Raw genomic sequence first — 59,514 nt, 5'->3', positions numbered from 1 at the left:
GAGAGACACCCTGGGATTCTTAACGACCACAAAGAGTCAGGACCTCGGTTTTATGTCTCACCCAAAGGACAGCGCCTGTGTACAGTGTAGTGTCCCCTTTGCTATACCTGAGCATTAGGATCCACACAGACCACAGGTTGAGCGACCCTTACTGTCCCCCCCGCCAATACCTCGTCCAACCTTAGTTTTTCCCAGGAGTCTCCCATCCAGGTACTGGCCAGGCTCACACCTGCTGAACTCCAGTGGGCTGCCAGCTGGGAGCTGCAGGGTGATGCAGTTGCTTGTTCAGCCCTGGAACCCAGAGCCTGTTGGATGTTGGCCTATCAGAAGGCATGCTGAAAAAAAAAAACCTTTTCCCTGCCCAGGAATGTATGGTATCTTTTATCAGAAAACCAAAACAATCAGCCTCCACAGTCCACTATTGTAGAAAGGTAATGATGTCGCTGCATTCAACCAGCAAGGTCAGGGTTCTGTGCTAACTTCTGATGTCACTCCCTTGAACACACACAGAATAAGGTTGCCCTAGCAAAACAAACACCAGGACTGCACCATCTACAAGGCCACAGCACAACGCTCTGCTTTTTAATTACTCAGGCTCACGTGATGTGGCTAAATAGTGCATCCCAAATTTAAAGCCTCCCAGGGACTTGACACATCCTTTAATGTACAGTAACTTCTTAATTATTCCAGTGCCAAGGAAAAAGACGATTGTAGAATGCCAGCACTGCATTGAACCTTTGGCACTTTCACAAACTCAAATCTCTGGTCTGAAATTCAGAATTATCCTCCACAATGCAACCAAAAGGAGAGGTGCACCCCTGTCCTCTAAAACTATTCTTCTGTCCAACCCAGTGCCTGCGGAGGCTCAGGTGGAGGCAGACACAGACAAACCACAGGGTTTAAAGAGGACCTAGAGCTCCTGAAAGCTGACAAACTCATGGCGGCACAGAAGGAAAAGATTTCTATCCAGGGGAATGCAAGATGTTACTTTGCTAATGAAACACTTTCCATTTTTAGCCATTAAACCCCTATGACCCAGTTTCCTCCGCCTCCTGCTTTCCTCAAACTGCAGATGCAAGAAAACCAGGGCACTGGCAAACCACAGTGAAAATGCAAGACTGGCATTTTTTTTGCTGTTGGCCCGAGTTTTACTTGGAGTCAAGGTAGGTGTGTGTGTGGTTATTCACAATGACACACTTAAGAAAACACTCAACTGATGCAGGCTGAGAAACCTCTCAATTTAAAAAAAATATTTTTTGGAATTCTCCAATTTGGCTGCTGAATCTTAACGTCCTCTGCCTTTTACTCAGAAACTTCAAATCGGTGCCACCCTCCTCTCAGCCAGCCATGTGCACACAAGCCTCACAGCAATCTACCCCCCGTGTGCACTGCCCCCCTGATGTTAACATTTACTTCCTAAAGGAAATTTCCCAATTTTCCTGCTTAAATTTGCCTTATTGAAATACCATGAGATACAACAGCCGTGCAATAACGTGACAATGAATGATCCAGCTCTACTGCTGAATTCTAAATCCTGGCACCTTCCAAAAAACATCTGGATCAATTCCTTGGGTGAATAAGCTACAAGTTAAATGGACTAACTGGACTGAATGCCCCCCATCTGGTTTGTAATCGATTTCATGAACCTGTTTCTTTCATTTCAGTATGATGTGCTTTGCACCAAAATGCAGGCTCCCAGCGGGCCATCACAGTGAAAATATTCACATGGGGGGGGGGGGGGGGGGTGGCACGGCATGAAAGCTGTCTCACCGGTAAATCTCTCCCTGGGTCACGGCATTCAGGAGGTCTGTCCAGGAGGGCTGGGACCATCCCAGTCCCCCCTCTGTGTGCAAGGGCCCGAGATCCCAGCTGCTACTGAATAACTAAGGAAACGACATTCCCCAGCGGGACAGATCAGCCCCCTGGACAAAACTCACCTTCCGTGGGGGGGGGGGGGGGGAAACCCCCCACAATCTGACGACTCAATGATCCATTTTGCCCTTGTCGTTACTCAGGCCTTTGCTGTGCTCGTGGCCAACCTTTCATTTGAGCCACTATATTTTATATTCTACGAGCAATGTTCAGAAATACCAAAAAGACGAATGATTAGGATCAATATGCAAATAACCGCTTGCTTTAATGTTGGCGTACAGCAATAAGAGGGTACCTACTGAACGAGATGTGCTGGAATGCTGTACACCAGTGTTGGGGACCCGGTTTTGTATTTTGGGGTCCTATCGGGCACTTTAATAGTGTTCAGAAACCGGAGGAGGCCGCACAGTAGATCTAGGTCCCTCAGCTCTTTTTAGGAAGCTACATAAAAAAAAAATGAGTGAAGAAGAATACACATCCGAAACCGCTGAGGTGCTGTCCAGGAAAAAAAAAATCAACAGAAGTGTTAAAATCAAGCTGGAGGCAGACCCTCTACTCCCAAAAAACCTCCTGAGAACCTGTCAATCAGGACATTGCGTCCTCCGGTGTGTCAGCATGCCCTGAAGTGTAGACGGGTTGTTTTTGGAGCAGAGAAAGTGCGCCCAGCTCATTTTATTGCTTCCCTACAATTCAGGCTTCTCCCACTCGCCACGGACGTCTGTTGCTCTTTCCACTGCCTCAGAACTGAAATAATGCAAAAAAAAAATCACAAAAGACTACCAAATCTGGTCTGGTCGGGATGCTTTTTTTATATATAAATAATAATTAAAAAAATAAAAAACTAACAGAAAAACAAAGAAAACCCAAACATCCCAGTCTTTTTTTTTTGGAAGTCTTTCCCTTTTTCCAAACCCTTTACAGCATGCAGCTTTATTTTCTTCGAATAATCTTTATCACCATCATCATCATCATCATTATTTATTATTAATATTATTCTGTACACATCGCAATGTGTACCTATTATACTGCAAAGGATAACTGCAAAAAAATAGAATCTAAAAAAATAAAACCACCAACAACAAAAAAAAAAAAGTGCATCTAAATGGCTCCGCAGAAAAGTTCCACGCACATCGGTGCCGTAACGTGGCTCGTCCGCGCCGATCCGCGGTCCCAGGCTTCTTCCCAGGAAGGGCGAGGGTTGGAAAAGGAGAAAATCTTGGCTTCATTTGGCAAGGAGGCCCTTCCTCCTCGGAGACTCCCCTTCCTCTGTCCGTGTCATCCATGGGGTGTTTGTGTAAATGCCCCTCCTGTCCCCGCCGTTCCAAACAAACCAGTCTTCAGACAAGTCCGTCCGAAAAGGATCGGGAACGAAACGGGAAAGGTAGCGCCGCTCGACCGCCCCCCCGGCTGTCTGGTTAGGAAAATCCCAAAAGGAAAAAAAAAAAAAAGAAGAATCCTGGTAGGGAGAGAGAGAAAAAACAAACAAAAGGACGCATTACAAACGAAGGCCTTTGTCTTGAGATAAACTGCAAGTTCCCCTGCAGTACTCCGAGACCTACGAGCTCATGCGTGCTACTAGGCTCGGATCGGGCGAGGAAGACCGACGGAAGGGAAGATGGCGGAAGGCCAGCGAAATGCCTTCCTCTGCACACTTGCAGGGGCTCTCCTGACAGACGTGCGGCTCTGTGGCAGGTGTCTGAGGCTCTGCCGGCTCGAGGCTAGGAGTGCTGGGATGTTGCAGGCTGCTCCTTAAGAGTCTTGGGAGGGCACAGAAGCAAGACTGGGCTGACTGGCCTACCGTAGGACCCCTGTGGGGCAGGAATCCCCCCCCCTACCCCCATCCTCCCAGCTCAACCTCATCCCTCAGGTTTAGCGTCTTGGCGTCTTCCCAACCCCCCCTGGAACTACATGTGAGAGTGCCTGGGTCCCACCCAGGCTGCAGGGAGGTGCATCTAAACCACCTGCTTCTTCCCTCCCCTCAACCAGCCCCCAGGCCAGCCAGCCAGCCCCCCCCCCATCCCCAGGGCAGGGGCTGCCACCCCGCCCACACCGGCGGCGCACGACGTGTGGGGCAACACCTGGCTCCTGCTGACCCTGAGGGCCTGAGGGTACCGGGACGGGTGCCAGTGCGGCACGCTCAATATCTGCCCCTTGCTCAATCGATCACGTTAAGGCCTTTTCTTTCTCTGGGACTGAGGGTGGGAGAGGCGAGTATATGCAGGGGTAGAGCAATGATGTCAACGGATGCAAGGTCTTGTACCTTACTGGAGCAGACATTGTTAAAAAAAAACTTCGGCCCCAGAACGCCCGGTTTAAAATGTTAAGAACCTGCAAGCTCTTCAATTTCCCCCCTTTAAGAAAAAAAACAATATCACTCTCCGGTGCTCCGTACGTAGCTGAGCTCCGAGTCAGTCTCAACGGGATTTAAAATGGATCAGAAGGGCTTTCTGCCCTGCCCTCCTCACTCGCAGCTTAAAAGAAATACAAGCACAGAGAGCTACGGAGCAGCGATTCCTCCCTCCCCCCCCACCAAACATTTTTGATTGTCTGACACTCTGAACATACCTGATTTCAGTCAGTCACTGCAAGAATGTGTGGGAGGCACTGATGACTCATTCTATTGAAACTTATTAATTTTTTTTTTTTTACTTTTGTTTCCCTCTCCTGCTTCTGATTTTCATTATTTTTCATCCCCTGCATGAGAATTGATTTTCCTACGTTCTGTAGCTAGCACAAAGGGAGCTGCACAGCCATCAGATTGCGTTTCAGGAGGTCAGTGTTAAGAGTCCTGGGCTGCAGTGTGTGCACTAGGTCAGCGGTTAGGGTGCAGGGCTGCAGTGTGTTCGGTAGCTTAGTAGTTAAGAGTCCTGAGCTGTAGTGTGTCCAGGAGCTCAGTGCTTAGAGTGCAGAGCTGCACTGGGTTCAGTAGCTCAGTGTTAGAGAGTGTTGGACAGCAGAGATGAAAAACAGGGCGGCAATATCTTTTACCCGCTCAGTGCAGCGCTTTCCTACACATTAAGTGTCTTTCAAAGGAACCTCAGAACCAATGCACCAAGTATTTCAATATGTACGAGGACTGAAATCGCAGAGAATGGTGAAAGGGGCTTTAAAAAAAACTACCAAAGACACAATAGACTATGACGACAAAGGAGTTCAATTAATAAAAAAAGGAGCTTAAAAAAAAAAAAGAAAGATCAACGCTAACTTTTCTTCTCAAGAAGCCCGAGCAGAGCGAGGAAAGACGGGAGAAGCTTGTTAGGATGGCAGGAGCGTTCTTGTGAATGAGTCATCGGCAGACTGGGGGGGCTGATGTACTGACATGAATGAGCAGGTGCCGCTGGAGGGAGGGGGGGGGGGAGGGAAGAGAGGGGGTGAAAACCCTGGAAAGCTGATAACACTGCAGCTCTCTGTCCTCCCACGCTCACACCCACACTCCAGCGCTCAGCAGCCACGAGCCCCCAGAGGAGGGGGAGACGCACCGAGGGATTTCTACACAGATGAAAGCTCCCTAGTCTATCTCCAGCCCCGTTTCATTCGGCTTCAGAGCGTGCCTCTTTCTCTTTCACGCCATTACCTCCATTTGTTTGAGCCGGCACAGCTAAAATACTCCATTGTGGAAATCAAAAACAAAAAGGAGCTGGAGAAGGAGGGCAGAGGGAGGTGACATCTCCCACAGTAAACACTGATTTCACACTCTCTTTCTCTTTACTGGACAGATGTCTCAGGAAGGCGCGTCACATTTCCGAAACAGAAATCGAAACTGTATTGATGGGCAGCCTATCACACCTCTCGGGGGATAATAACAAGGACAGAGTCGAATGCCTTTAGCTACCGCAGGGGTGGGCAATCCTGGTCCCAGGGGGCTGGTGGGTAGGTAGGTTTTCAATCGAACCCGGGTCTTAAGCTCAATCAGCTCATTACTGGCTTCAGAGGACCAATTTAAGCCCTTCTCCCTGCTCTTCCCACGCTGCCGTTTTGAAGAGCCCCAGAACACCTGCAGACGAGCCGATCCTCCCTGCATCAGGACCACACCCCCTCCAGCTGCTGTTCTGCTCAGCACCCCCAGCAGGCTCGCCCTAACACTCACCAATACAGTGCGTGGCTTCGGGTTCGAGGGGCGGGGGGGGCCGGCTCACTGCTGCTTGCAGGTGGACAGCTTGCGGATCTTGCTGCTGGTGGACACGCCCTTCCGGGACGGGTTGGAGGAGGAGCTGGAGCGCCGGTCCGGTTTCGACTTGCTGTTGAGCTGCCCCGCCTCCATGCCATTCACGCACAGGGGCTTCGGGAGGCCCTGGCCCCGGCTCTGCCCGTTCGGCTCTGCCTCCTCTTCCTCGGGCACCTGCCCTGTGGAGAACACAAGCACAGGAGCCGCTGAAGGGCCGAACACAGTATCCGACGGGAGGCAGCCCGTGCCAAACTACAGGAGCCCAGTAGACCAAAGACAACTGCAAGAACCGCACAGCTCGAAGGCACGAAGCATCCTTACAGATTCATTCCACCTGAGATCTGGCTTCAGTGAAGTACCTGCTGGCTTAAAGTAAAGTTTTAAGCCCAATTCATTAGGCCTTGTTAACAGTTTAAAATAACCTGTGAGAGCTCATGGCATACAGGCCTGACACAGGGAGAAATAAACTTTGACAAAAGGCCCAGCACAAAATGGAGCCGACACAAACACCCACGTTGACACCATGAGCCAGGAGCAGGTGCTGTGAACTATATCACAGGAATGGGAGGACTGTAAAGGAACTGGACAATTTCCAGGGCATTTAGGGTTTTAACATAACAGGGCTTTAAAGTTTTTTTTTTAATGCGTTACCGTCTGTGGTAAATTGCAAAGCTAACCAAACATGATCACAGAAAGATCGTAGGGCTTTATCTTTGAAAGCAAAAGTTACATGAAACAAAATTGGTATTTTAAAAAAGATTTAAAGACTTTCAACGAGCTAATTTTCCTGCAGCTCTGTTTTCCAAGAGCTTCATCCCATTCAGCATGGCGGGGGAGCCGGAGCCTATCCCGGCAAGCAACAGGTGCAAGGCAGGATACACTCTGGACAGGATGCCAGTCCACCGCAGGGCACACAGACACGCACACACACCAGGGCCGGTCCTCCCAGAACCCATTCAACCTACTGGCATGTCTTTGGACTGTGGAAACCACAGGGGGAGAACATACAAACTCCACACAGACCGCACCCCAGGGATTGACCCTAGGGCCCCCAGCGTCGCCCCAGACTCCTTTACCAAGAGGGGGGGAGGGGAAAAAAAATCAAGATCAGAGAGACTGACAGCCGTGATGTCTCCTCACGCTTGCAAAGTGAGAATGGAAACCAAGGCCCTCGAGCACTCACACATTTGGAGAAGACATCTTGGGCGAAAACAAGCACAGCGCTTGTTTGTGGAGCGGAGCTAAAAATAGATTAGCGGCGGGGAACCCAGTTTTTGCATGCAGGACGATTTCTTTAAGGGAAGATTCCTCAGAAGCTAACTGGAAGGGAGAAAACTACACAACCTGGTACAAGACACCCCCCCCCTTTCCCAGGTGACGCCCAGATCACAGTGCCTTTACACAGGAGAAACCAGCAGCTCTCCATCACTGAAAACCCAACCGACCGACGACTCAAGCAGGGCAGGGGGTGGCAGGTCACCCAACATTGGGCCCCACTGCTCGGCCGTTTCTCCCTGGTGGAGAGCTGACCCAGCAGCTAGCTGTGGGATCAGAATAAGGCCACCAACTCGGATCTCGGTTACATAAAACAGGGGCTCCCAGCCCTGATCCCGGAGGCCCCCCCACACCTGCTGGTCTTTCTTCCTCAACTGACTTAATCACAGGATTAATCTGAACTGTCTGCAGAGGGTTTTTCTTATAGCACTATTCAGCACCCGCAAAGAAGCTTGCACAAATGAGATTTACTATAATCGTACTACAATAAAGATCAATACAACTAAAAGCTAAAGCATGGGTATAGAAGGAGGGCAGCCTGCACCACGAGCAGCAATATCCTGATTCCTCCTCAAGAGCGGAATACAGGCATTTAAAGAAACGAAGGGACCCCCACAGACAGCATTTGAACATTTTGGGGCACAACAAAAAAGCACAAAGGTGGAAGGAGATTTTTAGCATGACACCAGAAGTCGCAGGAGTGATCAGAGGATCTGGATTCAAAGACTTCTTGAGAACTTACGAAGTCAGAGCAGCCTATTCGCACTTCACCGCGCGAGCCAAGCGTGCGCTAATTTCCACCCCTTGAGCTCGTTTAAGATAAAACCAAACTAAATCAGTCAGAGGAGGTGACTCACTTCCATTCCCCCCTCAGGAGAGACCTCCGAACAGTAAGGCAGGTCACCACCCCACACCCCTCACTGCAGACAACGGGGTCGCAGGGGAAAAAAAACAACACTCATTCGCTAATCGAATGCGGAAAGAAAATGAAAATGAAAGCAGAAGGGGGTTGGGGGGGGGGATCGTGAAGAGGGAGAAAGAGAAAAAAGGCTAAATGCAGAGTGGAGAGAGTGGAAAGCACTGAAAAGCACAGTGCAGCCCAGCCGCACTGACTGCAAGATGAGTCACATGGTCGTCAAGGCAACATTAACACCATCCAGCTTAAATTGCTCATTTTCAAAACGCTTTGGAGTGAGCAGAGGACATTCGACTCGATGGGGTTTTGTGAAGCGCTGGGGTGGGAGTATAAAAGAGTCGATCATTTGGAGATGTGAAGCAAGCACAGAAAAAGAGCAACGTTTGGCCAGAAACTTGACTGGTGGTGGCTGATGTAGGGGTGGGGGGTGGTGGGGCAGACAGTGGGGCAGTCCCATCCACTCGCATGAGGAAGACGCTGGTTTCCCTTCATCCTGAGGAAGCTGAGCGTGTGAGGAGCTGCCAGTGGAACGATCAGCTTCTGTCGCAGCCTTTGAACCCACATTTTGATCTCGCAGGCACACACGAGCAAGCAACTACCCCACTTTTAGGGCACTCAAAAGACTTATCGCACCCAATTCTAACATGGGGCAGCGGACAGGCAGAGAAAGAGCCACACTCCTCAACGCGACGGTGGATTATATCGCAAGCCGCTGAGCTGCTGAACAATGCTCACTGATGCACCGGGCCATTAACACTCTTTCTCGTGTTTTTTATCCGCAAAAGAAAAAAAACAGAACAGTTTTCATTGTTTCAGCAATCTGCATTTCAATGCGCTGTGGTTTTTCAAAAAAAATCTTTTAAATTATTAATTTTGTGCTAATTCAGCAGAGCAAAGGGGGAGGATGGGCTGGGCATGGGGAAGCGTAAGGGCTTATGGTCTGGTTTTTGGAGTTGCATGCTGGGACCGCTGTCAGAACACAACTGCTTCCCTCCTCCCACTCACGCAAGCTTTGAGGCCGATGCATTCAGTCTTTTTTTTTGTGGAAAATGCATTATGATTCATCTTGAGCGATGTAGTTTTTCACGCCCAGCAGAAACGATCTAAAGCTCATCTTCCTACACAAAGAGGTGCCACCAGTATATAAAAGACGTTACTAACTCGAACAGAGCCTGCGCCCTTGGCTGGCGGCTTTTAGGCCCCATCTTCATAATAAACTGCGATCATCGCTGGAATATAACGGCTTTCGAAAGGAGGGAAACAAAATGAATCACAGTACTTCAACGTTTAGTCTTCACTGCAATGCTTTGGCTGCAAATCCCTTACAAACATAAAAAATAAATTTCCATACTCTGACAATGTGACAGGTATAGGAGACAAACTGTTCACATTTAGAGATTAAGGAAAATATGCTTAAAGCAACTGTGACTATAACAGCAATAGCTCATTTAGTGCTTTTGCTTCCCTGAGGACAGGAACTTAAAATTAATTTCCTGTCAAGACAGATCACACTGATTGACCACAAACATGCCGCCGACAAAGACATCAGGTCTCCCTTTGTCTTCATCAAAGCAATTAAAAACTTCTGTGTGTCCATCACAGGAGGATGGGAGCAGTACTGTAAAATAAATAAATAAAATAAGGGGAATTTGATTTCCCGTTCCACATAAACAGGATTCCGGTAAAACGTGTTTAGCTGTGATTAATTTCTACACATAACGCAGCCAGACAAATGGCTTAATAAAAACTCTGCAAAGCGCGGGTTGGGCAAAGAACAGGAGAGATTAATTAAATTAAAGAGATTTTGCTTTCCTATAAATTATAGGTGTGCATGCAAGCCTTCCATTGCAGTTTAGTAAGCAAGGCTGAGATCAAAGACACCAGCTTTAATTTTCAGGCTCAGTAGTGCTTGAAGTCCATCCATCTGAAATCCAGTGGCTCATTGTAGCCTCCTGAGAGGCTCAATCAGTGAAGAGATTGTTTTTCCTTACATGAAAAATATCGCTGTAGTTTTTTTTCTTCTAGGAGCAACAACTATTTAAAAAGGTGACAGCTTCCTGCAACAAGAGGGATGTTGCTTGCAGCCAGTTCCCCAGGTCTTCCTACTCCGGCCAAGTGCTTCCAACTAGCTCAGCCTACAAATTGGGAGCAACTCCAACGACACTTCAGTGCAAGAGCATCGTTGCATCTATGAAAAGCAGAGGAGGCTATTCATCTCATGTTGGTTTGGTAGCTAGAAGCGTAATGGTTTGACACCAAATGTCAGTGCACAAAGAAAAGTTACACTTGTTCTTAGTCTTAAAAACTAAAACTGTCGTAACTCACAGATGTACCCTCAATCTTGTTTCTTTTACAGCATTTTGAATACCTGCATCATTGTCCCCTCAATCACCTCTTTCAAGAGTGCAGAGATTCAGTGTAACTGGTGTAGTCTGGTGTTCTGGGTACTTTTCTTTGAGCTCTTTAATCCTACAGCCATTAAGAGAACGATCCCCTTAAGTACAAAGCAATGATAATTTTACATGCTGACAGACTGTGATCATTTAGATCCTAACTTAAAAATATCTCCTGATCAAAATGTATTACGACCTATCATCCACATGGAATCAATAAATTCCACTGTTGCCTACAGGAAAAAACAGAATGACCAGAATGAAAACTACAGATGTGAGTGCCTTCTAATTAACTAGTGACGTGTCTATCCTGGGCACATCCTGCAGTGATGCACTGCTCCTTATTTCAGAGAACAAAATTTATTTGTTCTGGCGATTTGGATTTAGAAGAGTTAAGCAGAGCTTGCAGACAAGCCCTGGCTATATGTAGTAATCACACTCATAATGCTTACTGTTTTGATCTGCACACACACAAAAAACAAATCAACGTCTGGCTTGCTCCCAGTATCTTTTTTTTATAAAGGAAAATCCTAAAGGAAGGGTGAAAACAACTCATAAGAGGTTGCAGAGATGTGTGCATGCCAAGAGCAGGGTCAATTTACTGTAGCTGCAACACTTCGCTGAAACCAAGCCAGCCTGAACCAGTTAGAACAGGTGGAAGGAAAAAGCAAGAGCAGTCACATTGCATTTCTCTGAGAAATCCAGCTACGCTTCCCTGTAAAATATGCACTGCAGGTCTGCTCCCCTCGGATTTCAATTCTCTCACAACTCCACTCCACCAACTCCTCCAAGCTCTGACCTTACATGATCAATCTACTTGATGGAGGCATTTTTTATGCCTTCCGCCCGGGCCGGTGAGTCACTGGCAGGCGGTGCGTGCCCACAGACTGATGCAATCGGAGCCAACCCGATCAACTCCACCTCGGGAACCCAGAGAGCCGGCCTGGGTTTAGTTAAGAGGTAGGTTCTATTATGGAATGACCACGTCATCCTCGGAACAGTGGTAGAGGGATAACGAGAGACCCCCAGCTCGTGAATCCTGAACCAAAAACAGAAGTGTGATGAAGCTCTTCTGTTCAGGGGCCGCGATGGGACTGAGGTTGCATTATCTTTAGTTACAAGCGAAATTGACAGACTTTGGCAATTATTTTAACCCTTTCCTTCCCCGTACTCTCCTGCCTTAACAATGCACTACATTTTTTTCCACCAGAATGTCCTGGGCATTGTGCTTAAGGGTCTTACACAGGAACAGAAAGTATGATGAACACATCCCCTGAATACCAAGAATACCTGTCCAAAAAAAACCAACCCTTACTATGGATCAGAAATAGTGCTTTTCCACGTACTACACTTTAGATATACTCCTGTTTTTTTGCTCCCTCTTTTAATTACATGCTTTGGAAACTTGCAAGGCTTGCTCAGAACCTCTGCACAGAGCAATCAATACAAACACAGGCAGCTGGTTTTCAAGTGCAATGCTAAATTACACCCAATCAACGTCATTTAACTGTTCCAAGACAAATCAATCCCTATTATCTTAATAATCGGTTCACGTAGTGCTTGTGGTTACTGTTGTTGGCATTGTCTTACCTCACTCTAAAATAGAAAAAGAAGGACTTCCAAAGGCTTCAATGTGGGTTTTTAAGATCACGGCACTGTAATTGAATTTTCTCCTGCTTATTTACTTGAGCTGGCAGGATGACTATCACTAGTATAAACACTTGAAATCTACTTGCACGGCATGGATGTTACTATTCAAATTCACAGAGATAACCAAACAAAACATGATACTTTCATTACTGATTTTTTAATGCACAATAGGGACCCTTTAAGAACTACTTCTAGAATAAACAATGGGAAGAACTTGAACTCTCTGCACAGTTCTCCATGTGCCACTCGTCGACTCCCTGTTCCTCTTCCGTCACTGGACTAATCTCTCTGGCACTTGCCTGGTCCTTCGGTCCTGACCTAAAGCATGCACCTCAAACCTGGAAGCAGAGAAGAGACATTGCTTTTCGTTGGCAAAGGCCCAGCTGGAGCAGTCCAAAAGTGGGGGACCTATCCCAATCACTACAGCAAGGACAGAGGCTAGATTGTCCAGTAGTTACTGGTACAACAAATTACTGGCCACAGGGTGCTCCCCTGTTCAAACCCTGGCTGTGCCACCAAAGCATGTTACTAAACCTTCTTGAGCTCCATCCTTCACTGCAACGCAAGATCAAGGGCCCTGCTGCCAGTGACTCCACAGCCACAGTTGCTGATGCCGTGTTTTGAAATGCCTGCTCTGAACAGAAGTATCGACAAGATCATTTAGAACAGGTTATGAGCAACTCCATGCAGGTCAGAGATTATATACTAGCTCCTTGAACCAACTTCCCTGCCTGTGCTGAGCCTACTCAGATAGGCTCTCTTTTGATCCGAGCTCTCAATGAACAGGACTGAAAAATCTTCAAAACCTGGGTACTGGCTCCTTCCTTCCAGAAGACTATCGACAACATTGCTCAGTATGTACATACAGCTACAACACAAATACTCATGGATATTAAATGCAATTCTGGGATCTGTTTCCCTTTTTTCTTATCTTTTCTTTTTTCTGTGGGTGGGGGGGAGTCAACTTCCCTGGCTCAGACTGAACTTCAGTTTCACGGCCATGAAAGTTCTCTCTTACTCGCTAAAACCCAAAGAAAGTTACCTGATGATTTACAGGGCTGCTTTATATACACTGTATAGGGCATTGAATAAAAAAAACCCAGCTTTTAATGAATTCAGACTTTGCCTCTGTGAAGACATGTTTAATGAATGTTCTCCAGCATAAAACACACATGAATGCACAAGGTATTTGGCATAAGTAGACTGAGCAAAGCACCCGAGACCTAGACAGCTAAGGCCTTGAGAATTCACCCCGAAAGACAGCGAAGTCCGTGAAGGATCGGAAGTCAGGGAAACGGAACTAGAATAGAATATGTATGGAATTATTTGAATTTTCCCATTTCTTAACCATTTTAGATTCAACTGAGAATCCAAGAGGTTAAAGAGCTGTAATTCTGTCATGAACAGGGCTGTGCAAAATCAGTCTACAAAAGTCAGAAGCCTAAAGGTTTTGCAGATGTGCACAACGGAGAGACCAAGAAGAGATTTATTAGTTTTTTAGAAGTCCAAAAAATAGACTAGAAGACTGTTCACGTGTCTGGAAATGCCAAAAGATGTCTGCACACTAAAATGCAAGACAGACAAAAATCAATTCATAGAAACATTAAAACATTTTATATTTGTGATGGGAGTTAATGGAAAGATCTATGTGCTGGAATTTTAAAACACCACTTGAACTTGAAAAAAAATTAACACTTCTAATGAATTCAGCTACAATTCTATGTAACCTTTTAAATACAGATTTTTAAATAGAATTCTATATAACCTTTTTGTCTTGGAGATAAACAATGATTCCAAAACAAAGCAACAGAAGAGTTCATTTTTTTTTACTACCAGCATCATTTGCATCTCTAACTAAAAATGCTCTTATTAAAATGACATTTCTATTCACATAACGTCTTCCATGAAACAACTGGTTAAGATCCTCAGATTAATTGGCTAGTACACTCTAAATGAGCAACATGATTTAAACATACTCTTCTCGTTTGCTTGGATTGGAAGTCAGGGAACTGAACTGCCCATTCAAATAGAATGCGCATGGAATTATTTGAAACAAGAATTTTTCTCACTTCTAAATGGTTTAAGATTCAACTGAGTATCCACGTGGTCAAGGGCTGTCATTTTGTCATGAACAGGGTTGAGCAAAATCAGTCCTCAAGTCAGAAACCTGAACTATGTTCAAGCTCCCGGGTGATCTAGAGATCTACATTACAAGGGGCTTCCATGAATGAGCTTCAGTAGGACATAAGGAACAAGTAATAGGTTTATTCCATGCTGAATAAAGAAGAAAGAAAACAACGTTTCGGCCGTGGAGCCTTCTTCAGGTGTGTGGTGTGTGCCCTCTTCAGACACACCTGAAGAAGGCTTCACGGCCGAAACATTGTGTTTTCTTTCAGCATGGAATAAACCTATTACTTGTTCCTTTGCAGCCTACGCATGCTGACGCAGCTCCCCACCTGAACTACTTCAGTAGGACATGACGCATTTAAAAAAAATGTGCAAGGCTTCTCCAATATGGACATTGTAATGCCCACTGATAAGACTTCATATTTTAGCCATGAACTTTCCAGCACTGCACAACTGAGCCCTGCACACACTCGTAGAAAATGTCATTGTGCTTCACAGCGTCTGGTAACGGGTGACACTGGCTTCTCCCTCAATTTATCTTGTTTCCCGTTTTGCCTGTCTGTAGGCGTCCGGAAACCAGCCACAGGATTAATCCATCTAATTGATGACCTCCTCTCACCTCCAGGGAGAGGGGAGATGCACGCACACACAACACACAAAACCCACGGATGCACCACAATCACAGAAAGCAGGAAAACCGAAATGCTACTTGGTTATATGGAGCCCAGGATTTCTTCATTTTAGAGCCAGTTCTGTTAACAGCCACAGCTATTATTAGAACTTAACTGTTTCACCAGTAATGGAGTTTATTCCAACTGCTGTGCAATTATCACTTCAAGTCACAGTTATCAGCAATTCAGCAGATTTTTATTCCCTGACAGCTCAATAGTCATTCTGCAATGCAACCCATCATCACTTTATAGACTGCATGAACAAACAGCAGCTTACAGAAAGCTGAGCATTCCAAAATTACTGCTGAAACATTGTTAAAAACGGGCTTCTCTTCGAGCTCTTCTAAACAGCATGCAACAGCCAATCCAATCTCCTGACACTAGTTTTTTTGAATAACAGCACACCGTTCTGATCAGTGGTATACTGATGACACTATAAGCTTCAGCTCAAGAACGTCTTCTTACATGAATCCCTATATGGCTTGAGTTGCCTTTTCCTTCTTCAGATATGACCGCCGATCTTTCACTGGCCTAGTTCAACATGGTACTACTGGCCCATGTTTCAATTTGCCCAGTGATCAGAATATTCCTTCAGCAACAGAAAGTACTCCAAGTCAGCCTTGTCTGAAGATGTCTTCGAAATGGACATCTTATTTTTGGCAATAAGATACCACCTTTAACTGGATTGTAGGAAACAAAGAAATATATAATCGAGAATGAGGGCAGGAGGAAAGGAATAGAACCGGCAACAGGAATACTGACATGAACTCCTTAAAAAAAAACATACTACTCAATTACTGTACCCGTTCAGCAATTTCGAAAACACAATTTACACAACGCGCACTCTTCCTTCTGCAGACTGGACAGGATGCCAGTTGGGGGGGGGGGGGGGGGGGACTAAAAACTGCACAGCAGCTAAAGGCCAGGGGTGACCCCTGGACACGCCCGCTGGCGACCTCTCACCTGGCACCGTGAAGTCCTGAGTGTAGATGATCTCGTCCTCCCCGTCGAACAGGGCGTCCTCCTCCTCGTCTTCCTCCGTGTAGCCATGAAGGTCCTCCAGGTAGGGCACCACCGTCATGCTGCGCCAATGGTCCTTGGTATCTGGGCTGGGGGGGATGGGCACAGGCGGCTCCGAAGGGGGGTGTTTCTTGCGGACCCAGCTGGAGAAACGGGACACCAGTTCGGATCATAAGCGCAAGCACAGCGCCCAGAGCCCAGATGTTTCACAGTGCCTTTCCCACATTCAGCAAGCTGCTACCGTTATAAATAACTGGCGTCTGTTTGCTTTTTTCACACAATAGCATTTGTTTAGAATGACAAAGAGATCAGATGAGCTATACACGTAGTGCAGTGATCAAAAGCTTGCAGAAAAGCTGTTTTACTCGGCTGCCACCCAAAAATACCATAAATTTCAAGACCAAAGACTATCCAACACATTATCACATCAACAAAAGCTGAAAAAACTTTCTGTAACACTGCAATCTCTTTAATGTTCAAAACATACTTTTTTACTAAAATAAAACAAGCACTTTAACATTTTCCACAATTTGGTCTTGCAATCCTATGAGTGTTACGCAGGAAATCTCTTATGAGCAGCGATGGTAACACTTCAAATCACAACAGCTGATAACTGCATGGCTCACTCTGACAACCTGACTGGGAACAATATCCAAGATGGGTCACACGCACTCCCAAAATAAGTTAAACTAGACATCGTGTGAACAACAGTATGCATCAAAGTTTCACACATTTCAAAAGAGCTTTAAAATTGCAACCTGCTAAAAATCACACTGTTCTTGAATTCATCATGTAAGTGTTACTCTAATCAAGACTTGGTGTCAGTTCTTCCATTGCAGATATAAGGCTGGCATTTGCAAGCTGGCATCAAGTTGGTTGCAGTGCTCGAATATGAATCGCTAACAGACACAAAGCTACACGGTGTAAGACAGAGAAATGTGATTCTTATAGAGGACATGACCTCCAGTCCTGCAACCTCTTTCCAAATAATAGAACACTATAAACAAAATCATACTTGGCAGGAGCCCTAATTTTGCTTTCTGCCCTCGGTCATCTAGGGCTGCCAGCCTCATCGGTTCCCACCTCACCGATGCAATTTCTCATTCACCGAAGGGTCAGATCCCACACTGAGGAAGTGGGATGGATTTCAAAGCGCTTGCCTCCTAATCAGCACCTAGTGCAGAACAGCTGGTACCCCCCCCCCCCCGGAGCTCTGACTTTCTGCTTATGAATATTAAAGAAGACCCTCGCTATTCATCTTAATTCTACCACATGGAGGTATTAACTCCTTCAAGGCCACACGTGAGGAGACCCCGATAACTCCACTCTCGTCCCCACCTCCTCACTTTCCGAGAGTGATAAAAGATATCTTTTGGGAAACAATGCTGTTGTTGTGTGCATGAAGAGCTGTGCACGCAGCACTTCTAATTTAGCTGAGAGGCTGTGCAAGACATAAATCACAACACTTCTGGAGACTGGCCATGAGAAAACAAACGCAGCTAAAAGAAATCAATGGCGTGTATTTTACTGGCCTCGTGAAATTCGGGGTGGAGCGGTGGCTCTGTGGCTAACGATCTGTCCCTGTGACTGGAAGGTTGCCGGTTCAAATCCCGCAGCCGGCAGAGGAATCCTACTCCGTTGGGCCCCTGAGCAAGGCCCTTAACCCCAGCTGCTCCAGGGGTGCTGTATAAATGGCTGACCCTGTGCTCTGACCCCAAGCTTCTCTCCCTGTCTGTGTGTCTGTGTCTCATGGTGAGCAAGCTGGGGTATCCAAAAAGACTAATTCCTAATGCAAGAAATTGTATAGGGCTAATAAAGCAACATTACAACATTATATAAATTCCTTTTCATCGCATTGGCTGTACAACATTTTCCATTTGATGCTGCACAGTCTGACCACACCTTTGGAGGTGTGCTATTTTATGAGCATGGTAGCACAGTGGTGTGCACTGCTGCCTTGCTGGAGCCCTGGGTTCAATTCCGGACCTGGGGGTGCTCTCTGCGTTTATCTAGACTTTGCATTTTCATGTTCTCTCTGTGTTTGCATGGGCTTTCCCTCCCACAGCCCAAAAACATACTGGTAGGTTGTCCGGCTTCGAGGAAAACTGGCCCTGGTGTGAGTGTGTGTGTGTGCCCTGCAATGCCCTGGTGTCTCTTCCTGGATGCACCCTTCCTTGCGCCCACAGTTTGCCAGGATAGACTCCGGTTCCCCCCACAAACCTCAATTGAAGAAGCAGTTAGAAAATGGATGAATGGACTCGGTCTTTGCTGTATGTGGTAGTTTTACAGTAAGGAGCCACATAGAATTCACTGCAGTTTAGAGATCTCCATTCATCTTCAGGGCAAGCCCCGAAGCACAAATCAAGAAGGGTCCTTCTCTTTTGTGCTCTGGACGTTTGTATGAGCCCTTCACTCAGACACCTGGGTTATATGTAACCCAATGGCAGGGTGACTTCTCTTCCTCAGCCTTAAAGTATGCCTAACTACAATACACAGGCTACCAACTATTTATGTAGAAATCTTTGAACACTAAAAAACAACTTGTGTGGCCAGAGGGCTGCAGCTGCAAAATGAGATGTGAAAAACACAGGGTGCACGACTCCAGGACGTCAGGGGCTACAGCGTCTGCAGGTTGTCATTTCTTTCCTGGCCTTAACAGCTCAGTAGAGTTAATCACAATTAACCACTTAAGATTCTTCAGAGGTCTTCAGAAGGCCTATGGCCTGAATAGGTCACATGCATAGAAGCAGCACCTCCCTTTCCTACCACTAGGGGTCACCACTGCTTTAAGCATAATACCATAACCCAGGGGATGTCAGTCCTGGTCCTGGGGGATGTTTTTCAATTTCTGATAAGGAATAGTTAAAAGGAGACTGTAAAGAGTGTTCAAAGTAATACTATTAGGTCAATTCAGGGTTCAGGTCGTTAACTCAGGATTGATAACCCTTGTCCATCCATCCATTTTCTAATCTAATTCTGCTTCTTCCAATCCAGGGTCACAGGGGAGTTGGAGCCTATCCCAGCATGCAATGGGAGCAAGCCAGGGTGCACCCTGGATGGGACACCAGTCCATCATGCAAAGCCATACCATTTAACCTTACAAGTCATTGGACTGTGGGAGGAAACTCACACAAACGCGGGAAGAACATAAAAACTCCAGGAACCCTTGTCATAAAGTAAAATTTAATATAATTTACTGTAGGGTTTATTACAAAGCTGAAGTTTGGATAATATGAGATCAGGCACAACACTCAGGTCACAACTGGCAATCAGGTCCTGATGGACTGAAGGGACCTGCAGTGTTGTGGGGAATGTGCAATGGGAGATGGGGAGGTGACAAATATATCACAGAAAATAGGTTTCGTCGGCCTGTAAGGACTTAAGACTGAAAGACTGCATGCTTGCAGAAAGCATGCTGATATCCTGATTGCAAGTGAGGTATTTAAATTAAGGGCTGTAGTTAAAAACATCAATACAGGTGGCTCCTTGCTCATATAGATCAGAAGTTTCTTTCTTTAAAATGGAGATTCTACACTTTATTTTGAACTCTTCTGGTTTTGAAATCGTATTTCTTCCTACAAAATCATATGAAATGAGCCCCAGTAGTATTCTATAGCCTTACAATACTGTACTTAAAACACTGTGCTTTCTGACAGGGCTTTGTCACGCTCTATAGATTTCTAATAAGTAGTATAAATAAGGCCACAGCATTAAACAGTGTTGTTTATCACACCTGGCGACTAAGATCAAATCACAACAGATGTACAGAAAAGACATTTGCATCTGAACCCACCAACCCAGCAGTCAAGAGGTTTGTACTGTATTTTTATCAGCAGAAGTCTGACAACGCCTGCGAAATGCAAGAAAACATGCATTTTCAACTACTACAACTCAATACAGCAGCTGAACATAGGCGTAGAGGAGTGTTATCATAGGGAGAAACTGAGCTCATTATTCTGCTTAGGATTTCATTAAAAAAAGGCAGGCATGCCAAAAAAGCCTTCTGATATCTCCTCTCCAAACAGCGCCCTTTGTGGGTCAAAAGAGAGAAAACTAAGCAGCTGCAAAGGCTTATTGGTAAAAAAAATCTGCAGCAACAACCATAAAAAGGCACTGGTCAAATAAGCCCTCATTTCTCTGGCTAAAGGAAACAGATGAAGAGGACTGGCTGAACTAATAGCATTTACAAGCAGGGCAACAAAACCTGGGTTTCTCATTAGCAGTCATCTGTTTCATGGAGGCACAGCCAGGGACGTGCGCAGCCGCCCCCAGACCAGAGAGAACAGCTCCAGACCCCAGGGCCGGGGCTCCAGTCACAAAGCACAGAGAGGGCTACCTTGATGAGGCAGCAGGCAGGCACCGCTCATGACTGGAAAGCCATGCAAGTCGAACGAGGGGCTGCAGGTCAGCAGCACCCACTCGGGGAGAAGAGTGGGCGAGAGAGATCGGCCTGTCAGAGCTAATGAACTCCTCCGGGGCTCATCACAAGACAGCTGGCCAGGGAGAAACACGCACGGAAAATGTGCGACAGGGGCCATGCTTCAAAACCTCTGAATACAGAAAACCAGAAAGGCACAGGGACCCGATAAAACAAGGAAGCATTACAGTAAGAGCTGGCAGACAATTCCCCATTGATGCTTGTCATGGTTGGCACCCATACAGGCTCTAAAATACCTGCATATAACCCAGCTTCATTCAAAAAAGGCTGGACAAGATCCTCATATTGATTACCTATTAATAACCAAATGACCCAGGTGGGCCAAACGGCTTCCTCTCTTATAGTCTCTTTGCAGGTCCCTGCATCCTTTTCAATGGATCAATGTGGAAACACAGTGGACTAACCCTGAACCACCTTTAAGCCTCGATCAAACATCTAAAAAAAAACAACAACATTTTAATGATTTCTCATTTGATCAGATTAGTGAGATCTGCACCCGCAAGGATGTCCACGATGAAGGATTTGCAGGAACTTCATGAAGTGTGAAAAATAAGGTAAATAAATTAATGATTAATATGAGCCAACTGCAGCTTTGCAGCTCATAGTCATGAATATAACTTCAGAACAGTTACTAAATTAGGCTCAAATGGACCTTTTTTTAAACGCCGTTAACACATTTTTATTAAATGAAAGGAAGGGGGTGTTCTTGGGGGTCACGTGTAACTGTTAGGGGTACGCTATCCTTTTCATCTAAAGGGCAACGATCCCCAAGCAGCCCAGCAAAGCTGCTGCTCCTTAAGGAAAGTCACCTTAGGAGCCGAGTAATTAAAATTGCATGCGTTCCAGCATGATGTCTCCACCAATTTCAAATCCCCTTAATGTTAATATTTATACAGAGCTGGGTAATTAATTTAAAAGTCTGGCTGCCCTTTTGCAAGTTTAAATATTTATACGGGCATTTTGTATTTATTTTTATGTTTGTTGTGTGTGTGTGGTGACACTGATGAAAGACCAGAGACATCAGGTAATCTGAGCTGGAAAATTCCACCCTTCAAGTGATCAGTGTCGAGCTTCACAGCACAGAGAAGGGGGAGGGGGGACCAAGAGACTTTAACAAGGAAGGATCTTGAATGAGACAGCAAAAGGCTTAATTAGAAAGCTGATCTAATAAGATAAAATCAATTTCCAAGCAGGCCCAATATCGGGCATCCAAAGATGTTTTCATGCGTCTTGTGCTAGTGCACACAGCTGGATACAGGGGTCAGAGGTCACACGCAGTGGCATCAGGCTGAGAAGCCAAACCTACTGCACCTGACCTGCATTTCAAGCGCTTGACCTCAGGAAGTAAAAGTAATTTTTCTGTGCCAATTAGCCATTAACTATTCTGCAATCTATATGACAGGCATATGCCATCCCAAATCAATAATAATAATTGCTTACATTTATGTAGCGCTTTTCTGGACACTCCACTCAAAGCGCTTTACAGGTAATGGGGATCCCCTCCACACCCACCAGTGTGCAGCCCCACCTGGATGATGCGACGGCAGCCATAGTGCGCCAGAACGCTCCCCACACATCAGCTCTCAGTGGGGAGGAGAGCAGAGTGATGAAGCCACGTCATAGATGGGGATTATTAGGAGGCCATGATTGATAAGGGCCAATCGGAAATTTGGCCAGGACGCCAGGGGTACACCCCTACTCTTTTCGAGAAACGCCCTGGGATTTTTAATGACCACAGAGAGTCAGGACCTTGGCTTTACGTCTCATCCAAAGGATGGCGCCTGTTTACGGTATAGTGCCCCCCCGTCACTATACTGGGGCATTAGGACCCACACAGACTGCAGGGTGCTGCTGGCCCTCTAACACCTCTTCCAGCAGCAACCTTAGTTTTTTCCCCAAGAGGTTTCCCATCCAGGTACTGACCAGGCTCACACCTGCTGAGCTTCAATGGGTTGCCAGTTATGAGTTGCAGGGTGATATGGCTGCTGGCAAATTACGGAGTGACATCTTTTTAAGGTCATTTTGCTGTGAGGGCAACATTATAGTGCGACAGTAAGCACTACTGCTACTCAGCCCTTTGGCTCACTGCTGAAGGACAACTTCTGTGTGGAGTCTGCATGTCCGTCCCATCCACCCCACATTTATGTGGGTTTTCTGCAGGCGCTCCACTTTCCTCACCCTTTCCAAGAACAAGCAGACGTGGTCAATGCATCTCTCTGTACTGGATCTTGTGCTGGAGCGCACATGCGCGCGCGTGGGCACGCCCCTCGATGGACAGGTGTGCTGGGCGCAGGGTGCAGCCCTGACTTGTGCTCTCTGCAGGCAGCCATGAGTCCTGTCAGGGATGAGACTGTTCTGACATGACTGGATGTACTGCCGTTATTTCTTCTTCCCTCCCTCCTCAACCCAGGCAATTTTATTATATAGGTTTCTGCAATGCTGGGTAAGCATTTGAACGTAAAAAAAAACTGCTTTCATAGGACATTTGGTATCAAACCCTACCGGATGGGCAAACCCAAGGATTTACTTTTTTCCAGGCTAACAAGCCTCTGTTCATCACAAGTCAAACACTTATTAATAATGCAACAGCCCATTAAAATGACTTGGAATAAGAACAAAAGAGAATCAGGTTTCATCCCCCCTAATTCAGTATTGCCTGCACGCCTCACAACACCTCAGGAAGAGGAAGCAAAACCCAAGTCTAAAAGGGTTTCAGCCTCCCACAGCAGCAGGATGAGGGAAAGAGGGATTTCTTTCCCCCCCAGCCCTTCCCTCTGCAGCGGAGAGGGGAGCGAGGTGATCAGACCAGCGCACGCCTCTGCTTCGGTCATTTGTTACCACGGCAACCGCAGCCCGTGTTTCCCGAGAAACACCGGTCCTTGTGCAGCGGAGACACTTAACAGGCTGTGTAAAAAAAAAAAATCCTGGGGCTTTAAAATTTTTTAAAACCAGAAATTTCGGAGCCTTTTTCGAAATGCTTTGCATTAACTCGTCTTGGAAATCCCCGTTATCTTTCACGTTGTCGTGAAAGAATATTTAACAAGATTTGATGATGGCTTAACATCTTCAAGGCAATTTGTGCACTTTTGTTGGAAGTGTGTTCATTATGTGTCTACAGAATCCATTTAAACCCACTGCAGCCTTTTGAAAAAAGCACAATTACCTTTCAATTCAAAACACCTTAAATATGAAATTACCCATAATAATTGGGCTTTAAAATCCTTATCCTCAGTTTTTTTTGCTGCAGCCATTAATGTTTAAATGTTAGTCTCCCATGTGTACTTCTAAACTCCAAATACAAACACACAAAACACTGTGTCCACATGAAAGCAGCTTGAAATGCTAATCTGGCAGCCACTGGGGACGTCATTAATTTCATTCTGAATAGAGCACCAAGCCCATCATTTAACAGTGCTTTCCAAGCGCAGAAAGAATCAGTTTGGTTTATTTTACAGTTTAACCGTCTGCTTGTCTTCAAGTGAGCCTTCAAAGACGAGACAAAGAAGAGGAAAAAGCTTTGCGAACTTTGGAAAAAAACGGAGATCTTTTGACATTCCCGACAAGAAGAAATGATAACCTCACAGTCTGAAGACCAGAGCACACTGCAGGAGGAGTGACTCTGCTCTCCCTGACAACAAGTCATGCCCACTGATGCCCAGAAAGAGTGAGGGGAGGGGAGACATGTTTCCATGTCTCAGCCGTAACCCATTCACCAGTTCGTGCACAGCCCACATAAGGAAACCTGGGCACAACTAATATTTAATAATAATTGCTTACACTTAAATAGCGCTTTTCTGGACACTCCACTCAAAGCGCTTTACAGGCAATGGGGACTCCCCTTCAACACCACCAGTGTGCAGCCCCACCTGGATGATGCGACAGCAGCCTTAGCGCGCCAGAACGCTCACCACACATCAGTTATCAGTGGGGAGGAGAACAGAGTGATGAAGCCAGTTCAGAGATGGGGATTATTAGGAGGCCATGACTGGTAAGGGCCAATGGGAAATTTGGCCAGGACGGCGGGGTTACACCCCTACTCTTTTTGAGAAACACCCTTGGATTTTAAATGACCACAGAGAGTCAGGACCTCAGTTTTACGACTCATCTGAAGGACGGCGCCTGTTTACAGTATAGTGTCCCCGTCACTATACTGGCACATTAAGACTCACAGACTGCAGGGTGAGCGCCCCCTGCTGGCCCCACTAACACCTCTTCCAGCAGCAACCTAGTTTTTCCTGGGAGGTCTCCCATCCAGGTACTGACCAGGCTCACACCCGCTTCGCTTCAGTGGGTTGCCAGTTGTGAGCTGCAGAGTGATATGGGTGCTGGCCACTTCTTATGAATAACTCCCTTCATTTTTATATTTTGTCCCACAAGATCATAAAGACTTTTGTACTTATTTAGTCGGTACACTTCATTTACCACTGAGGTGCAATCAGGTACAGGAGTGAGAAAATTCTTCTCCACATGAAAGGGGGAACTTTAGGGAGGCCATATTATACAAGCAAAGGGTGAAATTCAGCCAGAACACCATGGGATCTTCTATAGCTATGCAACAAGGACCTTAGCTCAATAGCTCATCCAAAGGACCTCCGCTAGCACAATCGCCATACTGTGGCATTAAATTGGCAATTCAATGAGGGTATTGCGCCACCTACTGGTCAACAACACCACTTACAGCAGCAGCCAGGTCTGAGCTTCCCCAATCAGTGAACTGCATGTAAAACAAGTTGTGACTTGAGACCCTGCAGGTGAGGGTTTTCATACTGGGAACTGATTACGTCTATTTACACAGCGTCTCCAGAATGCCACTGAGATCTGTACTTTCAGGAGCTCAACTTAATCTTACACGGATGCAAAAACTGCCAAAACACAGCACACAGGACCCACCTACATCCCAAAATCTGAAAGATGCCCGTTCCTCCCCTCCTGTTTAGATTGACCTCTCTCGTGTCTCACGTGTACTGGAAGTACCCAGACTGTCAGCTCGCAAAACCAAAACTGGAAATAACAGCCCCCCCCCGCTGACACATATATAAAACCCTCATTACAGCATCCATTCTGGGGTGAAGGAAAAACGTCAGCAGAGCTTAGTGTTCTCTGCTCCACCACTAAATGATTCACTCTCATCCCCACTGGAGCCATGACTAAAATAAAACAATCAGGAAATTGGTGATACTGTGATTTGGAAGAGCTTGAGTGAAAGTAAGTGCAGACCCCCCCATCTTTCAATCGAGTGTGGGCAATTAAATTATGCAAATACACACACGAGTGATTGCAATTTTTGAATTAGTAGGTTATAGCAGAAAAACTAAAATTAGCATCATCCTTTTCACCATCTTGGGAATCTTTGCGATTTTCAATAAGAAACACCTCATGTGGTGACGCATGTACATTTACGTACAGGGACAAAACCTTTCCTTTAAAAAAAAAGTACAGCTGGTTACTCACTTGTGCTGTCTGATGTGTTGTATTGAAAACCTTTTTGCAGGGTCATATTCAAGCATTCCTGGAAAGAAAAGAAAAATATGAATCTTGTGTAGAAGTAAGATGCTTTAATATCATTTTGCTTTTAATGCATATAACACGTATACAACAAAATATTTTTTCAAGATTTAGTGTCATGAAAGGGACTGTGTGCATGCTGTTTTTCCAGTTTTCACTAAAATTATACTTACACCCTTTTATTTAAAATGTTGCTAATTGAGCTTTAGACATTAGAGAGAATTGTTTTCCTTTGTCATTTGTTGTTTTGGGGGGGGGGGATGCTGATCTCTGCCTCACGTCTGTACATGTATAGATCAATGAGTCATGCATTGTGCAACCCTGCCTGTACTGGCTTGTTTTCATTCACAAAACCCCCTCTTCTCCGAATCTCTCTACTAGGATCTTCAGGAACACAGGCTCAGGAAGTCTCAGCATTAAATGTTTTCTTTAAAAACATTCTTCCGATACCGGGCTGGACAGCAAATCAATTTCTCTCGCATATTAATTGTGTGCACATTTCTGCTTCTTTATAAAATTTGCTCTGCGTCAAACTTGTACTGAATCAGTAAAACCTACGTAGATACACTGTTCCAGAATCAGACCTAACTAAGGCATGTGCTCTTATACACTGCAATGGCACAGACCAGCGGATCTTCAAATTATGCACAGCTTGTCCAATAAGCTTCGCCATTACAGCATGCATCTCCACACCTATACACTGTTGCAGATGGATTTCAATACAATTTTATGTCTCAATGCTTGTACAAAAATGCAAAGCTCAGAGTTCTGTTCACTTATCAAGTTTTTTTTAGATAAACCAGTTTTTATGTCCAGGAAATTTTACAGTCTTAGATTTTAATTTGTTTCACTTGGCACCTGAACCTTTCACTGAACAGAGGTGCCTTGCCAGTAGTCAATGATTGTGAAGTGTTTTTTTTAAAGGTCTGTAAGGCGTTTTCAGTCACTGCGCAGCTACATTTTTCTTTGTCTCTGGATATTTGGGATTTGCAACATGGAAAGGCTTCCAAGAATGCTGTTGGGTTTATTTCGCAGTCTTAGGCTCTCCTGAGGTTAAAGGCGAGACGCAGCTCGCTGCTGGTCCGGCAGCTTGGGGAGAGCGACTCGTGTGGAAAAAGGGAAAAGCAGCCCTATTTGAACAAGCGGTAGCTCGTTCCCCTTGGAATTTGATTTTGCTTCCACCTCTGCCAGCTGCAAAAAAAATGCGCCCAGAAAAAAAAAGAAACTCATGGAGGAAAAAAAAAACAACCATTACAACAGTTGTATTATTACAGCTGTCTAGTTAAACCGCTATTGACAGGCGATCTGTCACTGCACGCTCATGGAACTTAAAACCGGGAGAAAATCTCAAGATCAAACAGCAGCAATCACAGCCCTGACTAACGCAAATGCCAATCACATGTGAAAAGACAGCACCATGTGCTGATCAACCTTGGCCCCTGCTGAACAAAGACAGGTTTAGGTTATTTATTTTTGACCGTTTTCTGCACTCATGGCAAAACCTCAGGGGTTTCAACCAGGCATTTATCCGAGCTCCGAAAATCGGCACTCTGCACTATAAAATTCTCAGAGAGCTTTTATCTCAGCGGGGTACAGATAAAATGCCAAAATCCAGGCAACAGGACTGTGGATTTCTCTAGAAGGCATGTGTATTTTTAGTTTGTCTGTTAAAACTGTCTAAATGCAAACAGAGGCGAAAGGGTTAAGGGCACTATAAATTAAGGTGATTGAATAAAACCGGTTTTAGTAACTAACATAGAAGGAGATTGTTGTTCCCCGTTTGAATTTTTAAAACCAAAAAAAACATGTACCACTCGATTTTGACAATTCAACTTGAAGTGCTCAGAAATAGCTCGTTTTTTTGTGCACAATCAGTACCCATATCGCAATGCACAATTTCTCAGTTCTATAGAAAGATGCCTCAGGAAAGAAATACTGCTTTATTTACAAAAAAACAACCCACACAGCTAACTAGCTCAGCCAGGGAATGCCTTGCATGCTTACATGGAGGGATGGCTATAACTTGAAGGTTTTTCTTCTTTTGCTAACATTGCAGCAGTGTTTTAATTTAAAAATACCACTGCTCGGTCCTCAGGGCTTCTGTAGAAGGCAGTGAGCTGTGCTGGAGAGAAAGGTTACAAACAAGAGATGGCCATTCAGCCTATCAAACAGGCTAGTCCAAATGGACTTCTCCTTTGTGACCATTCTTATGTTCTTTAGATCACCAAACGCCAGCTCTTGGGAGCTAATGGAGCTCTTGCTTTGTTGTACCTGAGCCACTGATAAACAATGAACTCAATAAATTAGCCCCAGGTCTTAAAGACTGCTTAACAACCTGCCGGATCACAGCCCTTGAGGACTGCTCATGCACCTCCAAAATAAAGAATACGGGTGAGGACATAGTGTGACAATCATATAGAAATTACAATACTGTTAATATCAATAAAACACAGCGCCATGAATTGTGGCTGAGGTGGTATTGATGCCTGCCCCGCTTCCTGGGAAAATAGCTTTCAAAAATCAATAAAGAAATAAGCCTAAGTTAAAGAAAATTGCAAACAGTTGCAATGGACATCAAAGCACCGGTAGAACTGAAATATTACTGTTGCAATCCAATCCGCCATACTGTCAACACAGTGCCATCTGCTGCATTCTTACAGAAAAGCAATCTTTTTTTGCCCGAGAGCAGAAAAACAAAATCAATAATTTGCTACAGCAGCAAACGTTTCAGTGTGACAAAGTCAGTAATGCACTAGTCATCAGAATGAATACATAGATATTTACATAGGCTTTTGTCTTAGCATGTTAATGAATGAAATTGCAGGAGAATTAGTGTAGGGATAGGACAGAATTCAGGGTTTTATATTGTGGGACTACTGTAAGAAATCCAGTATCAAGTTTTATGATCTGGTTTTAATGCATAGAAGTGTTCTGTACCTATATGCCTCCAATTCAATTTTACTACACAGCAATTTAGAAAATTGTCAACATAATTACAGAAATACAATTGATTCCCGATTAAGCATTAATGAAGGACAAAATTAATAAAACAAGCCCCATTTAGCCCAGTGTGTCTGACTATCGTCCAAGTGTTAAAAGGCCAACACTCAAAAATGCACAAGGCAACACTATAACCCATTTCTCACGACATCTTTTCTGCCTCCATTAAGTCCTTTACCTCTCAGGAGATCTGTCAGAAGGGGGCCACAGTCTTCAGGAATACTGTAGTCTCCCTTGCCTATGTTTTCAAATAGCTTATAGATGTTGTCTCCTTCAAACGGATAAAGGCTGGTTGTAATGTTATATCTGCAGAGAAAGTGGTTTAAAGATTTCATATTAACATGACTGAGAAATCACAAATACAACAGGTGACTCAGTTTAAAATATTTTTTTTAAATGTGCATCTTGTACATGCACACAACACGTTCAACACACTGAAATTGGGAACTAAAAACCATCACCAAGTGCATCCATTCTTTCAGAGGTTAACTGTAGATAGAAACAAAGACCAAACTATAACTTTTTTCACAAGTACTAATCAGTGCACATTTAATCTACAGACATGAAAATAAAATCAGAGAATGAAGGCGTTTTGATTGATCTTTGAGTTTTTTTGAAGGAAAACTCTTAAAACGTCCAAAACCAAAGTGCAATCAGCATTATATTAGATGTATTAGTTTAGAGCAAGATGTTCCTCCTCACAGATCTTATGAAGGGCCCCGATACTTACAGCGTGACCCCCGCGGACCAGATGTCAACTTTGAACCCTGAAAAAGTGTCCAAGCCGTTGGCGATCTCGGGGGGCTGGAAGGCCGGGGACCCCTGACTTGTCCTACATGTGTCATCCTCAGCGAAAGGGTGTAAAGCCTGAAGCAGCAGGAGGAAACAACAGGATCATCTCCGGCCACTAGGGAACTGCTGCAGTGCCTTGTGTTGCATTGGTGAAAAACGTCCCCACTTTTGAAATTTGTGGGTGTACAGAAATGAAGGGATTTCACCAACTGCCGATCACAATCATCTGCAAGATATTTTATACTCCTCTGAGCACCCCCTCCCCACCACCACATGCAGAATTTAAAACTTAAGAAAAATAAATAAATACACAGAACTACTACTCGCAAAAAAAGCAACATCTGTTTTATTCTTCCAGGAGAGGCAGTATGAACAGACGTATATATGACAGTTCAGCACCACCAGTCTTTGTGCGTCTCAGTCACATTGTGCAGAAAAGCACCCAGTTTCCAAGCACTAAAATGTGTTCCTACCTCAGCTACCCCCAGGTCGGAGATTTTTAGTGCACCATCCGTTGTCAGCAGCAGATTCCCTGGTTTAATGTCTTTATGAACTATTCCCTGGCTGTGCAAATACTCTAAGCCATCTATTAGCTGGCAAAAATACCTAAAAAACACACAGAAAACAAATCAAGATTAAGTCATGGCCAGAGCCCGTATCCACTAGCGTTCATACAGTGTGTATTAATTTAGAAAGAATCAACTTCCAAGACTGAACCCAATCCAACCGTGACTTTTGTACTGTGTGAAAATATAATGGGTACAGAAAGAAGGACGTTTTCTCTTATCATGCTGCTCTTACTGGTAGCAGCCTTTTGACTTCAGTGCTACCATCTTAATAAATGCAACTGAACTGTGATCAACACGTATAGATTACCGCTATTCTTTTTTTTTTAAAAGCACAAAATTAAAACTTCTCAAGAATAATAAAAAATAGCTGCCACGCACCCGTGAGCTTGAAACACTGGAAACCTCTTTTCAGGAACGCTGTCCAACATCTCCTGCATTCCACAGACACAGTACTCCATCACCATATACGTGGAGGCAGGGTTAAGGAAAAGCAATACTGTAAAAACTATGATCAGGAATATGTTAAATCAATGAGTTTGCAGATCAGCTGTAAGACGTGATATCTACTTGAACTTTATTGCCATATGTAACCGGCACATGTACTGGTACAATGGAATTCTTACTTACAGAACGTCTCTCCATTGTTAAAATGTAGAAAAACACAAAAGGGCAGACAGTGCATCAAGACAACATACAAACAGTAGACACTGTACAAGTAAAACAAGTAAAATGTTTGAATGGAAACAATGACTGCAGATGTGCAATAGATAAGTAATTATAATGAAGTAGATGGTGGTCCGAGGGGCATGGCCAAATGTGTTCGCCAATCGCACTGCTTGTGGGTGCTCTACTTACAACTACCAGGCTAGTAGTAGTGGGAAGGGTCTAAACACAGCCAATAGCAAGATGGTTCACAACCCAGGACAACCCTGGTCCTGGTGACCCACGTGTCTGCTGGTGTTCACAGTGGCCCACCCTCATCAGATAACTGAAGTCTTACTCGATCGGAGATCTTGCTTCAATTGAATACTTGCATTTTGGCTGCAGTCACAAGCTTGGGATCGTATTTCAACTTCCAAATAAAACGGTCAAAGCCCCAGAATGTTTAGACCCGGGAACAAACATGCCAGATTAATTTTTAAGGTAATGAAGGGTCTGACTGCATCACTGAGGGCTCGGTGGGAACAAACCGCTGTCACCACTGGCGCAGACCGCTCTAACCTTCAAATTCAACCATCTGCACGAAGAACGACGACAAAGCATTCCTGCATCTTGTGAAAGTCCGACGAAACTGGCATGTCAAAAAAAATAAGAAGTTACCGCTTTGTTCTTTAAGATCTCCAGGGCAAACCCTTATGTGCAGTTTACAAGGAAGAAACATCTCTGAAGGGCCCACCATAGCGCCCACAGGAATATAGAACAAGAGAGCCACCCTTACAGCACCGAACACGGACAAGGACACAAAGACAGACACACGATGACCAACCCCTGCACTCGGAGTGAGAGGCCGTCACATCTGCAGCAATTTTCAATTTGCTCGGCAGGGGGGAAACAGCGACTGCAGAGTAAACCCTGAGAACTAAAACGCGGGAGGGGGCGTTCTCACACGACGGAAAGGAAAAGGAAAAATTAACAAAGAACCAAATCGCCCAGTTCTTCTTCCCCCTGCGCCAGCTCAGTCAGTGACTGAGACCGAATCAGAGGCACAGCAGATCGACTGAACGGGCAATGTTACAGGAACGTCTGCAGGGGTTGGTTCAACTGCTCCAGACGCAGCAACCCGTTACAATTTTCTTGAGTTAAAAAAAAAAGAGGCTGAGAAGGAGGGGAGGCTGGAGAGGCCGCATTTCAAATTCTTCCCTCAACATCCCCCCCGAGAGCCAGGCAGTGATTTTTTTTTTGTGTGTTAAAAAATTGAAGACGTCTTGGCCAAACATGACAGAAACAAAGAGGAAATGGGTCAAGAGGCTGCAGGAGAGTGCAGGAGAGTGCCGCCAGAGGCCCAAGAGATGAAGTCCTTGAGGTGGAAGTCAGGTTTTAGCAACGGAAAATAAGAGTGTTTGTTACTATCCCCATTACCGCCATGACTCCCGCACGGCCACAGCTGTGCTGAAGCATCAGGGTCACTTAATTGCAGATGGAGAGGGTGCTGGGAGTTTGCAAGAACTCCGTTTTCTTCAGTATGTCCTTAGACTGGTAGAAAGAGGCAAGTCTCACTTGAACCCAGTGGCTTTGTCACTTGTGGTTACTGACGAAATCCACCCTACTCAAAATGTTGCTTTCAATGGAGACACAGAATATAAAATATACCATACACCCGTCTGTGTTCCTGCAGCTGGCACTAGAATACCGATATAAGAGACCACCACTTTGTACATTGTAGGAAGTATATTTTTTTATCCTCTTCAAACGATGGCAATTCAGCCTGGCTGCTTCTTAACTAATCAGATATCACTGCCCATTACATCCCATAAAGCAGTCACCTAAGCCCATTATTCATGAGAAAAGCGGTTTTGTAACAAGTCACCAGCAATAAAAACTATTACTATAGTTTTAAACTATTACTAAAAAGTTTTAAACTATTACTAAAAGGGCAAGTGGTTGGCTAGTGGGTATGATCCGATTACTTTTTAAAACTTATATGAATAATAATAATAATAGCTTACACTTATATAGCGCTTTTCTGGACACTCCACTCAAAGTGCTTTACAGGTAATGGGGATCCCCTCCACCACCACTAATGTGCAGCATCCACCTGGATGATGCGATGGCAGCCATAGTGCGCCAGAACACTCACCACACATCAGCTATCAGTGGGGAGGAGAGCAGAGTGATGAAGCCAGTTCATAGAGGGGGATTATTAGGAGGCCATGATTGGTAAGGGCCAATGGGAAATTTGGCCAGGATGCCAGGGTTACACCCCTACTCTTTTCGAGTCAGGACCTTGGTTTTACGTCTCATCTGAAGGACAGTGCCTGTTTACAGTATAGTGTCCCCGTCACTATACTGGGGCATTAGGACCCACGTAGACCGCAGGGTGAGCGCCCCCTACTGGTCCCACTAACACCTCTTCCAGCAGCAACCTTAGTTTTTCCCAGGAGGTCTCCCATCCAGGTACTGGCCAGGCTCACAGCTGCTGGGCTTCAGTGGGCTGCCAGCTGTGAGTTCCAGGGTGAAACGGCTGCTGTCTTGAATAATCCAGCAATATAGCCATAAATGCTGAAGAGGTTGTGAAGGTGACTATTCCAAGTACTATGGTGTCCTAAAAAGGCAATGCGATTAAAATGAACTGTGCCTGTATTAACAGGATCTGTACTACACCATGTGACAGAAGTTTAATTTGCCAGAAGACTAAGAGCAGCCCACAGTGGCCATTCAGCAGAACTGCAGCCTCCCAGCACAAAGACCATGCATTTCTACATTAGACTGAAGACAGAGTACCGTAAAGCCACACAGGAAAAATAGGTAGATGTTGAAACTGTGTGACTTGGTCACTGCTGAAATACCGCAGATATGAAAAACTTCACCAAAAAACTTTCCATGGTCTTCGATTGCTGAATGAAGACACACAAAAAAGCTTCGGCACTTCTGTGAATGAGTACAAGACCAAATGTACAGCACTTACTCACTCACCTCGTCCTTGAGCTCTGAACACATTAGTGCTGCACCTAAGCCTCGTTTTCTGCTTGAACAGGCTTGCTCCCGTTCTGTCTGGCAGATTTTCCTATCTCTGTGCTCTGCACAATGGCCAATGGACTGGAAAACCATCGGCCTGGAGCTGCCTGGCTCCACCTCTCCTCGTTTAAGAGCTGCTTCCCAGCGATCAATAGAACTGACAGCTCTGGAAGGGCAGAACATAAAAAACAAAAGACCTAACACTGCAATGCAAGGTGCTGCAATCAGGCTTTCCTGCAATGCTATCCAATGTGGATTTCATTAATCCATTCATCCATTTGCTAACAGCTTTATCCACTACTAGGTCGAAGGGGAGCCAGAGCCCACCTGCAAGGTGGGATACAACCTGTATAGGATGCTAGTTTATCGCAGATCACACAGAGACAGACATGCATAAACATACACCAGGACTGTGGGAGGAAAAACCGGAGCGCTCGGAGGAAACTCATACGAACAAAAGGGAGAACACACAAACACTGTGCAAATAGCACCCCAGGAAGTAGCATCCCAGTGCTGCAAGGTAGCAAACCGGACCATCCAGATTTCATTCATATAATAATCTCGTCACATTGCATTAGCATACCTTTTGATGCATGACAACACACTTCCAAAGGATGAGCACAAACTACTTCCACAAACTTTTCTCAACTGAGGAGTACAGCAAAACCAGTAAAATATGTATCCAGAATGGACACGGGCAGTCTCTAGGCTGTGTTGCTGAACTGGGTAGGGATTAAGTGGATTTAAGGTAGCTGAAGGACTCAACCTCCTTATGCTACAGTGGCTACTGGGGCTTAAGCACAGGATATTGCTTGGTGGGCACCACCAAGAAATTTGGACGTTTCTCAGCCTTCTGAAAGCAAAACTATACCTACACATTGTTATATAAAAAATGCTGTTGCAGTGGTTATCCAACCATTATTCCAACAATATTAATATTAAGCTACTAAGATGTTTGATTAAACAGTCTGCTTGTTCTTTAAACTATTCTGAATATTGCTCGATGCTTAGATTACTGATCATATCTTACTGGCACTATGGCAAAGTTCAGTTTCATAGATCCAAAGAATCCACAAACAAATGATAAAACTTTCTCCCATCCAAAGGATATATTTTCTGCTTCTCTTCATTATACAGCACATCCACCAGCTGGATAACATTTTTGTGCCGTAGTCTTCGCAGCAGCTGAATCTCTCTGAAAAGGGACGAAAAAAAAAAGACGTTAATGATCATGAATGAGAGAGAAAAATAAGACAAGGCAGTTTTTGATGCTGTAGTTAAAGGTTTAAAATACATGTACAGGAAAGGCACAAACAACAGATATTCTGCAGTCTGTCCACAAGAGGGAGCTATCAAATAGCAGTATTAACTTCCTGTAGCTGTCAAAAAACGACCTATGCAGAGCTCAGAATCAACTACATTAAATGGATCGACTCAAAGTATATAGATTCAATGGACACAGAATCCCAAGGTTCACTAACAATAAGCAGTAAATATGCCCATACTTTGTAACATCGCATATGCCTTGAGGTGGAGTGCATTCTAATAAAAGTTCTATTCAAGACACAAAAGCCCCACATATTGCAATCCCCAAACGCATGATGTGAAGATTGTTGTGTTTGCCCATCTTGGAACATCTGAACTAGTGCATCCAGTAAACATATCCGCTGTCTCTCGAGTCTTCAAACACAACCAACATTTTTAGTTCAGTAACGCCTGGACTTTAGAACTCAACTCAAACTAGGAACTGCATGTTTGCTTTTAGGCTGCGTTACGCAAGCAAACTGCAGGTATAAGAGCCCCTTACTCTGCATTTCTCTAGCCACTTCCACCTTATCTGCCATCTAATCTGGCTGTACACGCAATTGTGCGGGTCGACAATTTCATTTCTCACAACTTCCCCTGGGTGGGTAGGTAGTGGCTGCAGTGTAAACCCATGACCAGCAAACAGAAAGGCACCGAGATTCATGACCTGCTGTTACCGCAACTACAGATAAACTGCCAATTCCCTGCCTGCATCCAGAGATAGTGGTGCATCTGTCTCCCATATTTATCAAAGCTGGAGCCACACTACGATACATGAAATAACTAGACTGCCACCTCGGGGAAGAGACAGGCTGATCTGTTCAGAACAAGCATACAAAAGCTGAGCACTGATCTACGACACCTGTCGGCTTGATCAGCTCCCACGTTGCACCATATCGTAACCATGTCATGTCATCCAGGTGGGGCTGCACACTGGTGGTGGTGGAGGGGATCCCCATTACCTGTAAAGCACTTTGAGTGGAGTGTCCAGAAAAGCGCTATATAAGTGTAAGCAATAACAATAAACTGTTCTTGCAGGAGTGCACAGATTCTTGACTAAACTGGTCACTGAACGGACATGGTTGCTGCTAACCACTCCCATTGCACGGCAGTCTGATCCATTTCTGAATTAACAGGCTGCGCAATGCATCGAGTGTTTCTGCAGCTCCTCCGATGAGACAGAAACCCGCTCACCTTCGAGCACGTGCAGCATGAAATTACCAGCATAGGAGCTTTGGGTTTCCTTGAACTGCTCCCACTACACCATTCCCGAAGGAAACCGGCCCCAGACTGTGACAGTGCCTCACTGCGCCTTTGATGTTTATTCAGCTACACTTCCAAATCTAAAAGGGAGCACTAAAACAAACTCAGACAGTCAGCAAAGGTGTGATTTACCTTGATCCAGGATTGCTTTCATTTTGCCTCAGTGGGATGATCAATAAGAGCTTCACACAGACCACAAGAGCATTGCCTTTGCACACACAACAGTGCTGAATATTATATCTTATCATGAACCACTAGCAAAGGTCCAAGTGAGATGCTTTTGCTAAGGTGGCTTTAAGCCAGTTTAATATCCTCTTATATTTTGGAGCAGTATGAGCCTGGGTGGACTCCCCTTTGCTTTAGGAATGCTTCACAGACATCATCATACTTAAGTGTCACTGGACTCCGCTTCCGATTTTAAACAACCCCAATTTATTCATCTTAAAACACAAGTATAATAATGGTCATATTTAAAGTATACTGGGCCACAAAAGGGTAAGAACCCACAGTTAATAAACCCAGAAACTCCCTTGAGCTGCTGCTTAAACCCCTGCTTGAATTTGCACCAAGATCAGCACCAGCCTGTTTCACGCAAGAAATTAAAAGTATGGACACGATAGCGTCTTAAAAGCTGCAGCAACTGGACCAACATCTCTTGAAAATAGCTAAAGAAATATACAAATCCACAACTTAGCTCTTAACAGGCAAAACAGCTAATAAAATCCACACAAGGTATTAAGTCGGCCAACACTTTGACCGAGGTACATAAACATTACAAACGAGAAGAAGCCCATCTAGTCCGTCTGGCAAAGCAACTTACATTTGCACTCATTAATATCACTGGGCAATCTGAGTGACACACATGACTCAGGAGTACCACAACAGTGTCCCCCCTGGGATCTGAACCCACAGCCTTCCAGTTACGAGTGCACAGCCCTAATCATCCCCCCCCCCATTTTCTAACTGAGTGACGTGGTGGTGGAGTGACAGCCTGAGCAGGGCACACCAGACCCCCCATTCCAGAGTAGACAGGCATTCCAGAGAGATAATCCCTGCAGCCTGTCCTGGGCCTGTCCCAGGGTCTCTTCCCACAGGATCGTGCCTGGCACACCTCCAGCAGGAGGAGCCTGGGGGGGGGGGGCATCCTCACCGATGCCTCAACCGGCTCCTCTCGATCCGGAGGAGCGCCGCCTGTCCTCCAGAGTCGCACCTGACTGTCTCGCTGCTCACCCCATCACAGAGCAAACCCACCAGCCCCATGTCTAACCACTACTCCCCATTAAGTACCGTATACATACACATCGACTTGCATTGCAGGGAGTGATTATACGGAGCAAGGGCTTCTAGGACATTAGTTTAGGCACCATTATCCTAAGAAGCATCAGGCAGCAAGTGAGAAAGCTCGAAGACGGAAATGGTTACAAAGAGCCCCCCCCACGCTAGCTGACCGGAGGAAGCCACCTCATACCTCTAGCTCATGAAGGATTCTGCCTTGTAATGGCTAGCGCCAATACAGCATGACTAGGTGCCTTTCGAGGACCAACAGCCTGTGTGAAATGCGTGGGTTACCTTCCGCCCTACAGCCGCAGCACATTCATTCAGTTAACAAGCAGCCGTGCTTTACGGTGCTGAACAGGACTAATTTGGAGAAGAGGAATGCAGCCACCTGCTTCCTTATACAGTAGGTTCACTCGTTGGCTTCTGTAAGGACCGTACCTGATCGCAGCCCATTTCGGTTATAGAATGCAAAAGAAAACCCCAACCCCTACGTACGACTTCCACTGACCCTATTTCTCAGCTTTAAGGCCACAAGGTGAAGTCTGGCTTCCTGACATTCCAAAAGCAAGTACAAGCCAGGACAGCACGGGGGGGAGTTATGCAACACCTCCGTCACAAAGCCCCGCCACTCCTTAATCCAGCTAGTTTGGGCAGCCTATGCTGGAGAGGAATGCGGCAAAATATTCTGAATGAAGGGAGAGCTAGTAAAGCTAAACCAAGCCCTTTTTAGGAGAGGTTCTCATGATGCAGGGGAGGGAGCGTGCAAAGTGGAAACTGGCAGTGGAGAGCCCTGCGAGAGAGGAAGCCCATGGAAGCAGTGATAACAGAACCCCTCCAGGAGGGAACAGAGAGACACTGCTGCTCATTAACCAACCAGGCACCAAGAATAAAATAAAAAAAAACAGTTCTCAAGTCCCTGTTAATTTGCTTTTCTTTCTCTTAACCAAGACGTCGCCCAGTTGAATACTTCTGGAACACGTATTTCTGTATAAACTGATACAACCTTAACGACATGCTTTCAAGCAGTTCACAACCACAGCCACCCAGGGGAACACCAGGCCCACTATATAATGAAGGTCCAGAGCCAGCAGCATCAAGGAAGCCGGGACCTGTGGCTCCTGGGTTTTGGCACGACGTCGCCCGTCTGTCCCGGCGCCGCCTGTTGGTGTTGCCTCGGCACCGGAGCGGCCTGCAGCCGGATCAGAACAAAGGAGCAAGACTGCAACCCCACCCCCCCACCCCCAAGGGCCTCGCTGTAGCATCGCGTCCACATCCATCAGACAAGTGGGTCTCCCATTGGAAAACGGTGGTGAGCATCACTCCGGTTCTGTGAAGGCAGTGCTCTTTCAGGAAGAGTCAGCACGGAGAACCTCTTGTTCTCAAGCCACAGGACCCAGGCCAAGCCGCAAAACCATTTCTTGCTACTTCACAAAAAATTCTTTCCCCAACCTAAAAGAAGACCTTGACTTTGTCAGCCTACAGAACAGTGACAGCACTGAGCAAGTCAAGCCATGATTGTTATTACTTTAATTTGGCCGGATTACCGAATTACGGTTTTCCCTGCGTTTTGGGGTTTTGATCTTGTAATTTCAGTGCTTGGAATCTGTCATTTTCTGCTTTAATGCATTCTTTCCTTGCGCGATTGCTTTGCAAAGCGATACAGCGACATGGCAGATGGACAAACACTGCGCGCTCTGCGGCGCATTATATTAACAAATACGAAACAACCGAGAGGGATTGAAATGCAATGGAGCCAACAGCAAGTCTGCAGCTTGGCAATGTGGTAAACAGAGTGCCTAGCAGACTAAAATCGCAGTGATGAAGAAGACATTCTTTGCATAAAATGTGGTATTAACAAGAGTTCACTCCACTATTTTTAGCCACTGCTCCAGGCTCAGCCTCACTAGACAATAATTAAACTGCACTGTGTGATTAAAAATGCAGATACTCTATTAAGGTAGAGGAAAAAAACATCTGCTACTCAGTGAAGAATCTGCAGTCTCCTTTAAGAGGAAGAGATATGATCAAGCTTCCAGGTTATGACCGTCTTAGTATATGGTCATATCCTAAGCTTCACACTTCAAGACACAAGTCAAAGTTATAATTCTTAATTCAGCTGCAGGAAAACGATCGTGACTGTAAATCCATGGCATATGCTTACCCTATTTGCTCAGTTTAAACTATTCCTATTACCTATTCTGTTTTTATTGCCCTAAATAATTTTACATCATTCTAACTGAACCGTATTCTGAAACTGCACTGTCAGTTTCTTAAATTGTAGAACATCAATTCACAAGACAAACTCCTAAACACTCTCGCATGACATTTGAAATGATGCTTGAAATTTCATACCTGCCATGATCATTCAGTTTGTAGCAGAATTACTATTAATATTTAATCACATGCTCCTCTGTCCACAACCTTTAACATTGCTACAGTAAAAAGGTGTGTATATGAAAACCACAGCAGTACAGATAAAGGAATTTGGGTTTTTAAAACTTTCAGAAGTTGTAGATTGAAATCCTCAAGTTCACGTGCAAATAGAAGACTCTGGTAAGAGTTACCAGACTTGTCAAGTTCACAGATGATTCTGAAACAGAAGCATTAGCAAGCACTGTAGAAGCAACAGAAGGAAATTCAAAAACACAAAAACAGGACTCCACAAACACCTAGTATATTAGATGACATTCAATGCAGACCAGGGCAGAATGATACAAGAACGAACTATAAGATAGGAGCAGCTACTTATGAAAAACATTTTGTCGAGAAGATAGGAGTGTTAACAAACGCCAATCTGGGGAAGAAGGAATATTATGGCAATATTGTGCAAAGCACTAGCAATTCCACATGTAGAATATTATGCACAACTTTGTTCAATATGTTGCAAAGAATATATAACAACTTTGTAATCAGTGCAGAGCAGAGTCAAACACATTCCTGGGATCAAAGTTATGTCCTTCACTGGCTCAGAACAATAAGCTACTAACAACCAAACAAGTTAATGTATCAAATGACATTCTCTCCTCTGCTACTGTTCTGATATCATTGCAGGTATTAATTTGAAGACCATACAAGTTTTACCTTACCAGAAATGGCACAATTTTAAAACATTGGTCGCTTATATGATCAACTTGAACGGGTATTACCGATTCTAGTTGCCAACATCCAAAAATCAGCAACTGTTGTCAGAACAGGAGGAATGTCAGATCCACTATAAATGTACCACGATGAAGAGAACCACACAGTCCTGTCTGTTGGTTATAGTCTTGTTAGGAAATGGCAGTTCTGTGCAAATAAATTCTGTCTATCACTTCATCATAACAGTCAAACCTCAAAATCAGAGGTTTATATATACAGTGCATAAGCAAAATATAAGAAAAGTAAACTATTATAAATGAGTGACCTCACTGACAAGGCTTTAGCAATTGTGTGTGAGCATCTGTCTAGTCAAAAGTATCTCATGACTGAGGCCCTGGATTGCCCTTTTTTCTTTCAGCTTCGTCCTCCCCAGCCCCAATTTGAAAACATAGCAAACAGAGGCTGTAAATAAAATGCAAAGCATGCTTACCATAGTCAAACCCCTTCAGATGTGTATTCAAAGCAGTTAGCAAAACCACTGTACATCTTTTGCATACAGTAAACCAAAAAATGCTGCATATTCCTTTCTTCCCCCCCTCAAGAGGCAAAAAAATAATGCTTTTCTAACTCAATGAACCTCAGTATGGGAACCACTGACATAAATTCATTGCAAGTTAAAAAAAAACTAAGCTGGAACCCTATTCTCTGGTGGGAGGGACCTATACCAAGGAGATGGCTCAACACCAGATGTTTACTCTAGAGTGAGGCAATCAGTCTCTAACAGTTTCTAGTTTGCTCACACACTGCCAGAAAAACCAATCAATCAAGTTCAATTCATTGCAAAGGGCTTTGCAATGTTTCATGCTACAGCAGGCTTCGCAGTGAGAGCACAGAAGAGCTAAAAGCAACACAGAACCTTCGATCATCACACAAGTACAACCTAAATAAATGCACAGGACAGCTGAGAGGCACTGTGCTTCTTACACAAACAAGCAACTTGGATCTGAAGAACTGTGACAAGTCAGAGCTGCGCAGTCTGCCAGCAACACTCCAACACCACAAATGACTTACAGCTCGCACCGAAAAATTAACGCAGCATTGAAGCCCCAGCTTTTATGCATGATTAATACCTGTGCCGCTTGTCTGGGGTTTTAAGGTCAGATTTAACAGCAGGATATCAAAATGCCTTTATCCACGTAACGCACTATACGTTCAGATGCACTTTTGCCTTTCGGCACATCAACCAGTTGTCAGGACAGGACTGCTTTTTCACCGGTAAGATTTTCTAAATCGGGACGGGCACAGCCGTTCTGTCTGCAAAAAAAACTGCAGCATGGGACGCACATACCTGAAGCAGAGGGAGCAGTGGACAGTCTCAGAAGCGCAGAAGGACAGGGCTGTGAAGAAGCATTGAAGCAAATCGCAGGCAATGCCATAATGTGCCCTTCCAGTGCCCTTTGTCTGCACTTCCTCTGCCCAACTGTATTCACCTGTGGCACTGAATGAGGCCTGAGGCTGTAGACAGTATATGACAAGCGCACATGGCATTCCTGCACTTCCCAGGAGGTTTCCCCCCCCCAATTAAAAACACATAATCCACACAGGTGGCTCCTGCAATCTCACTCTGACTTTAAGACTGCAGGCATGCAGGTGCAGACATCCTGTGCCAGCATTTGTTCTCTGCAGGTGCAACTTTCACCCCGTTTATTCCTGAGCCACACGGCAGGGCAGCAGGAGTGCCTCGATCCGCGGGAAGACTTTTCCCGTCTGGGAAGCAGGGGAGGCTCCCGACACAGAAACGCACGAGCGCAGGCGTGATAAGCAGGCACCTGCATTTCACTTCCCATCCGTCCTTTTAAACTTCATTTTCCGAAATATCACTAAAAAAAAAAGAGAGAAAGACAGAGAACGCTCTGTAGGGGCGCCTGCGTCGTGAGGGTTTCGTTTTGCATGGAGGAGGGCAATAAGGGAGGGGGCCACATTTTCATGCACCGTTGTACACTAATGGGAGCCCCCCCCCCTTCCCCACCGGTTATTTATTTCCACTGTGGTGAAAAGAAGAAAATAGGAAAAGGCACCTCTGTCTCGGCACAGCATTCCCCAGAGCTCATACTGCACAAGGGCTCTGGGACCCTTCCTGTGCAGAGAAAGCCAAAGTCCCCGGAAAAGGAAAAGCAGACCAACATTGCAGACCTAGTAGAACTGCACAGCACTACGCCACCGTCGCTGAACTGCATTTGGATGACCGGAACGGTTTCCTTCCCCTGAACAACAATCTCCGCGCATCATTTCTTTAAAAAAAAAAACCCCACCACTATAAGTGTGCCAGCAACAAACTGGTAATCACTCCCCTCCCTACACGCCACTGTCCACCTTCGGACCCGCTTCCCAGACCTGCTGCCCTGGGGCTCATCCTACACTCCCCCATGCTCCTCCAGTCTTTCCATCCCATTCCAAAAGGAAAGAACTCTGCCCCCTCCTCCCCTCCAGAACCCCCACAGCCCCTAAAAAATACAAAACTGCCACACATCGCCTCTTACCCTCACTTTCAGCGTCCTACCAAGCTGTGCTAAAAATATATAATGTGTTTATTTTTAGGTGCCTATCCTGCTTAATAAAGGTCTGCTGCTCTTGCATTTCTGGAGGTTTTTGGTAGCAATATAAAAGCAGCATCTCTCCCACGTGTAGGTAAGGCGAGGGGTGGTCTTCCGCGCAAAGACTCGCCGCCGGACTCGGCAGAGAACCCGCCCTGAGCAGACCGCGCCCTCGGACACCCCCTGGAGAAGGGGCGGCTGCCAAACAGGGCCAGCTCAGCCCATCCGTGTGTCTGTGTGTGTGTGTGTTGCCGTTTTAAATGGCCATAAACAGAGAAAGGCTGCTCACAAGCAAAACCCATGAAAGTCGGGGGAGAAACAAAATGCAGTTCAGTTTGCACCCGTTTAAGTTGGGTTTTTAAGCAAATGCAGTGTCATGTCTTTCCACAATCGCTCTTGAGGCCCCAGACAAGTACTCCTGACAAACAGACCTCCCTCGACTTTCACCCCCTCGAACGGACTGATGCTATCTGGACAGAAACTACAGCATTACTCTCCCATTACAGTCAACCCTCGGTTTAACAGACAAGCTCAACTCCAGGGGAATTCTGTCTGCATAATCAGAAATACCACACATAAAACAAGGTAGAAATAAATACTACATAGGTTTAAAATTCCAGAATACAGGATAAGGATAGGTCAACTGTTTACAATGGGTGTTTGTGTTCCGTATGCTTTAGCAAAATTTATACGCTATATTTACAACATGAAATAAAGAGCTCGTGCGTTCACGATTGAAAAAGGCATGGAAACAATTTTTACTGTGTTGACTGCCCTTGTTAAATAAGTCAAAACTTCCAGAGCACACACATGAGAAATATACATTTTGTATTATGCAGTAATAGCATGTTTTTAGGCTGAAAAAAAAGGGATATTCGGCAGTAATGGACTTCCCTGTTCTCCTATATATATACACTCCTCCCTATTAGTCCTTAAGGCCGAGGGATCACTGTAATTATAGTCTTACAAGTCAACGACCGGAGTGACACTTTTCAAGACCACCCAGGCTTTTGGCAGCTTCAGACGGCTGACTCTCGCATACTCACGGGTACACAACTGGCCACAGGTCACCGGCACTCAACGGGTCTGCCTCGCCCGGACATCCACGTTGGCTGCCCATACCCCACCCATGGGTGGTCCATGGTCCATGGTCCATGGTCCATGGTCCATGGTCCATGGTCCATGGTCCATGGTCCATGGTCCATGGTCCATGGGGGGTCCAGCAAAATGAAGACAGCCCCGTGGTCTTTTCTTAGAAGCAGACAGAGGGTGGCTCAGAACCACCCCAAAAGACGAGGGTCCAGGGCCAGGAGCCGGGACTTACTTTTTGACATTGGCCTCCCCGTTGGGGATCCTCCTCAGCTTCTTCTTCTTCAGGATCTTCACCGCCCGGCGGCACAGCGTCTCCGAGTCCAGCATCTCCTTCACCTTGCCGTAGGAGCCCTCGCCCAGCAGGTCCCCCATCAGGTACTTGCCGATGAGCTTGGCCCGCTTGCGCCGGGGCTGGTAGATGACCTCCGTGGAGTCGATGCGGTGGATGAAGGTGTCCATGCCCATGAGCTCGGGCTCTGCCAGGTAGTCGAGGGACAGGCGCTGCAGCTCGTCCATGCTCATCGTCGCAGCTCAGGGGTTGCGGAGTTGGGGAGGGGGGAGGAGGAGGAGGAGGTGGGCCCAGGGAGAGGGGAGGGGGGAGGGGGGAGGAGGTGCTGGAGGAAGGGAAGAGCTACTTACTCCTGAAATCCCTCCGTTTTCTCCAAGCGAGAAGTGTGGAACAAGAAAGCTACAGCACCCAGTGGATAAGACTTCCGAGAGTTCGGGAATTCCAAGGAGAACCAGACTGGGGGTGGAGGGGCCAGAGCTCAGCTATGAGGCAGCATAGCCCGGACTGGCGTTCCCGTTACACACACGGATGCAGAGGAGGAGGAGGGGGGGGGCTTTCACATATACTTTAGGGGGAAAAAGACCAGATTATAATACGATCCTTCGGACGCGAGAGTTGGACTGAGGGGCTGGTGGTGCCCCTTCACATCACACCCCGCTGCTTCACAAAACCAGCGAGAGAAACGTAGCCGGTTTTTGCTTCCTTTTGTCCGTGATGGTGGAGGTGGAGGAGCGTGGAGATCCTAACTCGATGACAGTCCCTGGTGTTTGGCTCCTGCTGGCATCGGGGCGCAAATCCACCGTCAGCCAAGGAGCCCCCAGTCCGTGGACACCGACGTCATCCAACGGGCAGAAAATGTGTCCTCCCCCCCCCTCCCCCTCTTCTTCACACCTGTAACAAGCGAGATCTTCTTTGGTACTGCTTTTTTAAGGGAAATTTTCCCGAAGACTTGACTCCCTATCCCCCTGCTGGTTTCATATCCTTAGGATCCCCAGCACACTATTATCAAAGAGTTAAAATTAGTCCTTAGTCAGCTGCAGCAAACGAAGATCCGGTATCTGTAATGCAAGAAAAATATTTCAGATCAATGATACACGCAAGGCAGTTCGCGAAGCTAATTCAAGACTATGTTAAGAATAACATTGCACATGCATTGATATAACAAAATAAAAACAACGGCAATGCATCTACGTGTCATCTGCAGCCAAAAGGCACATTACAGATTGTAAACGGACGCTAGCACAAACGACACCGCGCTAGCTCCAAGATATTAGTGTTCTCGACCTATTCTGGCTTTATTTGAACAAAAAAACCCCACCAACAACAAATAAATTAGCCAACCCGTGCAGCAATGCTACAGTTTTACAGCGCTGGCTGATGCAAAAAAAAAAATCAAACACAAACAGAAATCTGTCGCCCGTTACCCGCGATCAGTAGATGGGAACCTACGCTGACGGCCAAACTGCACTCTTCTACTTCACCGCTTCAAAAAATAAAAATCGCTCGTTTTATCGAGGCAGCACGGCCTCGGATCTCTCTGCTTGAATACTACACTTGACTTGTTTATATTAATTATGAAAACCTTCGTCTCTTACCTGCTCGGCGTAATAAAACGCACCAGCCCCCCGGCACTCCGTGCCCGGCTTATCCTCTGCTTAACTCTTTCATCTCCAGACGCCTGTCCTGCCTTTATTTATTTTTTTAAATGTGTTTGTTTCTGGAAAAGTACCGGCAGACTGGAGACCCTCCTTCTAGTCACCAAAGCTGAAGTCCAGCAGATACGATGTCAAGTACAATCCAGAGAGACCGAATTAGTAGTACGACTGCTACTCCTAATATATCACTTTATGGACGTCCCGTCGCTGGCATCTCTTCCTCGGCCTCCAAAAATCCGGCATGCAGCGCTTCGCTGATGTATGTTAATTTACGTATTCACTTTTCCTGACGTGTATCCGTGTCGGTGTAAAAAGGATAGGTTTTGAACCTCTTAAATTTGCAGCCGCCGTCAGGCTGTCGCCATCTTGTTTATCTCCCCCCTCGCTCAAGACCGAAACGCCAGCCCCTTACGTCAGCGCGTCAATATGGCAACCATTTGCGTGCGCACTTATTGGCTACACGTCGTGTCAATCACTTCCCAACACGGTCCCCTGGAGAGGCGGAACCATCGAGCGTCAAAAGCTGATTGGTCGATTCCCTCCATCGCTCAACGCAACTTTCCATCGCCTGTGTGTGAGAGGGAAGCTAGGCTGCTATACTGTATTTTGTTTGGCCGCGCTGCTCGTCAGGTTCATAATGTCATGTATAACAAGTTCTGCCTTTTCGAAATCTTTGTATTACTGTAGGTTATGGGATTCTCATAGAGTGGACCGATCCCAGGTTTACGCGTATTGGCTGATCGTGACTATCAAACCTAAATCTGGGAAAATCCCAGAATCTGCACGGAGTTATAAGGGGTTTCCATAGCGTGCCGCCGTCACTGGCTTTTACTTTAAAAACTCGGAGCAGCTATTTCTCCCAGCAAAGCACAGGCGCTGCGGACTGGATGTGATATAACACTTTCACAAGCAGCCTACGTTTGTCACAGAGCACACAACGGGTGGCGACAGTTACAGCGGCGACCGGTTTCACGCTTTCTGGATGAGACGCGGCAATGCTATTTCAGATGCACTCTTGTTAGAAATGAAAACGAAATCACTACGCCAGCAGGGTCTAAATAGACAATGACACCCCGTCAATATGGCTAATTGTCGGTGTTTTTACTCTCTTTATGTGCGTGCACAGAAATCGTCAACTTGGAAGATTCCTAAAAGATGCCAAACGGGGACACCCGCTGCCAAACAGCAGGTTTTGTTTACGGAGCTAAAACTGTAAACGTTATAACTCTAATGTTATCAAATAAGATACACGTAGAAAATGTCTTAATTATACACACCCGCATAAACTACCTGAATGATGATGATCCCATCTCTCTCTATATATAATGGCGTCTCATTGTTTTTTTTAATATTTAATCAATGGTATTGATAGGAACGCGTAGAGGTCAATTCCCCGCTGCAAATGAAAAAGAAAACCGTTTCGGCTGCGGATGTTTGTTCAGGGTGGTTGTTACTTTCACAGACTTCATCCAAAACCGTGCTCTCGTTCTCTGTAAATGATGATGATCGCGCAGGACCTATGTTTAGATGCACCCGAGCCACTTGCGCGTAAGCACGTCACCACAGCTTTGTGTACTACTAGGCAAGCAAACAGTTGCTCTCTACTACCGTGCGTTGCCTGCGCTGTAAGTAAACTTTCTATTTCCGTGCCAGTCAAATGCGGTATACGAGACTGCTCTCCGCCTAGCTCTCTCACAAAATGCCCGCTTGGTTTATTTTCGATTCTTACTGTTCTTTACTCTGTGCTTAAAATAGCCCCCCGTACTCTCCCTCTCTCCCGTTTGCACAAGTGTGGTATCCCGGTATCCTGGCTCTGACATTCTGCACGGAGACCCCGGGCAACACCATCGACCCTCCAGCCTCGGAAGACTCATTATAACGAAACGAGAGCAGGGCTGCAGGAGACTCGCGCAACGCTACGGCCTGTCAGAAACCCGTGTGAAGGGAACCGAGCACGAATGATTCTGAGCTTTTGCATTTACCCTTAACAGAAGCCCGTATTGTATGCAATAGGTAGGATCTGTACTAAATCAGGGCGGGGCTGTGGCTCTGTGGCTAAGGATCTGCGCCTGTGGCTGGAAGGTTGCCGGTTCGAATCCTGTGGAGGAATCCTACTCCGTTGGGCCCCTGAGCAAGACCCTTAACCCCAACTGCTCTAGGGGTGCCATATAAATGGCTGACCCTGCGCTCTGACCCCCAGCTTCTCTCCCTGTCTGTGTGTCTCATGGAGAGCAAGCCGGGGTATGTGAAAAGACAAATTCCTAATGCAAGAAATTGTACACAGGGCCAATAAAGTGATCTTAAACTACCCACGTGACTGGATCCAGTCCAAAAGACTGGTTCATCCTATCCAAAGCAGCGAGAACAATCTAGAACTCGGGCTGCACCATGATTGCCTGTCTGGGTTCTAGTCCTAATGGTTGTAGGCTCAAATGCTGGTGGGATGTCTCTCTGCATTTGGCATTTCTTTCCAGTTTGCACCTATAAATGAGCCACATTCCTTGAAGGTGTTACAGCATATTCAGATATGAGTGTGTTCTCATTTGACTAGAATGAACCCATCGGCTGCTTGCGGGCATTCTCTAACATAGTTCTCCATCGGGAAGGGTGGTATATACCGTACAAAACAGAAGGAACTGCTGATCAGGTCAGAGAATCCATAAGAATCTAGAAACTGCAATGAGAACTGCACAATCTTAATGGAAATCATTCCTGACATTCACATCTGATCGCCTGTTCAATAAGTACTTATAACCAGTGCCGGATTTCCCATTAGGCACTGCAGGCACTGTGCCTAGGGCCTATGAAGGAGTGAAACACTAGTGACTAACGAAAAACGAACTGAAACAACATACTTCTGATCGACTACAAATCAACAATCACGCACTCTCTATCAGCTGTTCTAGAAACCAGAAGTATGGAAATGATGGGCTCTCGACTCGCTCCATCAATCACCTGGTTAAGCATTAGAACAGTTTAAAGTGCATCTTGTCAATCGATGAAATTCAACCGGCGTTGACCCCTCTTCATGCACATTTCAGAGTGCAAGTGCCGAGGGCCCACGAGCACCACAATCCGGTCCTGCTCATAACCCAGAGGGCTTGCTGTGCGGTAGCTGGACTGAGCAGTCCAGAGCAATTCTGATCAACACCGCAGCACTGAGCCCCCTGGCTGTTTTGGCCCCCACCTCCAGCCACACATTCGATTATTTTTCAGGCTGGCTGCAAGCACAAAAAAAATGATCGGATTTTCTGACCTTCTTCAACCCCGGCGCTGGAAAGCATTCCACTAGGGACTGCTGCGTCTGCTGGCCAGATCTGGACACACACAGTCGTGTTATTGCTGATCGTCTCTGGCAGCCGCAGCCATTTAAACAAAGTAGATTGGTGTCACTGATGCTGTCCCTTACATGCAGGAATATAATTTTTTATTTTTTTAGCTGACTCCTAACGATTATAAAGGTCCCTCTTCCCCCTACGGCAGGTTAATAATAATAATAATAATAATAATAATTCTGTCTTCCTGCCTTTCAGTTGCATTCGATGGTTGAACAGCACTAGCTGACCAATACGGAAAAAACAAACCGTTTGCAAGAAAACAGAAACGGCTTGATTTTAGTTATCATAATAATTCCTTACACTTATACAGCGCTTCTCTGGTCATTCCATTGCCTCATTCACAGGCAATGAGGACTTCCCTCCACCACCACCAGATGATGCACCGGTATATCTGCTCTCAGTGGGGAGGAGAGCAGAGTGATGAAGCCAGTTCAGAGATGGGGATTATTAGGAGGCCATGGTTGGTAAAGGTCATGGGGAAATTTGGCCAGATCTCCGGGGTAACACCCCTACTCTTCTCCAGAAACATTTTTAATGACCACAGAGAGTCAAGACCTCGGTTTTACATCTCATCCAAAGGACGGCACCTTTTTTCAGTATAGTGTCCCCATCACTATACTGGGGCATTAGGACCCACACAGACTGCAGGGTGAGCGCCCCCTACTGGTCCCACTAACACCTCTTCCAGCAGCAGTCTTGGCTTTCCCAGGAGTCTCCCATCCAGGTACTGACCAGGCTCACACCTGCTGGGCTCCAGTAGGCTTCCAGCTGTGAGTTGCAGGTTGATATAGCTGCTAGCAGATACAGCTCTTCTTTTTATCACCCAGAACAACCAGTGCACCCTCGGACCAGGCCAGACAGTCACCTATTACCTAGCTGTCACAGTATGTGTTATGGTCGTCCCAAACAGAACACAGCACAGAAACGACTTCTCCGAGGGACAGACGTTCCAGACCAGCACACGGACCCCAGAGACCCCCAGTTACCAAACTCCACGTTCAGCCCAAAGTCCAGCGGCATTATTCTCCAAAACCAGCTCTGGTCGGTGAACTAGTATGTGCAGAAAATGGCAAAAGTCAGCCTGCTTGTGACTCTGAAATGCCCCATCAGGCTTCTAAAGAACGCCTGAAGGGGACCTAACATGCACTGTACGCTTGTTACACTAAGCCGAAAACATTACAGAGGGGGCGACAGGGCCACTGCTTACTAACTCCAATAAATCAAACTAACTCGCTAGTTAATTTACCAACTTTCAATAAATTGCTACGTCATTCTATCCCAGCATGCTCCTCGGATTTTAGTCACTAATGGCAACCGCGCGGTGGAGTCTCTGGGTGAGGGGCAAACACACAGAAGCCCAGACTGACCGAGTAAGGAGGCAATGGAGAAGGATATTGCCAGTGAAGACTAAAGGTGGTAGGGGGAGGAGGAGGAGGAGGACGAGGAGAAAGGACAGTCACGGCTTTTGTCTCTGGGCTGCTGTTACACAACAGCATGGAAATAACGAGACGAGACGGCTCAGTGGATCGAGGGAGAGCCGGGGCGGGGGAGCTGTGAGTTTGAGTCACCGAAATAGAAAAGGGGAGCTCGGAGACTGCTGCTCCCTGCAGGCTCTTTATAACAAGGCAACAAATCAGCCAGGCCGCTTTTAGAGTTTTTTTTCCCCCAGTCCCATCTCTGTTCACATCGTCTCCCTGCGGGGCGCACAGCTCTGTGAGAGCTTTTGTACCCATAGTTCCCATGTTACATAGAAACACGGCAGCTGTTATTGCAGACAGCGGGGAGAGGTCACATTTACGAGTCCCGAGGGCAGTCTTTTTCCCTTTTATCTAAACCCCAGTGAGCTGCCCCGTCATCTGCATTCTTTAGACGAGCCTTCTTTACTACAAGACAGAGAGACACAACACAAAACACAACATAAACTGGAATGCTACAGAATCCTATATAGACAATACACAATAGCCGAATATTTGACCAGCATAAGTAACAGCAAAAAGAAACAGACCCTGACGAAGCACAGGCTCAGTGACCACAGCCTGGACACACACACTGGACACAGGCAGAACTGGCTGCCCAGAGAGGACAGGCTCAGTGACCACAGCCTGGACACACACACTGGACACAGGCAGACCTGGCTGCCCAGAGAGGACGGGCTCAGTGACCACAGCCTGGACACACACACTGGACACAGGCAGACCTGGCTGCCCAGAGAGGACGGGCTCAGTGACCACAGCCTGGACACACACACTGGACACAGGCAGACCTGGCTGCCCAGAGAGGACGGGCTCAGTGACCACAGCCTGGACACACACACTGGACACAGGCAGACCTGGCTGCCCAGAGAGGATAGGCTGTGCTCCCACTGCCAGCGGGGAGAAATAGAGACAGAGGTGCACTTCCTACTGCACTGTGACAGATACTCTGGGATTAGAGAAACATTCTTCCCTTAAATTCAGAAATCTAATCCCAGAGTTCCCACACCGGCCAGAATCACAACGGGTCCCAATCCTACTGGGAGAGGGAGGAGGGAACTCAGTTGAACTGGCAGCCCAGTATGTGATCTCCTGTCACAGCCTGAGAATTGCTTTGTTAGTTTGTGTACGTTCGATCTGTAAATCCTTTCATTGTGAAATAAGAAGTTTAAAGGCTTTTTTCCTCACGGGGGACAACACCAATCCACGCTATAGACGTCACGTGACTCAAACTGGGGTCAATACAGGTAGGCCGCTTTTTTTCCTTCAGCCTCGTGCTTCAGGAAGGTATAAAACGAAAAGGCCATGCAGGTTCCCCTTTGAACTGAACAGAAAAACAAACCCATCAAAATCTCCAGGAGACCTACAGTCCCTACCAAGGAAAGGGGAAGCTTTCTTTCTGCTCTCCTGTATAATTATGGGGTAATTACAGGAAGCACTCATTAATCACACTCGCTCGACAGCGGCGATTAAAGGCCGTATCTGACAGAACCATCCCCGTTTTTTGCCACCAATGACAGGACAGTGGAAGAGAATAGAGAGGGAAGTGAACAGCAATTCAAGTCCAGTTTCTGGTCGCCTTGAGCGTGCACTGCAGAAGCGTCGTCAGAGACCGCAACAACTTTCATTTTATTAGAACAAAAACTCATAACTCATCAGGACAAGCCTCACGAAGCAAATCTGAATCACAGCATTTTCTAACCCTATAAAAACCCTATTATTAATAATAACCCTACTATTACCGGGCCACAATTTTAAGCCGGGTTTTAAAACAATATTGTCATTCGGAAAAGAAAACTTGGCCATACCCCCTGAGGTAAACAGCTCCATGAACTCTGTGAAGGGACTTTTTTATCTCGCGGTTCAATCGCGATGTATTTTTTTTCCACTGCCGTTCCTAGAAAAGGGCGCGTTTGGCGACGGTCAGCTTCAGCCGCAGCCCGTGTTTGCACGCTCAGCCAGCGGCACCCTGCCCTTCACGCGATTTCTTCACCAGCTCCGGGAAGGTCAGCACGTCAGAAAGACAACAAACAGTGCGATGTCATCCAAAAAGACACTGAACTGCTTTGTCAGCGTGGGTGGGGGGCTAGGGGACGGGGCTCTCAACCTATGGAGCTTTTTAAAGGCCACTGACATTTAAGTCGCGTTAACCCTTCAGCTGTTAAGCTCGGTCTCCAGTGAAGGAAGACCAAGCAATAAACGGTCTGTTAACAAGCTCCCGCATTATGCAGTGTCTATGAATGCTATACCGCAGGAGCAGGTTTTGCTTAGCTGGGAGATCTGGGCTATATTTAACAAGTGTAAACCTTCAGGAATGGCAAACTGAGAATCTCGTTACAGATCTGTGCTTCCCCTCTTCTAGCTGAAGGGAGCTGCCCGGGTCCGCACAGCGCGGTCAGGCTTCACGATACTTGACCTGCTCGGGTCCAGGCGAGGCCGAAAGAAGCCGATAACAACCCCCCCCCCCCCCAAGACTGTCCGAACACGCGCAGGTGGGGTGGGGAGGTCAGTGTGTTGGAACGAGACCAAGTGAGAAAGAGAGTGCCACTCACTTGAGTCTGATGCACTGCTACCACTGGGCTGAGAGCTCCGTGCATCTAATCCGAATAGATCCCTCACCCCTTGGCACCTACCGGGGCACAGTTCGTGGGTCCAGTAAAAACAGTAAAAAAATCACTGCTGTCATTTGGATTTACGTGATAAGGCAGCAGGGCTCTCTCTCTCTGCTGTTTCAGTGCATTAACACTCACTGAAACGTTTTCCTTGCAGGATTTTGCCCAGCGCTGGTCATCATCTACAAGACAAGAGGTCTTGACAGACCTGTGCACCTTTAACAGTAATTAATTGCTCAGACTTTTATAGCGCTTTTCCGGACACTCCACTCAAAGCACCGTACAGGTAATGGGGATCCCCTCCACCTCCACCAGTGTGTACCCCCACCTGGATGATGCGCCAGTCCACTCCCCACACACCAGCTCTCAGTGGGGAGGAGAGCAGAGTGATGAAGCCAGTTCAGAGATGGGGATTATTAGGAGGCCATGATGGGTAAAGGCCAGGGGGAAATTTGGCCAGGACACAGGGGTTACACCCTTACTCTTTTCAAGTAAGGTCCTGGGATTTTTAATGACCCCAGAGAGTCAGGACCTCGGTTTTACGTATCATCTGAAGGACGGCGCCTTTTTACAGTACAGTGTTCCCATCACTATACTGGGGCATTAGGACCCACACAGACCACAGGGTGAGAGTGCCCCCTGCTGGCCCCACTAATACCTCTTCCAGCAGCTACCTTAGCTTTCCCAGGAGGTCTCTCATCCAGGTACTGATCAGGCTCATGCCTGCTGAGTTCCAGTGGGGCTGCCAGCTGTGAGCTTCAGGGTGACACGGAGGCTGCTTTAGACATTTGGATGCAAGCCGCACAGCAGGCTTAGGCCCCCTGTCGCACTGCTCAGCAGGCAAAATAAGTAAAAGCCAGCAAAATGAATCACGGTCAAAACAACGCTGAGGTTTTGAATTTTTCCTGAAAAATCCAGCTTTAGGTTTGCAGCCCCTTGGCCTTGTGTTGGACCTACTTTCCCAGTGATGACAAGGGTGGGCTCCTGTATAATAAAATCGGAAACAGGAGGGCCTGAATAATCCCCCTTCGTGCTGCCCTGCAAGAGAAGCGACTGCATGTTTGTCATACAACAGTGAAGCCAGACCTCAGAAGGAATATTAAGAGACACCTGGAAAAAATTTATTGTTGACGCAATGACATGCATTGACGCTTTTATATCTACAGTGCAATAAAAACTAACAGCCCGGGGGGCAAGAGGCAAGCATTCTGTATTTGGGACAGCAGGAATGAACCATTAACATGAGGATAAAGACTGGCGTCGTATGCAGCTCCCTACTTTTCACATTCAATGCGACTGTTTTGGCTTCTCGACAGGAAGGAATATCTGAATACTGCAAACAATTTACACACAATACAGAAAAGCCAAATCCACACATGACAGATCAAAAGTGATTTGTTTTGTTACATAACTGCCTTTTTGAGGAGCAGTCGTGCCGCTGTGTGCACACATTTAACATCCAGAATGTCACAGTACAAAACACCCGAAGCTAAAGCAAAGTCTGCAGTATAAAATACATCCAGAATGTAGTAGCAGCAGCCGTCGCCAATAAACAGTTCTGGGGGAAAAAAAACAAACAATCATCTTCTCCATACGCTCAGTAATTAAAAACCACAGCTCTTTGTAGTATCCGAAACAGCTCAACCGTTCCTGGTCATTGTTTCTGTGTTAGTGGCAGAGAGATCGTGTCCCTTCATCACACAGGATGATCACACAAATCGAGTATCTGTTTCCACAACAAAGACAGCCCGAAATATTCGGTCCCGGGACTGCATTGCACTTCCCAGGATGCCAGGCTTCCAGCGGTCTTGAGTGGACTGGACTTTACTGCACATAGCAAAGAATGATGGGATCAGATTTCTTTTATTCATTTAATATTGTATCGGCTGTGCCTTCTTCAGTAGTACGGTCTCCTTGGATTGTTCTGAGAGGGAAAAAAAAAGAAAAACCCATTAACTTCTCTCCTTCACCCGTCAAAACAATCATCGCCCAGCAGAGACCGAAGGGTAGCTTGTTTTGTTTGGAAACTAAGACTGCATTTTCCTTTGTGTAAATTCTGTCTGCCACCTCCAGCTTGTCTGTTTACCGACTCAGTATTTCACCCCTCCTGTTTCCTGCATCGCTATTTCTCCACTTCTGCATTTAGCATTACTGGAGCCTGAACTCGGACAGTGGTGCCATCACTACAGTCACAATACTCTTCCACTTCTAACTCTGCCACACAGAGCCAACAGAGCCACCGCACAAGCAAGGCTTTCCGCATGAACTGAAGCCCAGATGTAGCCCGACACCAGGGCTGTATACTTGTAAGGACGCGGTGAGCTGGACAACAGCAGAGAGATCACAAGCCGGTCTCGGGCGGCGCAGAGGTGGAGAGCATCTCGGCTAGCAGGTGGCATAAAAAAATCAGACAGAGGCACACCACATAAAACCCAACACTCGGGGCAGGAAAGCAGCAGTGGGTAGGAAGGAAAGAAAATCGCTGAAAAAACAAAGCAGGCACAAAAAAAAAAGAGAGATCATCACTGGCGAAAAAAAGTGAGAGGAAACGCACAGCAGCTCAGCCAATGACAGAGCCCTGAGTGAAGGGTGAGGGAAGTATTTAAAGGATAATGAAATAATTAATTAAATAAACTAATTAGACGCCCGCTGTTAAAGTCTGCCTGAGCGTGTTTTAACACCGTGTCCCGCGTTTGCTTGTGAGACAGATCACCGGTGCCCGCTGAGGCAGGACAATACTGTTCTAGAACTGCAGAACAGAAGTAAAATCACAAACAAGGTGAAACCATTTGATCCACAGCCAGTTTACTAAGGAGATGAGTGGCTAACTGATCAGATGATCTCCTTCGGCCTTTTCTTAAGGGGAGCAGGGTATTCAGCTTCAACAACAGAAGTCGGGCTGCTCGTTACAGACCTCCACCACCCTTAGTGTAAAGGACAGCCCTGGAGCATCAAGATCCTTACCAGCGGGTTGGGTCTGAAGCGGTAGGCCAGCATCATCCTCTTCCGGAAGGCGTCGTACTCGTCGTCGTGCTTGCTCAGCTCTGCGGGCCGGTCCACGCCGAACCCCGCGCCGTCCACCGCGGTCGTGCCCCTGCCGCACAGGAAGGCAGCAGCGTCAGCCCCAGCAATTCAACCCCCTTCAGCACCAACACGTGACGGGGCTGCCAGCTCCCCCAGCACCCACACAACATCTAACCAATGTTCAGAGTCGTTCAAGTTACAGGTTTGTCAAGAACATCCTGTGTGAAATCCTCCTACTACGCACTATTACTTTAACTCCTGGTCAGACTATGTTGCACCCACCCATTGTCAGAAAGCCATGTACTCCTGGCAGGAGTCATGGCCACCAGAAGCCTACACTGGAAGCTCAGGACACACACTGACCACCAGTCAGCAAATATCTGCTTCCCAAAACACTGATACAACTGAAACCAGAGTGCAGCATGAGTCTTGACCTGTATCTCAGCTCTCCAGACCACAGGGTTAATAATTACTTAACATCTGTCATGACTAGGGATGCAAAACTCTTGCTAGTTAGGCTGACTCCTTAAACCTCTAAAAAGCTCATTTCTATTCAAGAATGTCATAGTAGGACAGAATATTTGTTCTAATTGTTTAAATGCAGCCACAGGCAGCAACAATTCTAAGATACATACTCCCAGAACATGAAGAGATTGGACAAGCAATACAGCAAATTAAGGATGAGGCACAGCAGTACATCCCTCGGGTAGCCACCAGGTGGTACTATCGACTAATGTACTATGGATGATTTTTTTAAACCAGATAAAAGCACATAAGGATATATTTTACAACCACCAACCCAGTAACCAAGAATGATTTGACAATTGTTCTCAATGTCACATAAAATTGCTAGTAGCATGAGATGACCTCAACGATAGCTACACGTCCAAGGAGCACTGCTCTGTATGCTGTCCCATAAACAATAAGGACACTCTGCAGCGCTGTTTATAGCTACAACATCCTGAATAGTCTTTTCCCAGCAGGGGCAGCTGCCAAGGGCGAGCAGGTGTGCCCACCTGTTCACCGGATTCTTGATGCCCTGTCCATCCGAGCCCAGGCCCTCTCCCTCTTTCCAGCCCATCTTCATCAGCATCTGGAATCCGATGTTCTCCACCGTCAGCTTGAACTCCTTGTACTCCGAGTAATCCGGGTTGCGGCCTTCCTGTATCGGAGAAAATGAACAAAACCGGAATATTACCCAGGCTGGAATAAAAAAAAAAAATAAGCCAAGCGGGGGACCGCGGCCGGTCAGCGCTCCGGCAGGACCCGCCACAGTCGGCCTCCGGGCCTCCCCTGGCCTCTCACCTTCAGGGCCTTGAAGGTCTCCATGAACTTCTCCAGCTCTTCAGGCGGCAGGAAGTCCCCGATGAAGTGCTTCCCTTTGCCCATCTCGGTTAGCTGCTCTGCCCACTCTGTGGAGAGACGAGCCCAGATCAGCCACCCACACGCGGCCGAGACTGAACTCTGCTTCACCCCCCCCCCCCCCCCACGCCAGGCTGCAGTGGTGCAATGGCATCGGCGTGTAATTCCTTCTCTTTCAAGGAGCGTCCTGCACTCACGGGCTGAAGGAACTCAGCCTCTTCGGTCTTGAACGGGGAAGACTACGAAGAGACCTCATTCAGGGATCCAAGACCCCCAAAGCAGACCCTTTCAGAACCAACCGTGGAACGCGGACCTAGTGGAGACTATGCATTTAAAACCGAGAACCCGATACGCAAAGGGTTGCGGGAGTGTGGACCGATCTGCCCCGCCATGCCGCCGAAGCCAGCACTCAAGAAACAGCTGGATGACAAGCCGGGATCCTCGAACCACCAAAAGGGCCCTCGTGAGCTTTCTTTCGCTCCTATTCCATTTTGAAAGAAGAAACGAAACCAGCACCCAGACAAGTGCAACGTCAGTAAAACGACCTAATTAGCTTTGGTGATGGTGCTGGAAAGCAAAGGGCACCGGGAGACACGGTCTTGGCCCAGAGAACACCCGGCCCGGCTCACCGCGGGTCTTCTCCATTTCCATCTGCCGCAGCCGGTGCTCCCAGGTGCCCTGCTTGGTGTCGATCTCCTCGTCGCTGTCGTACTCGTGCTGGTGCTCCTGCAGGGCCTTCTCCCACATCAGCTGCATCTCCTGCATCGCCCGCTTGTGCTTCATGATCATGTCGTACATCTCCTGCATCTGGAAGAGGCAGGAGCATGTCATCATCCCCGCCCCCCCCCCCCCCGCTGGGCTACCCCGGGTTTCCCCAGGGCTCGCCGGTGGCAGGGGAGGCCTGCTGACCACCCGGAAGGCAGCAGGGAGCCACGGCCTCAGGAGACCCTTGCTGACCAGTGTCCACCCCACCCCGCCGGTGCTGTGCCAGTTGTGCGCCGCTTGGGCGGGGCCCAATCACAGCCATCATCATCCTACTCACAACCTTCACTTGTCTAATTCTAGCCCCCTGTCTGCTCCAGAC

General features: G+C 46.4%; 2 protein-coding genes across 2 annotated transcripts in view; both read right to left on the bottom strand.

Moving 5' to 3' along the window:
• Positions 1–2,833: 2,833 nt before the first annotated feature.
• On the bottom strand, positions 2,834–47,016 carry stk11 (serine/threonine kinase 11). Its single transcript, XM_088907789.1, has 11 exons — positions 46,563–47,016; positions 44,911–46,025; positions 35,180–35,263; positions 30,772–30,861; positions 30,298–30,430; positions 29,763–29,899; positions 29,211–29,338; positions 25,979–26,036; positions 16,033–16,232; positions 5,960–6,216; positions 2,834–3,328 (listed from the first exon to the last, which is right to left on the bottom strand). The coding sequence occupies exons 2-10, from the start codon at positions 45,198–45,200 to the stop codon at positions 6,005–6,007; spliced, it is 1,332 nt and encodes a 443-aa protein (XP_088763915.1). The 5' UTR covers positions 45,201–46,025; positions 46,563–47,016; the 3' UTR covers positions 2,834–3,328; positions 5,960–6,004.
• An 8,127-nt stretch (positions 47,017–55,143) lies between these two features.
• The window catches only part of sugp1 (SURP and G patch domain containing 1), a 15,496-nt gene continuing 11,125 nt past the window's right edge, over positions 55,144–59,514 (bottom strand). The window contains exons 10-14 of the mRNA XM_088907788.1: positions 59,060–59,237; positions 58,374–58,480; positions 58,085–58,230; positions 57,009–57,138; positions 55,144–55,968 (exon numbers count right to left, since the gene is read on the bottom strand). Of these exons, the coding sequence (XP_088763914.1) occupies positions 55,942–55,968; positions 57,009–57,138; positions 58,085–58,230; positions 58,374–58,480; positions 59,060–59,237 (588 nt within the window). The 3' untranslated portion in view covers positions 55,144–55,941. The remainder of the gene's footprint in view (positions 55,969–57,008; positions 57,139–58,084; positions 58,231–58,373; positions 58,481–59,059; positions 59,238–59,514) is intronic.

This window comes from Atractosteus spatula, chromosome 28 (assembly GCF_055471065.1).
Source record: "Atractosteus spatula isolate fAtrSpa1 chromosome 28, fAtrSpa1.hap1, whole genome shotgun sequence".
Lineage (NCBI taxonomy): Eukaryota > Metazoa > Chordata > Actinopteri > Semionotiformes > Lepisosteidae > Atractosteus > Atractosteus spatula.
Note: the sequence above shows the minus strand (reverse complement) of the source record. Positions and strands in the feature narration are given on the sequence as shown.

What these genes read in the sequence shown, in the direction of transcription:
- stk11 (XM_088907789.1), bottom strand. Translation starts at nt 45,200, where the DNA reads ATGAGCATGGACGAGCTGCAGCGCCTGTCCCTCGACTACCTGGCAGAG. An exon ending in CCAGTGTTTCAAGCTCACGG is followed by an intron (nt 30,431 to 30,771) that starts GTGCGTGGCAGC and finishes TGTGTTTTTTAG; the next exon opens with GTATTTTTGCCAGCTAATAG. An exon ending in CCGACCTGGGGGTAGCTGAG is followed by an intron (nt 29,900 to 30,297) that starts GTAGGAACACAT and finishes CTGCTGCTTCAG; the next exon opens with GCTTTACACCCTTTCGCTGA.